Below are 72,089 nucleotides of genomic sequence, written 5' to 3' on the forward strand. Positions count from 1 at the left end.
ATATATACATATATATATATATATATATATATATATATATATATATATATATATATATATATACTAGCTGTACCCTTCACGCGTTGCTGTGGCTCAGTTTGTTAAAATGGAACACATGTGAAAGTAGAGAAAAGTGTGATTCTTTTTTTCAAGAGAATGTACAAATTATTTATTTTTTTCAACAGATGTTAAGAAAATAAACAGAAAAATACTTCCATCATTAATTGTGCAAAAAAATAAATAAAATGTTGATTTAGTGTTTCAATATGCTTATAAATTACGATAAAACTTGCTGAATATGCACTGTTTTACGGTTGTTGTAAAAATGGAACGGAAACTTAAATTTCGCTTCATTTTAATCTTTCTTAATTTTTTAATTGTGCCCCCCAAACGAATATAATCAAAACAGTAACATTCAACAATTGTACTTTATGTATATAACACACAAAATGGGTGTTTGCATTACTGTACACATGGATTCGAAAAAGTTGTCAAAAAACAAATATATAACAAATAAATGTTATCAAAGGCAAGATAAGTTACTTTTCTACCTAACTGGATATATTTTCGTGTTTTTATTCAAGGTAACATGTTTATTCAGCTCGAGAACCATACAGTGTTTACCGATGTATTGGAACATTCAAGATGGAGTCTGATTCTCTCTTTAACACGGTAAGTTTGGGAAAAGATGTTATCAATAAAAACCTTGATAAAATACTGTAAAAAACTCGCTCAATACATGTTACTGTGACATAGGTTGATATATATTCGGCGGGTTTTAATAGTATTTTGTATAGTTTTTTTTTTATTTATAACACCTTTTTCCAAACTTACGGTGTTAAAGAGGGTGTGGACGCCATCTTGAATTTTCGAATCCATCGGTAAACACTGTATGTTTTTCGAGCTGAATAAATATGTTACATTGAATAAAAACACGAAAATATATCCAGTTTGGCAGAAAAGTAACTTATCCTGCCTTTGATAACATTTATTTGTTATATATTTGTTTTTTGACAACTTTTTCGAATCTATGTGTACAGTAATACAAACCCGTTTTTTGGGGGTGGGGTTGCTGTTGTTTCTTGCTTTTTACACTTTTAGATCGTATTTTAAACTAAACTTCGGAGGTTGGAATGCCCCCCCACCTAAAATGTACTTGGAAAAATCGATTTTATAGTGAGATTTAAGAATGGTTAGTCTAAAAAAAAGGTGAAAAACAAAACAAATAATCAATAAATAATTGTTACCAAAGGCAATAAATGCTACTTTTTTTTTACTTACATGAAGGAGTTTATTTTATGTTTTCAAGCGCTTTTCTTTATTTTTTAATAATCTAATACGGGTGTGTGGGTGCCAAATACCTCTAGATTTTTTAGAATTTCCCGCTAGATTGTAAACGAAATCTCCAGATCTAGCAGGAAAACCGTTAAATTGTAACACTGGTCACGTGACAGGAAGCGGTAATAAATAATTGTCCCTAAATAAAAAATGGCCTCTCGGTACAAAGAAATCCACTTATTTACCATAGAAAATTAAATATAATGTTATAATTAAAAAGCAATATATAAAAACACACATGGATATCGTAAACATATTATACCAAAAACGTTGAAGCCATCCGTCCAGTGGTTTTTTAGACAATTAATTCCGAACGAACCAACAGTTACATGTATATATATATATATATATATATATATATATATATATATATATATATATATGCAGAGTTCCCCAAAGTCATTAAGGGTTATCAACTTAAATAGATTCTTTATTTTTGAAGACATATGTTTGTAATTTTAAGAAAATCCGAGTAAGATATTGGGAATTTAAAACAAATGCAAACTTATATAAATCCTTATTAATGACCAATAATATCTCTTAAAACATTGCCAATTTTTAACCTCGTATAGGTGTGCCCTTTCTAAATCATTAATCATGACAGATTACAAATTGAGTGAATTACGATTTAACTGCCTTATTTCGTTTTTTATATTTTCGTTTGATCCTTGTAGGATTTGGGTTTGTTAATACAGATTCTTTTTTAAGATATATCCACAAGAAAATTTAACAATTTCACAACTAGCGTACGGTGTTCAATGCTATACTTATCGAAAATTTATTGTCTAAAAATTATATGTAAAATATATTAATTTGAGAAAAAGATAATTATTAATTGTAAAATGGCAAAGATTGTCAACACTTTAGTTACTTTTTGGACGATCTATAAAACTATTAATGTTTATTCGTACATGTATATTAGAAGATTTGAATAACATCGCTACTGATGGTTACACATCACATTAAGATGACTATAGTTGGTATCATATGCTGAATTGCCTGTACCATTCATGTATATATATATATATATATATATATATATATATATATATATATATATATATATATATATTGGGGGGTGCATATATAAATATATATATATATATATATATATATATATATATATATATATATATATATATATATATATATATGCTAGCATTTCAGCCCGGCCTTACCCGGGTGTTTGGATGTGTATGTTGAGCAAAAAAAAACAAAAAGTGGTAGTAGGACGGCAGGCTCGAACACGTACCGCAAAGGAGGAAAAAAACGGGGTAAAACGTTTATGCTCCTGCGACCACCGCCAAACGGGAATCGGCATTTTTTTTAAAATTAAGGATAGACAATCTAAAGGAGAGGATAACTTTAAAATATATCAGCGAAAAAAGTGACCCCCTGTAGAAAAGTGCCTAGTTGAAGCGGAACATATTAATGATTTCAGCCAATTTTTCGATAGGTGTCGTATGAAAGGTCAAACTTCAAAACGATACTGATGTTGGTAAATTCCGTCGCTTCTATTGAAAGTTTAAGGCAGACAGTCAAACAGACATGCATACATACATTTATATATTGGTAACTAAATATTTTCGACCCGAAATGATGAAAAAGCTTACCTTATATCTGAATACTCTTTATGTAAAATTTCAAATATTTAGACCCGAAATTGTCTGAGTAATTTGGAAGAGACCGGAGAGGTCAATTTTTTTAAACTATGACCCTTATTATTAAATCCATGTCCAAGGAACCTATATCTAAAATTTCAAGTGCGTAGACCCAAAATTGTCGGAGGAGTTTGGTAGATTTCTCAAATGTCAAATCGTTAAACTTTGACCCCTTAATATCCAAATTTCTGGCCCAAAACCGATCACATAGACTTTCCCAAATCACAGTACCCTGTATATCAAATTTCGAGTCTGTAGTCTAAAAATTGACAGAGTTATTGCGTAGAAAATGTATACAGACGCACACACAGACACACACACAGACACGTTCATATATATATATATATATATATATATATATATATATGTATACATATATGTATATATATATATATATATACAAACGATAGTGTAATATTGTAGATCGTGTATTTCTTACTGATATATAGAAATTTGAGAAATGCTAATTTGATAATAAATTCAAGACATTTTTGAAAGGCTTCTTCAGTGATTTTTTTCTACAAATCCAATCAAAAACAGGAAATACAGTTCCGTTAAATCGTTCTCTTCCTTTCACTTAACGGTCTCTTTTTCTGTTCGTAAGACGGGAGTTATAAAAGTGTACTTTAATTTTTTTGACTTCATTTTCTTTCTTCGAAAATTTTAATGCTGCGTATGGGGCAGCGCAACCAGTTACCCACATGATAATGCTTTTTTTATCGAAATCAACCGAGAGCTCTTGTTAGTATCCTTGCTGTTCCGTTAAGTGCAATTGTCGGGATTTCTGTTGCACTTGCTGCACCAGAAATATAAATTAGGTAGGAATTCCAGATTTTTCTTCATGAGTCCTGTACTACCTACAATGATAGGTATAAGTGGTATATCCCTAAGATTCCAGATTCTTTTCATGTCATGCATTAGATTTTGGTATTTGGTCTGTTTTTCCCTTTCAGCTCTGTTTAGACCTCCATTATTAGGAACACTCACTTCAACCAAGGTTTGCACTCTTTCTTATTACTTAAAACTATATCAGGTTTCACAGCAGCATTTTTTTTAGGTAGATGGCTGAATGATTTACGTGGCCGTAATGTATGGTATATAAGTAATTTCCTACTGTTATGTCATGTTTATGTTCCCAGGACTTGCTGCTACACTGGATGTTTAATATTATGCATATGGATCAGTAAGGAATAAAAATGGAGATAGATTCTTTATATATAAATTTATCATGGTTATAATAAGCGAACATATGTCTTAGGAGCATGACATAAAAAGTAATTTAAAGAACTAAAAAAGTAAATAGAGAGATATATGAATTTATTTGTTAGCTAAATATATATGCATATGACATGATCATTCTTTTGTATTAGATCGTATAAAAATAAGAAAAAGATAATATTACTCCAATTTTTCTATTATATCGTATAAATGAGAGAAAGGTCAATATATTAGACAGAGCAATAAAAACGGTGGTATAATTATTTGTCTTTTTTTCATATATATAATGTCAAATTATTATCAACAAGATTTAGATTGACAACTCTTATTTCTTTCATTTTAGATTTTTCGGAACTTGCTAATTTGATACGAGATGACTAACTCTTTCCCTGTCTGTGTCGCATAGGTCGTCATTACTGAGACCCGGCATCTTGAATGCATTGCCCCTTTCTGTGTTTTCATTAAACACATTGAAAGAAGACATCATAAAACATAACATTTTTCTGATGACTTTTTATGTTATTTGTGTAGTATTGTACAATTATTTTTATATGCTTTTGTAAAAAAGGTAAAACCTTTGATGGATTTATTAATTTCGAAATATGTATTCGATTTACCCTGTTGGTAAAACTAAACGGAAAAAAGGAAATGAAATGAGAATTAAAAAAAATAATTAAAACTATAGTTTTCGCTGTCAACAATTGCAATGAAATCTGTTTTAAAATGAGTAATATAAACGTAACTACATCTATATTTTAGAAAAACAAATATTGTTATAACGTGTTTTATTTAATGATTTCAATTATTTTTTGTGTGTGTTTAGTCCTCCAGAAAAAGGAGGGTGGACTTTCAAATTCACCCTTTTCCGGTCGTCCGTCCGCACTTTTCTCAATAACTACGCTTTGGTATTTTTGGAAATTTTGCACATACATTAAACACGACATGAGTAAAAAAGTAACAGAACGTATTTTCCGAGAAAACTCCTGTTGCCGCCTAGGGTGTTCTTTCGGATTAAAATGGCTAAAATTAACACTTTTGTGCTAATAAAAAAAATGATGCCTTGGATTTTTATGAATACTTCTGAAATGTTGTAATTAACTGCTTTCAATATACTTTTTTTGTCTGTACTTCGCGATAGCTCTTGCCTGTGTTGCGGGAGTTCATTACGAGCTAATAAAACACTCCATTTTTCGGACTTCTTTATGATATTTGTCCAAAATTTTGTGTTAATATCTATTTAGCAGTTTCGCATTGTGTTGAACTCAAATTTAAATATGTTAAGACCTTGAGGACTTTGGTGCCTAAATGGAGTGGGGGGGCAAATGATGGATTTGTCATTTCTTTTTTAGCATTGTGCAGAACTCAAAGTTATATATGTTAAGGCCTAACACTGCTCATTTTTGTCCATGCCTTGACGTTCCCTGGAACTTTTGTGGCCCAATGGGGAGGGGACAAATGCTTAACTTAGTCATTTTTTATATTTCATTCACTGTATACTCACGGGTGACAATGCATGCTTCACTTGTTGTTATAATATTTTCAGTGTAAGACACCATTTTTTTCAAGAAAGACTGTTCGTCTTATATTTTTAGTGTTTTTTTTTCTTTTTTTTCTTTTTCTACTTGTTGTATTTATCCCAAAAGTTAAACTGTTCATAAAGAATATGAACATGTAGTTATTTACGGTTTGTGTAAGTCTGAAACAGATAGATGAGTTTGCCTGGTAAAACGAATTGCTCACAGAATAAGTTTTGCTCACACATTTGAGAACATGATTTTGGAAGGTAAATTGGATGGCTGGTTGTTTTTGTTTTCCGGCATATCAACCCTTTTCGGATTATTTAATGCCGAATCCAGAGATTTTGAAGATTTTTTTTAAATAGAATATATTCGTTGTTTTCACATCGGTTTCTATTCAACCCATAGTTGGAACCCTAACAGGTACTACCACTCCGGGTCAGAGTGGACCTGGGAGCAATGGTAATTAAAGGGTTGTTCCACACACCCCAAATCCCACAAGTATGGCCCTCAGCACTGGATATAGTTTAAGGTCATATCCAGGACCACCATTGAGGGACGTTTACGCTCTGCAGGGGGGCAGTCGGCATATTCTAATGCCCCACCGACAGGGCCGGAAGGCAAATTAGAAATTTTAGAAAACCTAATGAAGTTAAATATGCATATCATCGAATGATTGTAATATATTTGTTAGAATCTTTCTGAGACTTTCCGTGGAAAAAAACTTCATTTAAAGAAGGCTAGTTGTTGTCTGTCATTGTTTTCTATTTATTTCGCTGGTCGCATTACACTCGAATAGACATGCACCTGGTATAGTTAAAAAAATATGTCAGTTTGGAGTCGATCATTATTTTTCGTGGTAAAGCAGATGTTTCCCCTGAGGCTTTGCTACACTTTGATATATACATATATATATATATATATATATATATATATATATATATATATATATATATATATATATATATATATATATATATACTAGTAGAAGTACACGTCGTTGACTAGGTTAAAAAAAACCTACAGAAAATGGATTGTGATTGATGAAAGCATGATAGGTTATGAAAAGGAGGGCGTTGTAAATAGATAGTTTTGATAGTCAAAAATTTTGCACTAACCAAAATATATGGTATAGTTAGAAAAATGTGTCAGTTTTAAATCGATCATTATGTTTCGTGGTAAGGCAGATTTAGAATGGATAGAATTAGCTCACATCGTTGAAAACAATGTACACATTTAAAAAAAAAAGCAAATGGCATTAAATATTTTATTAAACTATTAAAATATGTTAGAAACTTTCGGGAAAAGAGATTTTACAAAAAAAAATCTGTTTGTTAAAAGTGTTCTTTTTATTTCGCGTTTGTACAGCGTAAAAGGATAACATTTTCGTCCATGAAAAAAACATGATCCCATTTCCGTTTGATGAAAATCGACTTATTTTCCTTTATTTGTACAGATCTTCTATAGTTGACCATTTGTGTATGAATCCCAAGAGTGACAGGAGCCTCCTATCATGTCTGAAACTGACACAATGTTCGACGAGTGAAATCAAAGATACGAAGCTGTACAACTCATGCTCCAAATTATGACACAAGGACCATAGCCAGCACCCTCAAAATTGAAAATCTGAAGAAGTTAACGCCTGCGGGCACCAGTCAACGCATCATACGACTATTCCAAACATCAACAACATAAGCCTCCACAATACCATTGCCAGACTGATCGCTGTTATCCGCCGCGTACTCGCCAAACTTCCACTCATGCTGGTAGAAAAAAGTATACTCCCAGATCCGAACCTGTATAGAGTTTGTTATATAAGTTAAATGCTCTAGATTGAATAGATGTAAGAATTACTACATAATCAAGTTATCTAAATTATGATTTTTTTCAATAGATAAATTAAATCTCTAGTGTGGTTTTCATTAAGACGAGAATGTTATCGTTACTCACTCTCTCTCTCTCATATATATATATATATATATATATATATATATATATATATAAGCAGAAGTACCCGTCGTTGACTGGGTTCAAAAACAACCTACAGAAAATGGACTGTGATTGATGAAAGTATGATAGGTTATGAAAAGGAGGGGGTTGTACAGAGATAGGTGTTGATACTAAAAAATGTTACCCTGCGCAAAATATGAAGAAAGTAAAGATAATTTTCGCGAAAATATATTTTTTATATCAACTTTGTTTCCATTCGTAGCCAAGAGTGACCAACAAAATGATGTTTCCTTACAAAGAGAAAAAACGTATATGTATAATAATATAAATATACAATAAATAAATGTCACCATAGTCAATAAAAGTTACTTGTATGGTAGAAAAATTAATTGGTTTGTATTTTTAAGTAGTTTGTAAAATAATTTTTTTTTAATTCACGGACCGGTTTAAAAAAAATGGCAGCGACTTTGACATTGAGAACCCCGTTTTAAATTTGAACGAGGGACACCTGAGAATTCTCTGTTAACAATTTCAGAGAGTTACGTCAACGTAAGGAATATTTATAAACATATTTTAATGTTTTCCGTTATTTTGTGCTTGAGGAATATTCCATTATGGCATGTGTAGTTTATATAAACATTCATTGATGTAGTTATCGCCTCAAATTTCGGTTTAATTTCGGTTCGCTGAAATCATTTCAAATAACGAGGATTAACACTATTTCAAAACAAAAAAAACATGACCTGAACTTTTATTGACTATGGTAACATTTATTTCTTGTATATTTATTTTTTTCGGGTAGTCGTTTGTTGGCTTTTCTGCTACACACTCTTACTAGATAATCATACTCGGACGAGTGCCACGTGCAAGCGGAGCAAGAGAAAAAAGTGTTATGCAAAATTTGTGTCGAAAATAGTCTAAAGTTTCGACTCTTTTTTGGCTTTCACTTTGATAAGAACTTTATGAGGTGAATTTGACACAATATGAACTCCAAAAATAAATAAAAACTAACATGAATAAAGATTAAAGTTAAGGTGTCATTTTGGGCCCTCACTTCAAAACCTTGTTTAACTTTGTGACATATTTCCATTATATGGAGGTCAGGCGCGAACGAACCTCCACTAATTGTATCATACCATACTTCTTCAAACGGAAACATAATTATCAAATTATACTTACGCAAATAGATATGAAAATTCTTTGTTAAAGTGTGTGCCGTATTTCCATGGAGTACAGGCGCGAACGCAAAGCCTACAATTTTATTATACCATCCCTATTCAAGTTGAAACATACTAAGCAAAGTATTCTTAGGTACATCTATATCAAAAACACTGGTAAACGTTTTTTGTATCATTCTTTTTATTTCCATACTTTGGGGGTCAGGCGCGAACGCAGACCCCACAATTTTTATGACCCACCGTTCTGCCAGATCAAACATACTCATTGCTGATTCTCGATACATCTTCTATCATTATATGTAATCAGTTTTTTTTTTAAATAGTCAACTATATAGGAACCTATTCGTGACCAGACGCACACACATACACACACAGACGTTCAGCTTTATATATATATATATATATATATATATATATATATATATATATATATATATATATATATTGCACAAAAATGTATATTTCTGTATATATTACGGACTTTTCCATGTAAACGCCGACGGATAACAAACAATAAAAATCAATATGCATATGATTTGCAGTCTTCGCTGTACTCTTATTAACATGAGTGAACTTTCACAACGTTTTATCCGATGTAAGCTGCGACGTTCTTCGCGTGTATGTTATACAGGAAAACCCATATAAAGGCGACCTATAGGGATCCTGCAACTGGAAATTTTGATCTCGCACAAAGCCATGGGACAACCTTTTATTACCCAGACAATGCTCAACTATAAAGACCTCGTTTCTTAAACGTAAAAAGTCATTATGTATATATTAATACGATAACGTGTGGGTTATTTTCTGTGTTCCGCTTAAATCCTTGTCGTTCAATTTTATGTACTTGCATTTCTTGTAATAAATAATTTTACCAAGAATTCCTCATTGGTTTTGGTTTCGGTTTCGATTATTGCTGATGGCTCGTAAGTTATTTAATTTTTTTATAAATGATTTTAATAAGAATTCTCTATAATTTCCGTTATGGTTTCGGTGGAAATGCCACTGACGCGATTTGAAAAGTGCTGACTTCTTCAGCTAAAATCTTTTTCCCGAAATTCATTAAAAACAAAGTATTCATTGTTGACTCTCTGTCCAATGGAAATGCACATGTATATAGATAAAAAAGATACACTCATATTTATCGGCGGATATGCTTTGTCTGGCATTCTTGTAACTCTGTCACTTGGTCTCTGAATCATAGCAGTAGATCCAGATTTCACCGCAAGCGACCAGATAATCAAAATCTGCCAGATCTGATTTGACCAGCTCGACCATATTCCCGCTGTTATAACAACGTCTTTTTTATGATCTTCTGTTTACTAGCGTGGGAAAGCATCTTCAGTTTCTTGCGAACAATTATGTGCAGTGTTCCCACACTGATATCAAACCGTGCAATTGTTATCTCTACATACACACAGCGGCTATTTATCTAGCCTATCTACTACGATATTCTGACTTCCTTACTAGTCCAACACCTTCTACCATCCGGCATTGTCTCCTTGATTTCTTGCATCTCTTATGCCACTAAAAAGTTATACTAGATTCATGCCAGATAGTCCAAAAGCAGTCTGAAGTATTCCATAAGTTTCTGTTGCATTTTTATTTCAAGTTTCAAAAGGAATTTTATTGCATATCGTTCTTTTAATTTGTCGTCATGTCCAGATTGCATTTTGCAAATCACCAGCTGTAGCAATCAAACTTTAGTACAGTGCTTTCCAATGCCTTATATAGCTGTACGTTTGTAAGCTGGAATCATAAAAAAAGTGGCCAGTTATCTCATAGACCTATAGCAATAAAATACTGAATTGTTAAGTGTGTACGCCAAATTTTAATGCCTACACTAAAAATATGGGAACTTATTTAAGTCACCGATTAAACGTACAGACACACACACGCACACACGCACACACACACACACACATATATATATATATATATATATATATATATATATATATATATATACAAAGTGATATGCAAGCATATAGCTGTCTTATTCTGTTGCAAGCTTCAGGGCATAGACTTATTGTTCGCGCGAGAGAGATTTGAAGGAATCATTCGAACGCGCCTGTCATGGTCTCCTCAATTGAGTTTACTGTAAATTGGATGACGATCTCTTCGATATCGGAAGTGTCGTAAAACCTTTCATGACGTCGGTTGCTGGTTGCCTCAACCCAAACACGTACACATACACTCACCTTTACAAAATTGGACAGTTATTCAATTCCCACAATATTCTATAGCTTCCAGTTGTAGAGATTGAATTAATTCAGTCACATCTCCAAACGCCTGTGTATCTATATATCAATAAATATCTATATATCTGTCTATCTATCTATCTATATTTCTGTCTGTATATCTATCTTTCTATCTATATATAAAAATATTTATATATATACATATACATATATATATAAATATTTTTATATATAGACAGAAATATATATATATATATAAAGATATAAAGATAGCTAACTAGCTAAACTGATATTTATATATATATATATATATATATATATATATATATATATATATATATATATATATATATATATATATATTGACCTGCGCTGTACCGTGGCAGCATGACCAAATCCGGCATAGAATTCTTAAGGACCCACCCTCGAAAATAAATTAAACTACGGTTGTTGATGGTCGATACTGCCGTCCCGGAGTTTTTCCTTGAAATGGTGACAGAAAGTTACACGATCATAATAGTCCTGTTCTAACGACTGTTGATGTAATTGAATTTTGTAAGCTTTCATATGAAGTTTTGCCCGCAGAATCTTATGCACAGTAGACTTTGGCAGCCCGCGCTCCAATAGTGCCCGTCTTACAGACTTTCTTGGACTTGCAGTAAAGGATTCTTCTATGGAAGCAACACTTTCGTCACTGATCCATGACCTTCCAGACCGTGGATTATCATGGACAGAGCCTGTCTCTTAAAATTGTTTTATGCATTTAACAATGGTGTTCCTATGACGCGCTTTTTTATTGTATTCATTCTAAACTTTCTTTGTACAGCAATAGTATATTTCAATTCAGCCAACCAAAGGACACAGTTTACTTTTTCCTCAATTGAAGCCATGGGATCAAATTGATTCTGAAAAACAAAAGAAAATATTTTTTTTTTACTTATTTTTTTACTTATCTAAAAATTGTTACGAATTTTTAGGTGAAAAATTATTCAATAATTATACTTGAAACTAGATACATGAAATTTTTAACATTTATACAGCTTATTTCTATCGCAAATATAAATAAAGTTATACTTTTTTAAAGTGCACACAGACTTTATATACACCCTATATGTATATATGTATATGTATACATGTATATATGTATATATACATATATATATGCATGTATATATGTATATATATATACATGTATATATGTACATATATATACATGTATGCAATTGTTTAAATTAATTAACTGAAAAACTGTTACTTCAATACAATTTTGTACACTACACGTTTAAATCACTGTACATCTATTTTAGCCACGCTCTGAACACGTTAAAAGCAAAGCTTTCTACACACGGAACGCTTAACTGTTTTATATTAAGATTATTAATTTTGTATTATTATTTCAAGAAGTTTTGATGTAATTTAATATAAAGTATTTTAAAGCATCAATATTTTAAAGAAAACTAATCAAAACTGCCAGAAGACGACTGAGGAAAGTCAGTTTTACGTATTTGCAAAAAAGAACAGATGGACGAAAACGATTATTGAATATTGATTGAGATATTACAACGATCATACGAAAATGCAGAAATTGCAAAAAGCTTATTAAAAAGAGACACACACACAATATATACATATATATATATATATATGCATGTATATATGCATATATATATCTTATGTCAGGTCATGTCATATGCTACTGGTACCATGTGACCCAGTACTACCTGCCTCAGTGTCGGGTCACCGGCGACGAAACTGGTTCCCCCACCATACTTGTTTGCTGAGGAGGGCGGTTAGTCTCCCTGAATGATTTAAAACAAGACCGCCAAAGGGCGAATTAACTGTTTTTCTGGGTCAACGGCCAACTAACACTGTGTATATTTGTGTGTGTGTATATGTGTATTGGGGTGGAGAGGGCTTCCGTAAGCCGTGGTGAAGGCAACCTTTCTTGGAGAAGCAAATCTCTGATTTTAAAAACCATACCGCGGAAGATCATTACCTGCATTAAGCTGGGCTGCAGTTTAACTTGTTGCTAGCTATTTTGCTCTTGCTTGTTGCTGGATCTCAACATTTTGAACCGAGAGAGAGACTTAGCTGTCGTACAAATCTAAGCCTCTGTAACATCATATTTGTATAGATACTCCCTCAGGCATTTGGGCTCATGGATTTAAATGTCTGAGGGGGTGGCACTCGTCTGCCAAGACGTTGCAATCATCATATATCTATATATATATGTATATATATGCATATATATGTATATCCGATAACTGAATATTAAATGCTTCAGTTTTTACTTCTACTTTGTTACCGTGCACACTGTGTTTTGCCAAAAATCAAGATACCCTACTAAAACGGGCCCTTGATAAGAGATGCTCTAAGATTATAAAGTTGTTTATATTCCTTACCCCAGCAAAAATGTTTAACACAAAGTTGTAGGGCCTGCGTTTCAGGTATGCGCAATCTGTCTGTGAAAAAGTCTGATTAGCTTCGTCGGTATTTAGCCATTAGAAGCCCTGCATTCACAATTAGCAAAGATAAATACAGGAGTTGCGAACCTACTGCAGAGGACTATCAACATACAATAGTCATGGAAAATACTATTACAGAAATGACATGAAGTGGAATAGTATTAGTGCCAGGTTAAGAAGTCCACGTATAGATTATTGTACACAATTAGTAGAAAGAAAGCGGGAAAATAAGATGCAAGTGGTCAATTATACATAAAAACATTGCTCCGTCATTGAAATATCCTGATGAAATTTCTGTTCATGTTGTTAGATAATAACATGGTTAAAAGTTTAAGTAGTTATTATCGATCTGCCTATGTATCTATATATCTATTTATCCAGTGATAGTGTTAAAATAGTTTATATAGAGAGTTATTTTCATAAAATAAAGTGTACTAATGGGGTTTAGCTGAGGATGTTAACATGAATTATCTATGTTAAATAAACAAAATGACCGTGGACAAGTGTACGTGGAATAGTTGTAAATTGACAGATGTGTGGTTTTTAAGGTCAATAGGTCGGGAAGGTTACATACAGGATTACGTTGGAGTTTGGTCATAAAAAAAGGCCAGAAATCGGGTTGTAAAGAACACGCATGTAGATTTAATGCAGACGCCTTGTGTAGACTATTTGAGACTGTTGAAATAAATTTATATTTTAAAAATATAACGTGTTGTTCTGTGGCTTCACAAAAGAAGGAAGAACAGAGGTCTGTATTTGGTATGGTGTGGGACATTTCATGTTTCCTTACGTAGCTCAGCAGTGATGATAGAATCCCTCTTCAGGAAAGAAAAGGTGAGAATGATGTATTCTTATTCTCCTAAAAAATTATATCTTTATGTAAATATGAACTGTAATACAAAAACGTCTGATAACTCTCCGATCAAACATAACTCAGTTTTTACGCCGATATCGTATCGCCGGCCTTAATAGTATTATTATACAGTATAACATGCACTATTATATACAATTTATACAATTATCTGATGGCGTTTGGAGAACAGTGTGTATCTGTGGCCCTATATCTTAGTGCCACGGTTTTTGGTGGTTGTTAGCACCCTCCCCCTAAATGGCTGTGATTTGACTGTAGGCGTAGGGATACACAAAAAATGCATCCCATAATCGCCTTCCTCTTCTTCGTCTGGGAAGCATGGAATAAGCACGTGTTATTTTCCCTTCCTGCAAACGAGTGGGTGGGGCATCCCCTTTCACTCAACACTAGTTAAGGTTAGTTACTTAGTTTTAAAAAAGTAATGTTAAAAAATCAGTAAAGTGTATGTTAATATTGTAATATATATATATATATATATATATATATATATATAAAAAGAAAAAAAGATCAAAAAACCAATAGTTACAAAAAGATCAAAAACCAATAGTTACATATAAACTAGGGCCAACAATACGCAATAAGATTTTTAATTATAAGAAAACGGTAGAACATATAAATATAAAAGATAATAATATAAATATTCCAGAATGTGAATGTAATTCCTCTCCGTTCTGTAATAATGAGATAAAACATGTAATTACAGGAGATTTAAATATAGTAAATAATTCGAAATTAAGAAAACTACTTTGTAAGGGTCCAAATTATAGAGAAACTAAATGCCTAAATTACACTAAATGCGTTAAAGAAGTTACTAAAGCACTAGAAGGTTTTATTATGTCTATGGTAAAGAAATATAAATTAGCACAGTCTACGTTTGATGCATGGAAAAATAGTATAATTGAATGCGTAAATAAAAAGGTTAAACATATAAAACAATTTAAACGCCCTAGAAAAACCAATCCTCTTTTAAAAAATTCAGAAATACGGGAGGAACTTAAAATACTTCAAGAAAAGTTCGTAATAGTTCCGATTGATAAAGCGGCAAACAATATAGCCTTTATATGTAAAAAATATTATATACAACGGTTATTGATAGAAGTAGGACTTATAGGAAACAATTCGGATACTTATAAAGTAAGTAATAGTAATTTAGATACTATTATTTTGAATAATAGTATTATTAATGAAAAAGTAGGATTAAAGTTAGAAGATAAACACAAAAATCTTCCATGTATGTATTGGATACCTAAAATGCATAAAAATCCAGTTGGGGCTAGATTTATTGTAGGTTCAAAGACGTGCATCACTAAACCTCTAAGTAAAGCTATATCTAAAATATTTAAATTAATTATAAATCAAATAAATAATTTTCACCTGAAAAGTAAATTCTATAGTAATATAAATCTATTTTGGGTAGTAAATAATTCCAAACCAGTGAAAGAAAAATTAGATAAAATAAATTCCAGAATAAAAGCAAAATCTATAGCTACTTATGATTTTAGTACGCTATATACTAAAATTCCGCACGAAAAACTTATAAAAGAATTAAATGATACTGTAGATTTGGCTTTTCAAGGTGGAAAAGGTAAATATATAGACTTTTCAAACTCTAATGCTTTCTGGTGTAAAAATAAAAATAGCAAAACTAGTATTTCTAAAGGTATTTTAAAAATGCTTGTAAGTCATCTTATTAAAGAATGCTATTTTCAAATAGGAAATAAAATATTACTCCAAACGATAGGTATCCCAATGGGATTGGATCCGGCACCATTTTGGGCAAATTTGTATTTACATAGACTCGAGTATATATATATGTCATCATTATTAAAAACAGATATATCTAAAACATATAACTTTCATGGGTGTAGGAGATTTATAGATGACCTTATATGCATAAACGATAATGATGAATTCGAAAAAAATAAACATCTTATATATCCAAACGAACTAAAATTAAATTGTGAACATAGAGGACAACAGGCTACATTTCTGGATTTAGATATAAAAATTGAGGATGGAATTTTTCTTTATAAAATATTTGATAAAAGAAACGCTTTCCCCTTTAAAATAGTACGTATGCCCCATAAGGATAGCACGTGCCCCGTTTTTGTGTTTTATGGAACCATTATGTCAGAGTTTTTGAGAATAGCTCGCGTTACTCTAAAATTAACAGATTTTATACCACCAGTTTCTAGCTTAGTAATAAGGATGATAAAACAAGGTGGAGATAAAAATAAAATATTTAAACAGTTAAATAAAGCATTTGTTCGTTATCCTGATGCTTTTGAATCGTTTAAGATAAACCAGATTATATTGATAAAGGAAATCCAAAACTATATTAGCAATGTATAAATGTATTTATAATTACATATAATAAATTTATATAGTTAAAAAAAAAAAAAAAAAAAAAAAAAAAATGTATATATGTAAAAATAAAATATTTTTAACCTTTATATATTTAATTTTAAATAAATAAGAATGTAAATATACAAACTACTAACTATAGTGGGGGTGATAAGTAGTTAAATGGATTAATCCAAATCTTATAAATACAAGACTGATAAATTAAAAAATTAAAAAATGTATCCATTTTAAATGTGGAAATTGATGAATCGCACAGGTAAGAAATTCATTTTTATACTATGAAAAGGTTAGTAATTACAATTAAGAATAGGAAATTGGGAAAAAAAAATTTTGTAACTTGTCTTCTTCCTAAGATTAAGGGTGGTGGTGTTTGATCAACACTGCTGGGGAGCCATGATGTACTACACTGTTTTGTTTTTAAATCCCCGAAACAGTGTTTCATGGTAAACAACTGATGATCCCTTAAAAAATATAAAAATTGGTATTATAGTAAATTTGAGAGTTGATGCAGTGATTGCAGGTGATTAAATGACTTACTGACTAGATGTTTTTTTTTTTGATGAATGATAAAAAATAATTTTTTGTGTGGTTTCAAATGTTAAAAACTTCAAAGACTATATATATATATATATATATATATATATTAACACATTTTATGAATTAAATAGTTAATCATATTTCTTATATATATTGGGGCCCGTGTTGTGTGTTTTTTGTGTCTGCCATAAATGTCTTAAGTCGGATGAATCGGCCCGGAGGACAAGGAAGCGTCCATCCAGAATGCCATCGGAGATTAAGACGTTTTCCTGAGAGAAGAAGGAGCTACACACTTACAGCAAACATCTCACGGTATGCTTTTCCTCTTGACACTTAAACCCTAATGACTGGCCGATCGTCACATCATCATGGGACCGTTTCTAAAACATTTAGTGTAACACGTGAGTCGGTAGGACACCAGTGACCGGCTGATAGTGTCATATATCATCCTACTATCCCTGACTATATAACAAGGTCCATCACTTTGTAAAATTCTCGAAGGTGCCATTTTTTTTCTAAAAACAACGTACATACTCCGACAAAAAAAAAGACGCCAGATATAAATGTTCCATACTACTGTGCATATGAAAATGGATGCGTATGTCATGTACTGTTTTAAGTGTTGCACAATGAAGACATCTTTCCGTTTAGTCTCTATTATGCGTTCTAGACAATTTAATTTTTATTACTATTTATAATAGACAGCTTTTATTCTGTATGTTATTTAGACTACTGCTTTTTTTTTCGAGTGTTATTCTCACAGCATTCCGATCGATTTAACCGCTAGCCCTCAACGGAGTTTTACTAGTTTCGGCCGGGAGCCAGCCCCGGCTCCGGGCAAAGTGCAGTATTTGTTCCGGTAGATACTGAAATCAAAGACCCTGTGTGCGGGAAACCTCACATATGAGACTATTTCCCTTGCGGTAATCTGTTATTGGTCAGTGTAGGGGAAACCCTTCATACCAATTGTCACTATCAAGCACCGCTACTCACCGGGGAGCTGGTCCCCACTTCCTTAATCTCTCCACATTAAAACACGTGCTTGTGCCTAAGTTTAATAAATAGCTATCCGCGGATTTCTTTTTCTGCCGAACTCTTTAATTTTGTGTCAGACTTTGTCATTTGTACGGAGGTTCGAGTGGAAAGATTTAATTAACACAGCCTGGTAAGTATCCTCGTCCGTAAGGAATATTCTTTTTTATTATTATATCTTTTATATATTATAATTATTTTATGTATTATTTGTACAACATTAATAAATTGAAACTTTAACCTGTCATATTTCATATCACTACATGAAAACTATTTCACTCTTCAGTTCGTCCATTTTAAATAAATATATTATGAGGTTTTAGAGCATAATATTTTTCCTGATATTTTTTCTTTTGTCGGCTACCAATTCATCCATTTCGTAAGCATGAAACATTCTATTGCTGACATTAATTTTAAGATTATTTTTCTAGTTCAAGTTATGTATAGAAGGACACAAAATATGGGAAGCGGCACATAAAAGTTACAAACAGTGGATTCAAACTTTTCACATCCAGTTTACCAGTATATGTTATTAACCAGTGAGACAACGCAACCTCCATGGATATAAATATCAATCCTAAGCAGTGATGTGGCAATGTATATTTTGGTATGTTCTTTCATTCTCCCTATCTTTCTCTTTCTATATGACAAGATTGTAACTACTTTATATAAATAGAACTGTAGATATATATATATATATATATATATATATATATATATATATATATGTTTGTCCATCTCTGTGTAAATATTTAATCGCTAAAATCTACAACTACTGGTCACATGGGACTGAAATTAATAGAGAAAGTAATCACACAGCAAAGACGGATTAATGTTTGGATGAGAGACAAACGTGTACGGAATTCAGCAGATTTAAAAGTAAAACGTTTATTTTAATTTACCGACATTTCTATGAGTTTCTGCATGCGTACTTTCATCATAGCTGAAGTTGTTTAATTTTTTAACTTGCTTATATATCTGTTAGGTTACTTAAAACGGTAAGGAGCGCTATGGAAATCTAAATATTGTGGTTTCTATTTTAGCTGACACGTGGGGCTTTTACATTTTAAAATCAATAATAATAATAATAATAATAATAATAATAATAATATATATACATATATATATATATATATATGTAAAGAGGAATGTCTGTGTGTGTATGTGTGTGTGTGTCTGGTCACGAATATTCTCCCATATGGTTGACTATTATAGAAAACGGATTACATATAATGATAGAAGATGTATCCAGACACAGGAATGGGTATGATTGATCCTGCAGAACGATGGTTCATTAAAATTATGGGGTCTGCGTTCGCGCCTGGTCCACAAAGTATAGAAATACAAAACTTAAAAATAATTAAAAAAAATGTTTACAAGTGTTTTCGATATATATGTACATCAGAATACTTTGATAAGTATGTTTTAACGTAAATATGGATGGTATAATAAAATTGTGGGATCTGCATTCGCGCCTGGCCCCCATAGAATGGAAATAGGCACAAACTTTAATAAAGACTTTTCATATTTATCTGAGTAAATATACTGTGATAATTATATTTCAGTTTGAAGAAAAATGGAAATAGGCACAAACTTTAATAAAGACTTTTCATATTTATCTGTGTAAATATACTGTGATAATTATATTTCAGTGTGAAGAAAAATGGTATAATAAAATTATGGGGTATTCGTTCGAACCTGCCCTCCATAGAATGGAAATATGACACAATGTTTAACAAGGTTTTTTTTTTATATAGATCCACAGAATATTGTGATAAGTGTTTCAGTGTGGACAGGTATAGTATAATCAATTATGGGGTTTATCTATTTTATTTTTACTTTCATCATATTTTGCTTTGGTTTTTATAACCCCGAATTCGAAGCTATCTCTTTACAAGCCTTCCTTTTCATAATCTCTCATACTTTAATAAATAAGAGTCCATTTTCTGTAAGCTGTATTTGAACCCAGTCAACGACGGGTACTTTTGCCAGCATATATATATATATATATATATATATATATATATATATATATATATATATATATATATATATATATATAAGCAGTTCAGCGCGGCTTTGCTCGGGCTCTGGTTAATAACTTTATATGTATACGCATATATATGTATATAATAATGGTTTTTACCCATGGAAAGGAAATCTACGTATAGAATTTTCAGTTTTTAAACCCAAAAGTGGCGAAGGAGATCGGTAGAGTCTCCAAAAGCCAACTCTTTCAACTTTGACCGCTTGGCAGCCACATATTCGGCCAAAAAGTGAGTAAAAAGCTTATTGCATATCTGAATAACCTTTATGTAAAATTCCAAATGTTTAAGCTCAAAATTGACTGAATAGTTTGCTAAAGACCGCGAAATTTAGTTTTTGAATCCTTGGCAGCAAAGTTTTCCATAGAAACCAGTTAAAACGCTTTCCCAGTGTCAGATAATGTAAAATTTCAATGTTTAGACCAAACATTGGCTGAGTAATTTGGGAGCGACCGCAGAGGTTTGTTTTTTAAACGTTGATTAAATTTTTCCCCTAAACATTTATGGTTTTGGGCTCAAATAAAATTAAAAGGTATGATTCATGTCTATGTACCCTACATCTAAAATTTCAAGTAAATGGGCTAAATATTGGCGATGGTGTTTGGAAGAGTTTTCAAAGGTAAAATAATTGACAGCCAAATTCCAATCCGAAAACCGTTCAACAAGATTTTCTGAAATCGCAATACCTTTTATGTCGAATCTCGAGCATGCAAGCTGAAAATGGACAGGGTAATTTTGTAGGGAAACAATTTCACACATACTGCACTTGTGTATATATATATATATATATATATATATATATATATATATATATATATATATATATATATATATAACCAAAATCTCTTGTCTTTGTTGAGTGCACAACAAAAACAATTTCACAGATACAGTACTTGTGTATATATATAAATATATATATATATATATATATATATATATATGTATATATAACCAACATCTCTTGTCTTTGTTGAGTGCACAACAAAAACTTGCTTCAATGATTTCAAATGAAACAACCGCAACAAGGCACCTGATTAAAAATATTTCTCATGTGTTTTGTTTTCCGTTTTTTTAAGAGTGTATTATTATATATATTAAGAATCAAATAATGATATGCATATCCAGTGTATTCTTATTTCTAAAAGCATGATATAAGGTCGCTGACATTAGGAACTTATAAAAAATACCAAAGAATAGTGGTATATATATAATGTCCTAGCAAGCCAGCTATAGTTTTTCTGGTATCTGATGAATTTTCTTTTGCTTGATTGTTAATCTGTAGAACTTGCAAATTCATTAATATATATATATATATATATATATATATATATATATATATATATATATATATATATATATATATAGTCATAACGTAATTGAATAGTGAAATTCTAATATCTTCGGTTCTATGGGATTAAACTACAGTAAAAAGTTGCAGGCTTTATGAAGAGTATAATGTGGCTCTATCATTAAAATTCTATATCGATTAGTAAGAAATAACCTATATTTTCAAATCAATATAAGATGCCTAAATTTGCCTACATTTGTATATATAGGGTCGTGCCAGGCAAGCTTTAGTTTTGCGGATTTTGGATGAATGTTACGTACTTTTGTTTTTGTTGTTGTTGCGGATGTTTAGCTTTCACACGTGTGGTCTTCTCAGCCCACGTATGCAAAATCTACGGTCGGCAATGTTGGACGCGTCCCTACATTTCTATTATAAGTTCTTGAGCGAAAATGTGTAAAAATTTATGCAGTTTTAGAACGGTCAATCAAATAAATACTAGACATACAGGAGGAGAAATTACAATCATTTTGTTTATTCAACATTTTTGTAATGTTTGTGTAGATGTCAAATTTCATTTGTCAAAAAACAATGTTTCATTTCTGAACGGAGCAAGCAATCTCAAAGTTGACTTTTAGTCATAACTTATTATAAATATATCCTTAGGAAGTAGGCTGAAAAGCAATTAGACATTACCAAAAAAACTATGAGAAAAATTGTCAAAAAGAAGCAAATAAACAATGTGCATATATATATATATACACATATATATATATATGTATAAATAAGTATATATATATATACATAAATAACTATATATATAAATATACATAGATAACTATATATATAAATATACATAAATAACTATATATTTATATGCATAAATAACTATATATACATAAATAACTATATATATATATATATATATATATATATATATATACCCACACTCACACACACTCACACGCACTCACACACATATATTTATTAGGTTATGCTTACGTTTCTGTGAATGTAGGTTAAAGCGATTCAAAAAGATATATCTGATTTCAAACATTTCCTTTTGTCTCGTTGTTACTTTTTATTTACTGATCAATTCATCGGGGTTTTCTCCGCATTCCTGAGATTCTTCACATTTTTAATGTATATCCCGCAGCCTTTCACTTTATTTAATTCCAATAATATCGATATAACAATATCTTTTTTTTTCAATTGTAGTTTTCATCGTTCAAGCAAAATCTGTCTACATATTTATATTTAAAAGAAACGTTGTTTTGATTTGGGTGAACACCTATCTGTTTTCTTACCTGTCAACATGTTCTTATGTCGTTTTAAAACCGGGCTTTAACTAAAAACGGAAATAAATAGCTATATTTTCCCATTTGCAGTTTTTACGCATGCACACGCAGAGGCATACATACATAGATATAATCTCTTCCTTCTTCTCTTACACACACGCACACATATACATCTATGAACATTTATATATGTATGTATATATGTATATACATGTCTATCAAATTTTAGTCTTATTATTATAATTTTTATATTATCATTATTTTATTATTATACATTTATTTTTCATATATATAAAGTATTTTTCAGTTAATTATTATTATTAATAATTATGCTATTTTTCTATAAAGTAATAGCGTTAGTATTTTAATATTTATTACGCGTTTTATAAATACGTCTAGATTAAGTTTTCCAAATTACTTCCACAGATTATTATAGTTGTGAACTTTCAGTTTAATATTGTCATATTAAGGATATTATCAGTACATAAAAAATAGCAAGAATAGTATTGTATATATTGGATAAAATTATTTTGAGTTGACTTGATTTAATTTAATTTAAGCGGGAATTTATATTTAACATGCGTTATTTTGACTTGCTTTCTTTTTCTTTGATGCATACGTATAGACGTTCTTTCGCGTTCTGCCATTTTTATTGACTTCGTCTTATTAGTTACTCTTCCTCTCTCTTTTCTCCCCCCCCTCTAATTTTTCATTATTTTTTATTTTCTAGTTCTGCCTATTCCTTTATCTTTTTCCTTGCCTTCCCTTTATTTTATTTATTTTATTATTTGTATTTCATCTTATATTCTATTATATTCGCTGTTTTATTAAGCGTACACACTTTGTTATCTTTTCTTTGCTTTCTTTTACTTTATTTTATTTTTTAAATTTTATACTATTTTATTTAATTTATTATTTTATCTATATATTTATTTATTTATTCATTTTATCCTTTTCATTTTATTTTTATTCTTCTTATTAATTTTAATTTTAATTTTGGATTTTGAATTTTTTTAATTGTTAAATTTATAAATATTATTTTAAAATTTTTCTCCCTCTGTCTTTTTTCCTTTTTCATTTTTAATTTCAGTTCAGTTTCTCTTATTTTGCGTATAAAAATAAAACCGCTTGCAGTAGACAGACGTCTACTGCAAGTGGTTTTATTTTTATTTTAGTAACAATTTGAATCAATTAGGAGTGGAATTTAAAGCTCATGTTCTAAATTATAAAAATATTACGTATATCAAATTATATGGTTATTAATAAAGAGATCCACCAGAGCTATATCATTTTTTTTTACCGGACTCATTATAGAAAGAAAGCAAATTGCTCCAGGAAAATGCCAACAACTACTTCTGACCATTACCTTGTGATGTGGATTACTCAAAATACAGTTTAGATCATTTTACCAGACTCTTATCAATGATATTCACTTTGGATTTTACCATCCAATTTTATATCCTTTTAATTATCTTCCCTTATTCTATGATTTTTAAATACGTTAAACAACTTTAATTGTAATTTTCCATGTCTCACTGACTTTAGCACATAAGGTTTAAACCATTTTAACTATTTGCTAATATTTCTCTTCTGAAGAGAAGGTAGACAATGCAATCCTATGGGATAAGGAGTTATAATATTTTATATGCATTTTTTGTCTTAGATAGAATAATCAAAAATCTTTTGATTTGAGAGTCAAACATTTAACGTCATAAATTTTAAAATTAATTAAATGATTAAAGTTTCATTTATTTGCTCTATCGTGTACATCGAGCAATTTTTATTTATTATTATACTACTTAAAGAATATTACTGTCAATAATATTTTGTAAAACTTATAATCGCAGGTTTCCATACAAGTTGATTGTTAGGTAATTTTATTTATTTAATTTTATTGAAGTGTGTATATATATATATATATATATGTATATATATATATATATATGTATATATATATATGTATGTATGTATGTATGTATGTGTGTGTGTTTTTCGATACGCCTTGAAGGATTTCAATTAATTACGAAAGTGCATTTTTACCTAGATGTCATTTGGGAATAATTTTCCTTTAACCGATTTGATACCCCCACATCGGGAGCGATATATATTATTTTAAAAAATATAATTATCCACTAATACGTGTTTCGTCGTCTACGACTCATCAGAGTGGTTGATTCTGCTAGATTTAGCCCTCTGATGAGTCGTGCACGATGAAACACGTTTCAGTGGGTAATTATATTTGAAAAATAATATATATATACATACATATATATATATATATATATATATATATATATATATATATATATATATATATATATATATATACGTTGTGTTACCGGACCAGGATGTATGAAAATATTAGCTTCCTGCTTTTTGTTTTTTATTTCCTTTTGCAAAACTTAATTGTGATTTCCCTACCTCCCACCCTCCATCCCCCAAAAAACAACAACCCATCTTTTCCCCATTTTCCTCCTTCCCATTAAAAATTCATCTTTCTAGCTCCCCCACTTCATATACTGATTTTCTAAATTAATGTATATCACACATTAATACTGTAACCCTTTTCCCTCTCCCGTTGCAAAACTCATTCATGTACTGCAGGGCAGGGAACAAAAACAATAAAACCCACTATGAAACAAGAAAACAAATCACTACATTAAGGACACAAGAAATTGAAGAAAATAAACTTTCTACAAAATGATAGGATGCAACATGAATACTATTTCTGAAATTAATGAAGTAGGCATTAAATAACAGGATAAAGTTTAATATATCGGAGAAGAAACAAACAAAACCTATATATATATATATATATATATATATATATATATATATATGTATATATAAATATATATATATATATATTTATATATATATATATATATATATATATATATATATGAAGATGCGTTCATAACACCACAGATCCTCAACGTTCATTACGACAATGATGATGGTTGTTACGAATAGGTGATTTCAACATGAATAAAAGAGTAAACCAATCCAAAACAACAGTTGAGGCTTTGTGCCGTTATGAACACATCTTCAATTTAAAAGTTGTACCAGCAACGAAGCGAACGTCTCTCTATTCTATGTGCTGTGTATTTTTGGATTGTTTTACTCTTTTATTCATGTTGAATTCACCTATTGGTAACAACCATCACCATCATAATCATGACTGCTCCGTCATGTATATTCTACATGTATGTGTATGTGCATATGTATTTACATGGCTGTGTGTATGCATGTATGTGCGCATGTGCATTTTGCCATGTGTGTTTGTGTGGTTTCTTGCGTATGTATTTTTGCGTGCACCTGTATGTATGCATGCTTGTATGTGTACGTGTATATGTTTATTTCGATGTGGGTGGTGGGTGGAGAGGATCCCAAAAGCGTTGTTAAAGCAACCCCTCTGCGTGAAGCACATCTTTGATTAAAAAAAAAAACATAAACCGGGAGATTAGTACCCGCATTAAGCTGGTCTGCAGTTTGTCTTGTTGCTGGCTATCTTGCTCATACTTGTTGCTGGATCTCAAAATTTTCAAACGAGAGAGAGATTTAGCTGTCGTACAAAGCTAACACTCTGTAACGTAATCTTTGTATAGATACTTCCTCAGGCATTTGTCTATAAAATATTGTCCGTGGCGATGGAAAAATTGTCCAGCAATTAACCCTGAAATGCTGGAAGCATGTAATAATTGATCTGCCATCATTCTATATATGCATATGTGTATGTATGCATGTATGTATGTATGTATGTGTGTGTGCATGTATGTATGTTAATATACACTTGTGCCCGATATTATTCATACCCCTCGGATCTTTGAGATTTCTATAAGAATATTGCTCAAACCAGAAGGTAGACAATATTAAAGGGATTTCAGACAATAAATCAAGCATAGGCATTTAATTTAAACTCAACAAATAAATAAATTATGCAAGTTTGAAACATTATACAAAGAAAAGCAATAATGGCACTAGTTCAAAATTATTCATACCTCTCTTACTAATAGTCAATAGCATGCCCTTTATTCTTTATAACTGCCTGTAACCGTTTTGGATATTTATCAACAAGGTTTTTACAAGCATCAACACTGATTTTTTACCATTCTTCAATGCAGTAGTTCTCCAAATCCCTCAAATTTCTAGGTTTCCGCTTTTTAACCTCAGTTTTCAATATGTGCCAGAGGTTTTCGATAGGGTTCAGGTCGGGACTCTGGCAAGGCCATTCCAAAACATTAATTTGATTATCCTCAAACCATTTCTTGACTATTTTGGCAGTATGTTTTGGATCATTATCCTGTTGAAGGACCCAGTTTGGTCCTAAATGGAGATTCTCCGCATCCTGTCTAATGTTTTTCTGGAGTATCTCCAAACATTGCTCCTTCTTCATGGTTCCATATATCTTGACCAAACTACCTGGACCACTAGCCGAAAAGGAGCCCCAAAACATTAGGCTACCACCACCATGTTTCATCGTGGGTATGGTGTTCTTTGGGTTGTAAGCTTCTCCTTTCTTCCTCCAAACGTAAGAAGCATCCATATGGCCAAACAATTCAATTTTTGTTTTGTCAGTCCACAAAATACTTGAGAAAACGGACTCTGGAGAATTCACATGGGTCCTAGCAAACTTTAGACGTGCTGCAAGGTGTTTTCCGGTGTGCAATGGAGTCCTTCTTGGTCTTCTTCCTTTCAGATCATTTTCATGCAGAGTCCTTTGCAATGTTTGCCTTGATATTTTTATGCCAGAAGACTCCAGATTTTCTAAAATGTCCTTAGTAGTGGTGGTTGGATTTGCATTAACACTTCTTACAATATTCCGGGTGGCTCTAGCAGACAGTTTCCTTTTCCTTCCTCTACCAATCAAGTTGTTTGTTTTGTGGTGGCTCTGGAATTTTTTTATGATGCTCTGTACTGTTGCTGTAGGGACCTCAAATTTCTTGGAAATTGACTTGTAACCTAAACCATCCTTATGTGAATTCGCAATTTTAGTCCTAAGATCATTACTAAGCTCTTTTTTCTTCCCCATTCTAATAATTTTTATTCTTTTATTGGTTTTCAGTTGATATCATTTTAATTTCTGAAAAATGCAAAAAACGAAATGAAATTAATCAAAGGTTGTATAAAAGCATTCAAAATAAGAATCAAACAGGAAACAAACAGTCAGAAATTCGATTAATACTGAAAAAATAAGGGGGTATGATTATTTTTGAACATTGCAGATTTTATAAATAGCTGTATATTTCTTTTATTACAAGTATCCCGAGATTTTAAAATGACGAAAATGATCAGAAGAGGTTTATTAAGAATATGTATCAATATGGACGTAAACAATAAATTCTTACAAAGTTACACATAATAAACTCAATTTTCAAGGTGGGGTATGAATAATATCGGGCACAAGTGTATGTACTAGTGTATGCATGTGGATGTAAATCTATTTGTATATGTATGCATATATGTATGTGTGTATATATTATTATTTAATAATTTTTGTGTACATATGTTTATGTGTGTTTGTATGTATATACGTATATAGATATATTTGTGCGTATGTATGTATGTTTATGCTTATAAGTGCATATATATACATATGTAGGTATATGTAGGTAACTTTATGTGTATGTATGTATATGTGCATACATGTGTATGTATATGTATGAGAATTTGTATGTATATGTGTGAATATATTTGTATATGTTTGTATATGTGTGTATGTATATGTATATGTGTGTGCACGTGTGTGTATATATTTGTATGTGTGTAGGTATGTGTTATATGTATTGTGTATGTATGTATGTATGGGTGCATGTGTGTATGTTTATGTGTAGGTATGTGTATGTATGTGTGCATGTGTATATATATGTATGTATGCCAAGGACTGTCTCCACTGTCATGTCTGCTTCAGCGTGTGAAATCGATGGCAGGTTATCTTCGGGCTCATGGACTTTCAGTGACTGAGGGAAATGTCACTTGTCTGACAAGACGTTGCAATCATCATATTTTCTCTCATCATATATATATATATATATATATATATATATATATATACAAACATGTATATAACCATACATATATGTATACCTATATATATTCAAGTATAAACATATATACATATATATATATACATACACACACACACACACATATATATATATATATATATATATATATATATATATAAAGACACACAAATGCGACGATGTACAAGTAAATTCAAAGAGAGTAAAATTATGTTCTCAATTTCTTTATTATTTCAATGTTTAATAGAACATTCGAATACCTGTGTATCACACACAGGGGTCATGTGTTAACCCCAGGTCGTGGGCCTCTTGGTTTCTGAGAACTTCAAGTGCAGCAAAATAGTTCATGAATTTGCTAGCACTGGGTGTGTAGTAAATAACGAGGTACTTTGTGAAATCCATGTTTAACTTACATTCTTCTGGAAGTTGGAAGTACAAATCTCGATGCTGCGATACTCAAAATAGCTTCGGGAATGACAAAAAAAAAAAACGGCTACCCTGTCATATCTGATAGAACAAGGGTATGAATATCCCGTAAAATAAAATAAATGAGTTCGTTCAAAAGTATCTGCGAATTCTCGATGTCGGTGAAGGATTCCCAATTTCGGAACGATAGGCATGAAGAAAGGTCACAGTTACATAGATCAAAACGTCTTGAAAAAGATACCTTAGAAGAATAAAGTAGTTCGAATTTCATCAAAAAGCATTTGTACACGAATATAAAGACTTGTTTAAGAACCCATGTAAATCTCTTATATTATGGCTGGGTTCCTTATATCGGAGTTAACCTGTACATTTACACAGGCTCTGATTAAAATCTCTCTTATATCGCTTTTCCTTATAGTCTGGTCGATTATATCCGGGTTACGCTCTACCATAAAACTTTGGATTTCATCATTTGGTAAACAGATATAAAAACTTATTTGGTTTTGCGATTATCTCTAATATTATATACAAATAACTTTGTGTGTGAGTGTTTCTGAGTGGCTTCCTCATGGATTCCGAAACGGCTGAGCTTATCTTTTTTTTAAATGGCACACAAAACTAATTTATAAATCTGGCAGTAATATCTAATCAGTTATTTTAACAATAATTCATACGAACATCAAAAATCGAAAAAAACATCCAATTGGAAAAATAGTTATTTTGTTTACTTCTAGATAAAAAAAACGTTTACATGGGAATGTTTTACGTTACACCGCCAAGGAATATAATACTTTACTTTAAAATTATTTCTTCTTAAAAAAATTATTATTGACATTTTATGATATAGCCCAGTAATAGAGCATTCGACAACAAATAGAATGATCCCACTGTTCGATCCTGATTATTCCTCACCATTTTATTTACATTATTTTCTTATTCATATGTTTGATTTATCATAAAAGAAGAGGTACAATTTAAAATCTCCGCAAATCATTACTTCTGTTGCATATTTTTAAACGAAAAAATTATTAAGAATTGAGTTTTCCATTTCTATTTATCGTAAAACACAAATATCAGCTGATGTGATATTGTAAACAAACACATACAGCATTTGATGAACTGTATTATATATATACTAGCAAAAGTACCCATCGTTGACTGGGTTCAAAAACAGCCTACAGAAAATTGGACTCTGATTTATGAAAGTATGATGGATTATTAAAAGGAAGGGTTGTAAACAGATAGCTTCCAATTTGAGGGTATCAAAACCAAAACAAATTATGATGAAAGTAAAAATAAAATAGATGAACCCCATAATTTATTATACCATACCTGTTCACACTGAAACACTTATCACAATATTCTGTGGATCTATATTAAAAAAAAAACCTTGTTAAACTTCGTGACATATTTCCATTCTATGGAGGTCAGGCGCGAACGATCTTCCCATAATTTTATTATACCATATTTCTTCAAACTGAAACATACTTATCAATATATACTTACGCAGATAGATAGGAATAGATTTTTTTTTTGTTGTTTTGTGCCTATTTCCATTCTATGGAGGCTAGGCGTGAACGTAGATCTCACTATTCCACACTTATTAAAATATTCTTATGTACATCTATATCAAAAACACTTGTAAACGATCTTTTATAATTTTTATTTCCATACTTTGTGGACCAGGCGCGAATTTTAATGAATCACCTTTCTGCCAGATCAAACATACCCATTCCTATGCCTCGATACATCTTCCATCATTATATGTAATCAGTTTTTTTTTAACCAACCATATAGGAGCCTATTCATAACCAGACACACACATACACACACACACACACACACACACACACATATATATATATATATATATATATATATATATATATATATATATATATATATATATATATATATATTGCTACTTAGTCCACAGAGCAAATTATTCCTCGTAATATATAATATTCAATCGGGGATTTATTCTATAATAGTACATAATAGTAATTACAATATCATATTTATGTTTATTGTGCAGCCGGGCAACGCTGAGCGTCTCCTAATAGTTTTCGAAATGGAAAGCGTCAAAAATGTCTAGCTTGTTACGGATCCTATTTTCTCATGGGTTATAATAATGATAAATTTATAATAAATTGGGAGATACAAACTCACTTTGGAGCACATGCAAATTGTACGGCTATATACGACACGCATACACCTCCGCTTTGAATCATTCACGTCTATATATATACAAGCATGGGTGCCCGGCATTGCCCGGGTGTTTGGAGGTGTATGTTGAGCCCCCCAAAACGGTCAATTTTTTTTAAATTTGACCCCTATTATGACCCCTTAACATTTGGGCCCTAATCGAGTTAATAAGTTGGATCCATGTCCAAGGAACTTATATCTAAAATTTCAAGTGTTTAGACCCAAAATTGTCGGAGGAGTTTGTTAGAGTTCTAAAAGGTCAAATCGTTAAACTGTGACCCCTTAACAGCCAAATTTCTGGCCCAAACCCGATCACATAGATTTTCCCAAATCTCAGTACCCTGTATATCGAATTTCGAATCTGTAGATTTAGAATTGACAGAGTTATATCGTAGGGAAATGTACTCAGTCACACATACACACTCACACATAAACTTTCACTTATATATATATATATATATATATATATATAACTACTTCATTTACTCACATAAAATAATATAGAAAAGTATGAATGTATGCGCAAACTTTAAGTATTTACTTCAAGAGTTCTCAATACATAGGTAGAGCTGGTTAGTAATTTATAAAATATATATGGCGATTAAGCTACACTGAATATTCCGCGTTTCATCCACTCTAGGCGCAATAGCCTGAAGGATCCTAGAGTGGATGAAACGCGGAATATTCAGTGTAGTTTAATCGCCATATATATTTTATAAATTACTATATATATATATATATATATATATATATATATATATATATATATATATATATATATATATATAAAGGGGAGAGGATATGTGTGAGTGTGAGAGAGAGTCACACTGTGATGGTGGGAAAGTTTGCTTAGCGAGGTGATATATTGTCTTGATAGGACAGCAAATACTCAGCTGCAGAGTGAGGGGATATTTGCCGCTTCGATGGTTTCTCCTCATTTACTATTTTAAACCTGTCAGCTCCTTGCCGCTTCCATGCCTCCGTCATTGCATCCACCGATGACAAATATCTCCGACTGGTTCTTCGCGCCCGGATGAGCACACAGAAATAGTTGTCTTACTCCAAACCCCAACGACAATAACGACAGCGGGTTAACAGAAAAATAAAATGGCAGAGATAAAGAAGGCCGAGCCGACAGAATTTGTCGTTCTTGAAAAAAAAAAGAAAAAAAGAATAGTGAGGCTTTTGCAAAGTTTTTAGTGAAAAGAATAAGTGTTTTCATTTGTTTTTATTATCTTTATTCTGTTTTTGCTTTTGCATTTTTATTCATAAGATTTTATTACTATCTTCCTCTTTATTTGTGTTTAGTTTCGTTTAATATACGCCTGAATTCTCAAGAAGGCATTGCTAAATGTTGAATTGGTTTATTTCATTGAATTGGTTTCGTCCTTATCCGGCATATATATATATATTTTTTTTTTTTGCAGTGTCCGTTAATTCATTAGAAAATAGTGCATTTTAATCAGTTATCAACATCGACATATCCCTCAACACGTTCACTTATTAAAACTCTATTAACCGTAACGCATAAGTGAGGTCCTATCCTCTATCAGACAAGGTATAGATTACCGCTGTCATATTATCACTGCTTAATCTGTGATCCATTTGAATGCCCTTGATAAATAAGAAATAACTGTCTGTAATTTAATTGGACCCACACTTTCTTCATCCTTTCAACCATTCTCTTACATCCGTTATCTTGCTAACCTCGGTTATTTCTACAAATACTACCGGTATATGTTTCTCAGATTTGTCTGAACCATTCCTTGCTTTCTTTTTTTCCCTGATTAAATTCCCTATCGTAACACAACTTTCTGTTCCAGTAGCCTCTTTCTGAGGACTTCAGGGTTATGGGACACTTTTCCTGTTCATAGTCTTCCTTCTCCTTGCAACTTTAGTCCGTTGTTTGTATACTATGGTCAATAGGCATCTCTTTTCTTTGAAATAATATGATTTCGTTCTTGTTAACTTTTCATACCAAGTGGATTTGGATTTTGGATTTTTATTTTATAACCTTTATGTGCATTTGATTATACTTTTGAGGTTTCATACATTAGTGGCTAGGAGTACGCTTTTGCTAAAGTAATTTCTCCTTACACACCCCATATGTATCTTAATATTATGTTATTTATGCATATCGCTCGAGACAAGGCATGCCACATGCCTTGTCTCGAGCGATATGCATAAATAACATAATATTAAGATACATATGGGGTGTGTAAGGAGAAATTACTTTAGCAAAAGCGTGCTCCTAGCCACTAATGTATGAAACCTCAAAAGTATAATCAAATGCACATAAAGGTTATAAAATAAAAATCCAAAATCCAAACATTTGTTTACTGCCAACGTTTTTGACAAAAAATAGGTAATAATTACCAAATGAACTAGAATGCAATTTGAATAAAACAAGGCCGATAGATATTAGTCGCGTGCTATCGTGTAATGAATGAACGCGTGAATGTAGGATTGACATGAACTTCTTAACGATAAACTAAAATGACCAAAAAATGGGCTGAAATGACTTAAATACATAAAAAGCACACTGCACTTTGATACTACACTTTGATCTTGGCCAAAAGTTAAAGAAAAAGGGTATGTATTTGGCCCCAAACCGAGCAAATTAGGTACAATGTCGATTTTTAATGTGAGGAGTGAAGGGGAAATGGGGGCCACCTCCCCGGAGATTAAAGGTGCGGGATAGTGACAATTGGTATGATGAGTAGCCCCTTACATTGACCAAGGTCTTATATGTGGGGTGGCCCCCACATATGGTCTTTGCTTGCAGTATCTGCTCTGGCAGATACTACATTTGATATTGGACAACAGGCCAAGAAAAGGGTATTTATTTGCTCCCTCACCGACCAAATTAGGCACAAGTAAGATTATAATGTGAGGACAGAAGGGGTAATGGGGACTAACTATCCGGGGAGAGGGGAGTTGGAGCTGGATAGTGACAATTGGTATGAAGAGTTTGTATTTATTTGCTCCCCCACCGGGCAAATTAGGCACAAGGCCGATTTTTAATGCGAGGAGTGAAGGGGAAATGTGGACCAACGCCACGGGGAGTAGGGGAGCTGGATAGTTACAATTGGAAAAAGGGTTGCCCCTATATTGACCAAGGTCTTATACGTTAGCTGCCCCCACATATGGTCTTTGCTTGCAGTATCTGCAGGGACAGATACTACACTGTGATCTTGGTCTCAATGCCCCCCCAAAAGCGGTATATATTTGCTCCCCCACCGAGCAAATTAGGCATAAGGCCGATTTTTAATGTGCGGAGTGAAAGGAGAAAGGGGGACTAACTCCCCGGGGAGTAGGGGAGCTGGATAGTGACAATTTGTATCAAGAGTTTGTACTTATTTGATCCCCCACCGAGTAAATTAGGTACAAGGCCGATTTTTAATGTGAGGAGTGATGGGGAAATGGGGGCCAACTCCCCGGGGAGTAGGGTAGCTGGATAATGTCAATTGGTATGAAGGTTTGCCCCTACATTGTCCAAGGTCTTATATGTGGGGTCGCCCCCACATATGGCTTTTGCTTGCAGTATCTGTAAGAACAGATACTACACTTTGATCTTGGCCAAAAGGCCAAGAAAAGCTGATTTATTTGCTCCCCCACCGAGCAAATTAGGCACAAGGCCGATTTTTAATGTGAGGAGTGTGGGGGAAATTGGGCCACCTCCCCGGGGAGTAGGGGAGCTGGATAGTGACAATTTGTATGAAGGGTTTGTTGCTTGCTTATCTGCCGGAACAGGTGATATTTATTAGCAAATTAGGCACAAGGCCGATTTTTAATGTGAGGAGTGAAGGGGAGGGGGAAGGGAAAAGGGGACCATCTCCTGATAGGTGGGAAATAGGACCTGGATAGTTATTTGCCAGCTGGCACAAGTAGGGTTGCCCCTACACGGACCAGAAAATTGCCACAAGGGCAATGGTCTTTGCTTGCAGCATCTGCCGGAACAGGTACTACACTTTGATGTATTTATTTGCTCCACCACCGAGCAAATAAGGCACAATGCGATTGTTAATGTGGGGAGTGAAGGGGGAATGGGGACCAACTCCCCGGGGAGTAGGGGGGGGCTGGATAGTGACAATTACCCCCCCCCCATTGACCAAGGTTTTATCTGTGGGATCGCCCCCACATAGGGTCTTTGCTTGCAGTATCTGCCAGAACAGGTGGTATTTATTTGCTCCCCCACCGAGCAAATTAGGCACAAGGCCGATTTTTAATGTGAGGAGTGAAGGGAGGGGGAAGGGAAAAAGGGGACCAGCTCCCGAGAGGTGGGGAATGGGAGCTGGTTAATGGTCAGGCATGTGGGGTTGCCCCCACATCTGGTCTTTGCTAGTCATAGCTTGCAGCATCTGCCGGAACAGGTACTACACTTTGAGATATTAAATCTTTTATTCATGTTAAAAAATACAGAAAAAAATCAACGATGAACAAAAAACTTAGGCACATGGCCAACTCAAAAGGGGGGATTTTGGGGGTCGTTGGTAATCCTTGTCACTCCAGAACTAAACAAAGTCAAAAGACACTTTGATCCCGAACCGAAGTCCAAGAAATGCGTAAAAAGCTAAGAACAACATCTATTAACAAAATACGTTTGATCTTAACCAAAAAGGCTAAGCACAAAATTGTTATGGACTGACCTTCGACCGACTTAGTGACTTATAGAGTCACTTGCAGGCGAATTAAAATGTGACCTGGACGCCGACAGCCGTGTAAAAGAGACAACACACTTGATCACTTCTCAAAAATGAATATTAAAAGTAAAATGTTTGAAACATTAGACGTTATTAAAATTAGGTCCTTCCAGTAAAACGACAATGGCAGAACAAAACAACGATGGGTTTTGACTACAGTGACTCTATTATATTAGAAGAGACGTTTTAGGTGGGCACAAATGCTTATATGAGAAGTGCGGAAAAGGATAATATTGGTCGACTACTTAGGTTCGAGCATAATCTTTTCGTTGAACTCCATGCGTGCATCTCCCTTCTAACAACCAACCATCCATAAGAGTCATCGAGAATGACATTTTTATATATCAGTGGGGCGTCATTATTTTCACCAGAGCAGAGGACCATAACTAGAGCGAAACAAATCGACCGTTCTATTTAGTCGGTAAAATAAGTTATCAAGAAACGTATATATATATATATATATATATATATATATATATATATATATATATATATATATACACAGTGATCACCACTTATCCAGGCCCGGAAGCCACTCAGGGATAAGGGTTATTGCAAGTACATCACGTTAGTGAGGAGATTTTATGAAGTGTTTAATTAGGGGGGCTGTTCATTAGGAATTTGTTAACATTAGACTTGAAGACACCCAAGTTGTAGTCCGGAGGGAAGCAGGCAGACGGAACAGAGTTCCACAGGCGTGCAGTTCTAAGAAAGAAGCTTTGCTCATGAAATCCACGTTTTGATTTAGGCACAGATATAGAGTGGGGGAAATTTTTCACAGTGGATTCAGCTAGACGGGTGTTTTTCGTGAAAGATTGGCGAGGGGAGACCAGGGATTGGAGTTCAGACGAGCACCTGCCATGAAAATAACGATAAAAAAAGGATAGGCTCGCAACGTCTCTTCTGTGGGAGAGGGGTTGCAGGGTAGAGAAAAGGGCATCCCCCACTAAACCACGAAGTCTATTTTGTACTCTGTCAAGGCATGATAGGCTGTTTTTGGCAGCTCCTGCCCAGATATGGCAACAGTATTCCATCCTTGGCCGTACTTGGCTTTTATATAGATAGAGAATTGCATCAGTAGTGAGATATCTTCTGGAGCGGTAGAAGGATCCCACCATCTTTCCTGCGACCTGTATGTATATATATATATATATATATATATATATATATATATATATATATATATATATATATATATATATATACAGGAGGGGACTCCTCTAGTCCTTGGCGGACTATGGATACCAACGAAGGGGTGCCTGCGCGCGGAATTTTTGTGGCAGGATGTGCGCAATCTCCAACCACTCTCCTGAGTCGACATTGTTAAATACCAGTGGCAAGTAAAGTGTATTCTCAGGACGACCGGACACAAATGCTGAGATAAGCAGAGAGAACATACAACCTCTTGAATTCCTAAATACGGCATAATCGCGGTGACATACAGTTTAGCAACGTTGAGACTGGTTAGTAACAGATGTGTTACCATATATATACATATACACTTGTGCCCGATATTATTCATACCCCTCGGATCTTTGAGATTTCTATAAGAATATTGCTCAAACCAGAAGGTAGACAATATTAAAGGGATTTCAAACAATAAATCAAGCATAAGCATTTAATTTAAACTCAACAAATAAATAAATGATGCAAGTTTGAAACATTACACAAAGAAAAACAATAATGGCACTAGTTCAAAATTATTCATACCTCTCTTACTAATAGTCAATAGCATGCCTTTTATTCTTAATAACTGCCTGTAACCGTTTTGGATATTTATCAACAAGGTTTTTACAAGCATCAACACTGATTTTTGACCATTCTTCAATGCAGTAGTTCTCCAAATCCCTCAAATTTCTAGGTTTCCGCTTTTTAACGTCAGTTTTCATTATGTGCCAGAAGTTTTCGATAGGGTTCAGGTCAGGACTCTGGCTAGGCCATTCCAAAACATTAATTTGATTATCCTCAAACCATTTCTTGACTATTTTTGCAGTATGTTTTGGATCATTATCCTGTTGAAGGGCCCAGTTTGGTCCTAAATGGAGCTTCTCCGCATCCTGTCTAATGTTTTTTTTCTGGAGTATCTCCAAATATTGCTCCTTCTTCATGGTTCAATCTATCTTGACCAAACTACCTGGACCACTAGCCGAAAAGGAGCCCCAAAACATTAGGCTACCACCACCATGTTTCACCGTGGGTATGGTGTTCTTTGGGTTGTAAGCTTCTCCTTTCTTCCTCCAAACGTAAGAAGCATCCATATGGCCAAACAATTCAATTTTTGTTTCGTCAGTCCACGAAATACTTGAGAAAACGGACTCTAGAGAATTCACATGGGTCCTAGCAAACTTTAGACGTGCTGCAAGGTGTTTTTCGGTGTGCAACGGAGTCCTTCTTGGTCTTCTTCCTTTCAGACCATTTTCATGCAGAGTCCTTTGCAATGTTTGCCTTGATATTGTTATGCCAAAAGACTCCAGATTTTCTAAAATGTCCTTAGTAGTGGTGGTTGTATTTGCATTAACACTTCTTACAATATTCCTGGTGGCTCTAGCAGACAGTTTCCTTTTCCTTCCTCTACCAATCAAGTTGTTTGTTGTGTGGTGGCTCTGGAATTTTTTGATGATGCTCTGTACTGTTGCTGTAGGGACCTCAAATTTCTTGGAAATTGACTTGTAACCTAAACCATCCTTATGGGAATTCACAATTTTAGTCCTAAGATAATTACTCAGCTCTTTTTCTTCCCCATTCTAATAATTTTTATTCTTTTATTGGTTTTCAGTTGATATCATTTTAATTTCTGAAAAATGCAAAAAACGAAATGAAATTAATCACAGATTGTATAAAAACATTCAAAATAAGAATCAAACAGGAAACAAACAGTCAGAAACTCGATTTATACTGAAAAAATAAGGGGGTATGATTATTTTTGAACATTGCAGATTTTATAAATAGCTGTATATTTCTTTTATTACAAGTATCCCGAGATTTTAAAATGACGAAAATGATCAGAAGAGGTTTATTAAGAATATGTATCAATATGGACGTAAACAATAAATTCTTACAAAGTTACACCTAATAAACTCAATTTTCAAGGGGGGTATGAATAATATCGGGCACAAGTGTATATATATATATATATATATATATATATATATAGTCAACCACATACAGTACTGTTTTGTTGTATTACAACCTATCAGTGCGGCAAGACTAGCATCTTTCCAACGATAGAACCTGGCCCAATTTTATCTCAACAAATGTCCACTTTAATAATCACTCGTCCACGGCTTTTACCGTGCTTGAGCTACTCGTTTTATTACAAACAAACAGCAGCATTGGCTTTTTAGACATTTAAGTGAGATACATTACGACAGTGCCAAAGAGTGGGACTTTAATATATAGTCATTCACATCGAGTACTGTCTTTTTTTTTTGTATCACAACTAATCATTGCAGCTACACTAGGACCTTTCCTAGCCAAGGATTGAATCTACAACGATCGCGTTAGATAATTGGCAGTTTTTTCCATACTTGCCCATGGAAGTGGTGATCGCCAATATTCTCATCAAATGTCCATTTTAATAAATACTCGTCCACCGCATTTACAGCTCTCGCGCTGCTCGTTTTTGTTTTTTACAGACAAACAAACGGCAAACCTCGCTATATAGTTATATAAGTGGCGAGTGAGATACATTTACGACAGTGCGCTACACAAAGGGGGGGGGGCTTAAATGTATGTCATCCACACACAGTACTGTTTGTTGTATCACAACACATCAGTGAGACTTGGCTAGCACGTGTCCTCATCAGAGGATTGAACTTAAAACCATCGCGTTACTAGTCGTCAGTGCTACTCTGTGTGTATGTGTTTTGATTTGGTAATCACAGTATACTATATTATATGTCGTCACACTTCATTTCAATTGCTATTTACAATAATATTGAGCCCCTGTGTTTCATACATCTCGACCTAATAGATCAATCTTTACACGGATCGGGACTAAATGCAAATCGTAATGCCAGGTTGGATAAGTGAACCGATTTCTCGGAAAGATGACGTGTGGAGATGAATTGATATACTTTTTTAGTTTTTTATTATATAACAATTTGTGACCATCTTGAAAGTCTCCATTAACAGCGCTGTTATTGACGTCAGTTCGATTTATGCGGCAACGTTTGTGTCAGCATCTGATTATTTTTTTTCACTTGAATCCATTCGTATAGAATGATTTGTCGAACTAATTTTCATAATCTAACATTGATCTTTTAATAATGGATCATATTCATGTTGTCTCTTCCAATGCAGATGATAGTTGCATTATTTTTTATTCAAGTGAGGTTTTTGGTACGTTTGCCAATTATTTTCATCGCCTCACAATTGATCATATTATGCTGTTATTTGCCAACACCCTAAACCACTTATTCTCGAATGCCAATGTTCGGTACAAAACACTGGATCTTTAACTTTGATGGAAAAAACATTGACTCCATATAAAAGTGAAAATGATTGTGTGTGTTTCTGTATGTCTGTCTGTGTGCATTTCCCTTACAAATAATTCTGTCAATTCTCGGTCTAAAGACTCGAATTTGACATACCTTGTATTAAGATTTGAGAAAATCTTTTGGATCGGGGCTCGGCCAGAAATGTTGCTGTTATGGGGGTCATAGTTCAACGATTTGTTTTTTGAGAACTCAACCAAACTCTTTCGCCTATGTTTATTGACACTTGAAATTTTTGATAGAGATTGTCTGGGCATGAGTCAAACATTTTAATTTAATTTGATTCTAAAACAATAAACGGCAAACGGTCTCTACCAAATGTCTCTATAGTAGTTAAAGAAGACTATTTTATAGACAGGCATTACTGTACATATTTACACTTTTTAATATATACATATCCACATGAACTCATGAACAGTACATAGGGGTCGAGTAAAACCGAGTGGAACTACTAATATATATAAAAAATATCGCATTCATATACTTAGGGGTTTATTATGTATTCTATGTAAAGTCAGTTCTTTCTCATGCTGTTTACTAGGATTGCTTTACCACAATATATATATATATATATATATATATATATATATATATATACACACATATGTATATATATATATATATATATATATATATATATATGACATGTCAAACTCACTTCTTGCTATAGATATTTTATTTTCATAAACTTTTTAAACTGTTACTGGCTGTGTCTGATGTTTTAATTTATGTGCAAACAAACTCAATATGAAGAGTAGCGAGGATTTATAGCATTACATATTTTCTTTACATATTTTTGCACTGCTTTGTAATTTAAGTGAACAATATTTCTTATATTTTTATATTTATAATGTAAGTTTGGCATCATTATTCTATCCAAATAATAGCTAATCCTATATGTAGGAAGAACACATATATTATACACACACAGACACCCACCCATGCACACAAACACACACACACACACAACACACACGCATATATATATATACATATATATATACGTGTATATATATATATATATATATATATATATATATATACAGATTGACCGTTCGTTGTCGTTTCATGTGCCTTACATACGGCTAGAAAGGCACTTTCTTTAAGCCAGGATTGATTCTACGTTAGCTGTCAACAAAGCAACTAAATCTGCCTGATACACTTTACTGTCTGGCCAATGTGTGATATATGATACGTGGATGTGATACAGTACGACGATTTTTTCTATAGATTACCATACACATACACGCATACATACATACACACATATATATATATATATATACATACATACATACATATTTTTATATATATACGAATATATACGAAATTACGAATGAAAGAAAACAGAAGAAAACATGTAAGTATGAGCTGAATTAAAGAAATAAATTGTAAGATCAACATTATTAAATTTAAAATATAGACTTTTGTCATTTATTGTTTATATATCTATATATATATATATATATCTATTTATTTATATATCTGTCTATATATCTATATGTGTGTGTGTGTTAGTGTATATATATATATATATATATATATATATATATATATATATATATATAGGCCTGAGATATTCGAAGGTAGGAACTACTGAAGACAACGAAGTTGTTAAATAATGTTTAATAACAAGAGCAAAATAGATTTTATTTATTAGTAAGCAAATAGTTACAACCAGCCATCCGTTTTAGGCACTAATACTTCATCAGGCGACCCTGAATCATGTGCCGTTACACGTCAGATCGTTCAGGGAAAATGATAAGGAATGATAAATTAATTTCCATTGACAGAAACAGAGGGCTATTTGTGGAAACTAAATGTAAACTGTTTATCTCCTCATATATATATATATATATATATATATATATATATATATATATATATATATATATATATATACTAGCGTGGTTTAGCCCGGCTTTGTCCCTTCGTAAAATATGCTTAAAATGATATATCTATTTGTCCAGATTTCGTATAAATATTTATTATTAGTTTTGCAAAAGTATATATAATTATTATTAGTTTGGAAAAAGGTATTTGGATGCCATCAGCTAGAATCGAAACAGAAATCAGAACTAGCATTCAAAACAGGTGACGTTACTACTGTATCAATGTGACACGTGTATGAAGAGATTAAATATAAACGAAGATGAATGTACAAAATGTATAATGTTTTTCTTTTAAATTGACCCTATTTTGACCGCTTAAATCTATTTTAAGCGGCTAAATGCACATAAAAGAAAAAAATCTGTAACTTTAATTTCGTAAAAAACATAAAGATTAACAGACTAACAGGCATAGTGACTTTTATAAGTTAGATAAAAAAATATCGAAGATGAGGAATATCGCATTTATATCTAAAGAAATCTAATCAGCAAAATAGAGATTTCGGAACTAGTGAAATAATAATTAAAGCTATATAATATTTACATCATTCGAACTACTTAAGTATTATTTTTATAACGTTTCAGTCGATATAACTCCGTAACTCCGACCTTTCAGATCTACCTAGTCGAACTTTGATATCTGTCGGTTGAACTAAGGTACGTGCACTTAATTTTTAAACAGAAACTTTGTAGCTGATGCCATTTTCTCCTCACTACGACCTCTGTACCCCATAAGAGACTTTGCGTGCCTATCACTGCTCTATTTTCATTTTCATGAAAAGTGCTCGACTGAACTCCAATCTTTGATTCCCTTCTTGCCAAACTTTTACAAAAAAAACCAAAAAACAACGACTAGCTCAAACCACTTTCAACAATTACAACAATCTCTATCTCTGTCTCTTTCATGAAGAAATCTGATTTCCCAGAACTGGCCGCTTGTGGAACACTGGTCTACTGGCCTGCGTCCCTGTAGAATGCACCCTTCCTTCAAATCGAATATAAACAAGCACTTGTTTAACCCTCTCCATGAATAATTAAATTCTATCCAACTTACACCATTAAGGGTTTATACACTACCATTTACATTCATTAACTTTGGCTTTCGAGTCTTCATATATTGTGACTTCCAAATAAAATTTTAAAATGTTTTATTTAAGTCATATGGATACCATTGTAGATTTCCAGCAATTCTTAATTTTATTTTCATTATCATTCACAACGAGGATTGAGTATTAAAACTCCAAGCTCCGATGCCTAATAGATAAACACTTGATAAAAGTTTGTCAATTACACTCTTTTTAGGGATTGAAGTTTAATTCTTAGTGCGCCACCTACTGAAAAAACGTCTGTGATGATCGGAAACCTACTATATAAATTATTTGATAAACTCTAATTGTTAGTTACACTCTTCTGAGGGTTTAAGCTCCAATCCTTAGTTCGGGCGATAGGCAAAGCTAAAAAAAATATATACACAAAAGGATCCGGGTCGTAATAGATAAATTACTAGGTAAAATTGGGTTATATGTAATACTCTTCTAAAGGTGGAAGCTCCAATCCTTCGTTCGCGTGATACTGAGAAAATATATGCCAGAGGCATCTGGGGTGTCAAAGGAAGTTCTTTGTAAAATTCAGTTGTAAGTTACGACGGAAACGTTTCAAAAATAAGATGCGAACAGTACTAGATGACAAAGCTGAGAACAGTAGTCCGAATGATCTAAATATACGAAGAAAACTGTGGCTCTAACAAGGATAGGAGTAACGAGTCTTCTATACAATGAAATAAAAGAACTCACCAGTTAAAGGCTTGAACACAAATGAAAAAACAGCTGTCTCCTTTTTTTCCTAATATTGGATAATAAAACCTAATTTTGTCCGTCCGTGACAGGAAACAGTCCTAGTTACCATTTGGAATCCTGTAAACCTACTTTATCCTAAAACTTCTAATGGAGAGAGAAATCGGAAACGCGATATGAGCGATGTTGGATAAAAACGGGCATTTATTTAGGGATCATATTCAAAATTGATACTTTTATTTTATTTTATTTTGCAGTTTGCATTTGTGGCAAAAGTCTCGGTAGGGAAGAGAGAACATTGAATGGAGAGAATTGGACGTGAAACGCTGTAACACAGAGAAGTTCATATTTTAAGGACAATCGTAAATCACTACGCCATCCTGTCTATTGTAAAAAAAAAATGTCCATCCAGTGTTGTCCTCTTTTTCTCGAGAGGTAGCACAGTAAGATATTTACTAATGAACAGCCAACTCTCCAATCCCAAACTATGAAGTGAAAAAAAATTATCTCCGCCATCATTAAAATCACCTCACCACAACAGTAAAAGAACGAATGCTTAAAACTCTTTCTTAACAACGAAAAAAAATAGATTACACAAAACATAAAAGCTCCAAACGAGAAAAAATCGCCCATTAACTATTCACAGCAAGTTGGCTGTAATTGTCAACTGAGACGTCCATCTTGTGAAGCTGGGTAGGGTGCCGTGTCCTGTGTCCTGTTCGCACTTAAGTGTTAGACAACTCCGAAGCCGAACTATTATATTTTTGTTTCTAGGGCTTTTACTCGTGCATTGTTAGTGTGGAAAGGAGACATTGTTACTTCCGCCATTTCCGACTCCTCATCGTGGCAGGTGACAAACAAATATCCTTTTCCGGATCCCATTTGGGATGCGAATGAATACTCACAAGCGTATATATATATACATACATATATATATATATATATATACATATATATATATATATATATATATATATATATATATATATATATATATATATATACCCATGATTATATACATATACATATATATATATATATATATATATATATATATATATATATATATATATATATATATATATATATGTATATATATACATACGGGGAGGTTGAATGTGTGCGTCACTGTAAGATTTGTAAATAAATGTTCATCGCTTATATTAATCAAATTATGCAGATTCTTCAGACTTCATCTTCAATGTCATTTTCATAAGGTTTCGAACGATGTAACCCCCGGCATTCTTCAGTTTTGTCTTGTAGAACTCGATACTCTTTCTGCCAGACTATGGACTCTAAACAAAAGGTGCACGGATCATTGGCATACTCGTTAGAGTACTTGAGAAACATCCAGTTGCGAAGTTAATTGTTTTTTAATGTTAAATAGTCGATCGACAGTGAAGTTGGTCCGAACATTAATTTGTGAATTGCTAAGAACTTATACAAAGTAATGGCTGACGGAACGAGTGTATACTATCCACGTAAATTAAATACATTTGTTTTTATTCCGTACATAGTCTACAGAAACATTCTCGAATGGTAGAAGAGGCACCTGAAAAAGTGGAAGTCACATCCACCGAACCATTGTAAAAATTATACCAAAGATCAGAATTGTAGTCCGAGCAATACAAATAATATAAATTGAAAATACAGAAACGTAAGGTATATAAATACACACACACACACACAAACACATACACACATATATATATATATATAGACATCTAGATAAATAAATATATATATATATAGATATATAAAGAATAAATGACAAAAGTCTATAGTTTAAATTTAATAATGTTGATCATCTTACAATTTATTTCTTTAATTCAGCTCATACTTACATGTTTTTTCTTTTTTATTTCATTCATAATATGCTATTATATCTATAATGACATTTATATATATATATATATATACTTACATATATATATAAATATATATATATATATATATATATATATATATACTCATATATATTAATTCCAATATAAATGCGTCCAACATTTAAAACCAATAAATTTACGAGGTTATTGATAGTGCTCATTAAAAAGAAACAAGCAATATATATATATATATATATATATATATATATATATATATATATATATATATATATATATATATATATATATATATAAATTCATATTTAATATTTTGGAAACAAATTCCTTGGGTCTGATAATAAGAAATGCAACTGATTTTGTGAGTTAATACCTTTTCTCAGCTTACCTAAATGTCATATTTCACATAGACATGCTCTTAACATTAATGATGAAAATCATCTTGTTTTTTTTATGTTGATTTAATACCCGCGTCACGTGGTTTATATCACTGATACATAAAATAGGAAAAGGGCAATAAAGATAGATAATTGATATATCTATAGCAGTGGATACACACGAAATAAAATGACAGGAAAAATAGATAGGAGTGGGTAAGTGCAAGCGTTAAGACGTGTTTTTACTAACAGGGATTTTAAAAGAATGACAGAAGAAAGGAAAATAGCGAGAAATATTAGTAATCATAAGATGAGGTCAGACAACGCGTTGCTGAAGTGAAAAAAAAAATAGCTCACCGGATATTTCAATAATACTTAATTTAAGCAATCTTAAAGTTATTGACTGATTATCTAAATAGTTTAAATTAGAAAATATTAAATATTGAGTGAGGTATTAATTTTTGTTTTTGAATGTTTAGTTAATAAAAGTGAAGGAGTTAGAAAAATATAGACGAATTAATAAATTAAATAAAACTATAAAATATATTTTAAAATTATTAATAATACGAGGCGACTTTAAAAGGTTTCCAGACATTTTTCTTATGGGAACATTTATTGATAGTCCACACATGAAACTCTAGTCTTCTTTGAAAGAATCTCTTCCGACTGCAAAGCCTTTATCGTAACGATCCAACAGTTCTGAAACCTCTCACACTCCTTTTCATCTCCCCAATTGTCTCATAACGACAACTCTATGGTTTTTTCTTGAGCTTAGGGAATAGGCGAAAATCACAGGGACTTAGCTCTTGAATATAGGGAGGGTTAACACGTATCTTGATGTCAATTTATTTAAATAATCTCTGATATTCAAAGTGTGTATTTATTGTCTCTATAGATACACGACGATCCTAATCAATTACATTCTTCATTTTGAAAATCAACACTGGCTGTCTGACCACCTTTCCTCCTTCTACACATCTTATCATTCCTCTTAACCCCTTGCCTTTCTTGAATGTCTTCTGCTACTCAAAATTTGAGGTTCGATTAGTGTAAGATTGTCCAAACACAGTTTTAAGCATTTTATACGTTTCTGCGGCATTTTCCATGTTTGAAACGGAATTTTATTGTATATCATTCTTTTAATGTAATCACGTCCGGGTTGAATTTTCGAAATTCATCAGCTTTTACAATCAGGGTTTACAAGGGTGTTACTTAATTTCTACCTTAGCTGGTCATTTGAACCTAAAATCATAAAGATTAATCAGTCATCTCATAAGATATTCAGCAATAACATATCGAATTTTCGAGAGTGTACGATAATTTTAAATGGTTGTACAAAAACGTCTGGAAACTAATTGAAGGCAATATCATATCGAATTTTTGAGAGTATACGATAAATTTTAATCCCTGCACAAAATAAGGGAGGAAATTATTGAAGGTAGTAACGTATTAAGAATGTTAAAAAAAGATGGAGGTTTTAATGAATATAGTCAATATTAAATTCTCAAAAAAGAGGCTTTAAGATGGAGAGTGCATATAATACATATGAAATGAAGCAGACTACCGAATGCTTTTTTTTATGGAGAACCAAAATAAAACTCAAAGTAAAGGAGCACCATGCCTACGCTACGAAGACTTGCTCAAGAGACATTTTAAGAGCATCAATGTGTACGATAACTAAAAATAAAAGGCCGGGGATCATGTGTCTTGGAAGAAGGCAATGGCTGGCGCAGCAGCCATTAGCAAAATAAATGTACAGTTCTGGAAGGACAACATACTACGTAAGCTGAAGCCAGCACCTTCACCTACTGAGGCTGCCTAGATGTGTCTCAGTTACAATAGGATTTTTAAGAGAGCGATTGGCTTTTTACCAGACTGTGTCATTGTCGAAATACGACGGGCTGCTGCTGCTGATTATGTTCTACAGAGTTAAAACGTTGAAACCTCGATGTCGCTTGAATTGCTATAATCATATTTCATAAAACTCAATATATAGACAGATAGATAGGTAGATAGAGAGAGGGAGAAGGTGGGAGGGATTTTTATGCATCGAATGGAATTAGATTTCAGGTTGCCGAATCTAGTAGTTTCAGGTCTTATAAAACACCGCAAGCAAATATTCATATAAGTATATCCAACCCAATAAAATAGAGCAATGCACTAGACAGAGCAATATAAATTATAGTTGATACGTTCAAATTTCATTTGAATGAAACTATTTTCAAAATTAAATTGAAATGTTTTGTTTGAATCAAAAACTACAATGTTTAACTTAATGTCCTTAATCCATGGATTTTCAATGTAAGTACGTCTTTAAATTATATATATATATATATATATATATATATATATATATATATATATATATATATATATATATATATATAAGTAATACGCAGCAAAGAATTATATCAGATATTTAGAATTACATTGTTTTAGGTTTAAGTAAGCTGCCATTTTTAAACACTGGGGAGGGTTATAATTTAATACGCTGTTCTGTTTTTAAATCTCCGAAAAATTGCTTTATAATGATATCTCTGAAAAATATTAGAACTATTTTCGATTCTTGAAAGCAGTATACTATATTTTTTTTTTACATAGGCATCACCACATTATCAAGGCCCAGAGGCCACTCAAGGATAAGGGTTAAAGAGTGTACAGTAGAAATTGGTCAATATAGTAATCATTAGTAATGAAAATTTGGTAAATTTGATAACTTATATGGAACGGCTCATCAAGAACTTATTTACTTTAGACTTGAACACAACCATATTGTAGTCAGCCGGAAAGCAGGAAAACGGAAGACAATTCCACAGGCGTGCAGTTCTAAGAAAGAAGCTTTGTTCATGGAATCTACGTTTAGGTTTAGGCACAGATAAAGAGTGGGGGAAATTATTGATAGTGTTTACAGCTAGACGAGTGTTTCTTGTGAAAGTTTGGCGAGGGGGGACCATAGATTGAAGCTCAGTCGAACACTTTCCATGAAAATAACGATACATCAGAGACAAACTCGCAACATCTCTTCTGTGAGATAGAGGTATTGAATGGACGATATACATTGACTTATAGAAAAATAATGCAAAATGAACGAACGATTTGAGATTAAATTTGTTTGCTATTTTCGTATAGTTTAAAGTGTTGAAAAACATATAAGGCAGTTTTATATATATCTATATACCTACAAAGTTTAATTGTATTATGTTTCTGACATTAATATCAAAATACCACTATTACTATTATAAGTATTGATATTAAAACCTTTTTTTCTATTAAAATATTAAATCATGAGTTTTAATATACTCAGTCATCGATATGCGAGCGATTAAACGAAGTATATCAAATTCATATAGTCCTTTAATAATTGCGTCAATTAAGAAGTTATCTGATCATGTTGTTTTTAAATAGTTGTTTATAGGTGCGCATGAATGGAGCATTCGTGAAGAAGCTTACGGGGGTAAGACTCAATGTTTTGATTGGAAATGAATATTTTAATTACAAGTAATCGGGTCCAATAGTTTGCAGTGACTATATCGAAAGGGTGCCCAGCATATACAAAATATCATTCGCCTGTGCTGGTGGAAGTTGTGCATTGCAAAGAAAGTAACGTTATTAACAACCCTCTGGTTGACTCCAAATGCCCTTCCGATGTCTGCACATCAAGCTCGGCTTGAATAAGCATTTCCCTAAGTAAGTTAACAGTCACTAATTTTGTCCACAGTCTTTGTTAACTGCTTGATTAAGCCGAGTTTAATGTGCAGCAGTAGTAAAAGTATTCTTTCATTGTCCATTAAAGGGTCGTTGACGATCCTCCTTTCTTTGCATGGTACACATTCATGCTTCTTCGTGTATGTCGAGCAGAATTTTTTTTTTTAAAGATAAATGTTTCACAATAATCAGTAAGTGAAGACATATACAAATAAATAAATAACTAAAAATAAATAAATAAATAACAATAGTTTAACATAACACATACCGCCATTTTGGCGTCCACCAGATGACACATATTTTCGCTTAAATTACGTACGTCAGGTTCGATTTCAACAACTATAACAAACACATGAGGGACGATGTACTATATTTTCAAGCATTATATGCAATCGACGTACATTTTCTGCATTGTTTGTGGTCGAACTCTAAATGTTGTATAACACTACGAATTGTTTGAAACGGATCGGTCTGAGAATAGCCTGGTTTTGCAGGCAGAGAAATTCATTCAATGCTCTTGGGAAACGCTATCCAATTCTACATTCGGTTAACTTGCACAATGTCTCGAGGCTCTTGTCGCCGATTCCATCGATGACACCAGCGCCTTTCAAGCATTCTTTGTCTACTGGGAGAAAATCGCAAGTAAGTATATCGAAGCCAAACAATGATAAGCGAGCCAGACCTGGGAAAGTAATATACCAAAATCATGTTTTTATAGGCTTACTTTAGTTTGCCTTTGTTTCGTATGTATCGATTTCCCTCTCTCCGTCTCTCCGTCTCTCTCTCTCTCTCTCTTTCTCATTATATACATACTGAACAATGGCATTTATAAAGTATGAAGTTTAGTACCAGACATAGAAAGAAATGTATACAGATGAGCTGTCTCTGTTAGCTCGTTATCATCCGCAGAATTCGCTATTTGCGACATTAATTTAAATTATAACTTTGTGTATAAAAACTTTCTCATTCATTCGCGAATGATTCTGCACTTTACAGTCACTTTAAAGAAACCATAATTAAAAATAAGAAAAACGAAATGGGTTCCAGATCTGCATGGTCTCTCTTACGAGGAACAACTGAAAAACTGAATCTTCCAACTCTAATGTTCCATCTAAGTATTCGCATATCTGCATGAGGAATACAATGTGGACTAATAAAAAATAATTCATTTTAACACGTTTATAGGACCCCACCGCATTAGATGTGCTTGGTGAAGTAGCAACATTAGAAGGGGCCAGCTGGGTCGGTTCCAGCACTTCTCCCAACGTGTGATCAATGTGTGGAACAGCTGCCAGAAGAAGTGGCATCTGCATAGTAACTCAGTCACTCAATATCTCATAAGCCAGAGTAGACAAACAATGGCGGAACAACCCGCTTTGCTTTGACAACAAATCTAGTGATAAGAAGTATTGAGAGATTGTAATATTGGGTGTAGAGGCCCACGTGCCTACTCACGATATAGTGTATTGTATATTGTACTAGCATTTCAGCTCCGCGTTGACCGAGTGTTTGGAGGTTTCTGTATAGCAAAAAAAAAAAAAAAAAGAAAAGCGGTCACATTGTTTAATTTTGTCCCATATTATGACCTCTTAAAATTTATTGTTTTGGGTTTAAATTAAGTCCTTTCGTTAGATCCATATCCATGGCACCTATATCCAAAATTTAAAGTGAAATATAAGGAAATGCGTTGTTTTGGAAGAACCATGACTAAATTAATTTCATTCTCACTTAACAGAAAATGTCGAATTTTTATATCTTTTTATGTTTTATTAGCATTTCAACCCGTTCGGATGTTTCGAGGTGTATGTTGAGCAAATGAAAAAGGTCATTTTTTAAATTTGACCCCTATCATGACCCCTAAACATGTATTGTTTTGGACGCAGATTCAATTATTAAGTACGATCCATGTCTAAGGATCCTATATCTAAAATTTAAAGTGTTCAGGCACAAAATTGCCGGAGGAGTTTGGTAGAGTTCTCAAAAGGCAAATTGTTGAATTGTGACCCCTTAACAGACAAATTTCTGGCCGAAAACGGATTACGAAGATTTTCCTAAATCTCAGTACACTGTATATTAAATTTCGCGTCTGTAGACTGAAAATGGACAGAGTTATTGCGTTGGAAAATGTACACACACAGACAAACACACAGACACACATACAGACACGTTCATTTATATATATATATACTTGCGTTTCAGCCCGGCGTTGCTCGAGTGTTTCGAGGTGTATTCTGAGCAAAAAAAAATACGAACATTTTTTTAAAAGTTTGACCACTATTATGACCCCTTTAAATGTATTGTTTTGGGCTCGAGTCGATTTATTAAGTTAGACGCATGTACACGGAACCTATATCTAAAATTTTAAGTGTTTAGACCAAAAATTGTCGGAGGAGTTTGGTAGAGTTTTCAAAGGTCAAATCCTTGAACTTTGACTCCTTAACAGCAAAATTTCAGGCCGAAAACCGATCACATAGATTTTCCCAAATCTCAGTACCCTATATATCAAATTTCGAGTCTGTAGACTGAAAATGTACAGAGTTATTGCGAAGGAAAATGTACACAGACACACACAGAGACACACAGACACCTTCGCTTTATTTATATATATATATATATAGAGAGAGAGAGAGAGAGAGGGGGAGAGAGAGAGAGAAAGAGAGAGAGATTATAAAAAAATGAAGAAATTAATAAGGTTTAGCTGGCGTGAATTTTTGCTAGGGTCACATTAGTACATGTCATGATAACCTGACGGGAAACAGTGGTTACACAAAGGAAGGTGACGTAATTTGAAGGAGAGGTAAAATATCAGACAAAAGATATAGTCGACCGATCACAGTATGCCACGTTTGGCTGAGAAAATTGAGTTTCTAGTTCAGTCTTTAGTTGGCAGTCAAGCGAAAGTGACACGCAAATGATGTAGAACGTTAATCTTAACTAAGTATAATATCCAGCCTCTGTCTGTGCATTGCACATTCTAATGAGTAAGTTAATATAGACTAAGGAGGAAATCTCTCCATTTTTGGGTCTTAAATAACAAAATTTGAAAACATAGTATAGCACTCCTCTCCCATTTATGAATGAAATATTTATATTACATGAGTTATAAATACGATCACAGTAATTCACGATTGTGGGAGCAATACAATCATGTATAATTATAACAGAGCCGCTGACACGTATTCAGAAGCAGCAGCTGCATGGGTCGTATGTAAATGATCAAACCGGTATCCTGTGGGACCTCTATGAGCGGAGGAAAAGAAGCGAAAGTAAAAGGAGGGAAAAAGAAAGAACGGTACTTGGAGTAAAAAACCTTTAGCCAGTGTTTGTTAATTATATGGTGAACTAATAGACTTTTAAAATAATGTGTAATGAATGATTAGAGAAAGTACCATGGATAAATGCATTTTATTTCAACTGAAAAGGCTGCGTCGAATTTCATTTCTTTTTTTCTTTTTTTCTGTGACTGTCTCTGCTTGCAACGTCTTTGGCCTTGTTGACTTGTAACGACCACGTTTCATAATCACCAATATATACATAATCATCGCATAAATATAAATACTTCATTTGCCTTAGGCTTTGATCGCTCACGATCTTAAAATAAACATCCACGATTTGTTCGCTCACCGTTGCGGACGTGCATATGCTATTAATGTTCAGATACAAAAATGTAACATGTGCAAGCCCAATCTCATTACTAGTGAAAATTTCGCATGCTTCAATTTAAAAACTCATAGCACAAAGTTATCAACAGTAGATAAACAGGTGATGTGTGTATTTTGTATAATTTGAAATAGAATGTTTTGACGTTATATTTAGTTTTAGAATTAGGCCCAAATTTGGAATTAATGCATTTAGAAAAAAATCGAAAGAAGGGAAGATATATCCACACGAGATTTTCTTCAATTATTTATCATTTTTCCTGAAATTATAACAAGAACTACAAATCTGCATATAATTTTATATATCCAAAATAAAATTTAAATATGTATTGCTCCATGTATTGATGGTAATTAACCTTCTTACCATGAATATATTTTCATAACTTATTTTATATTTTTTTTAGAATTTTACATTTTAGTTTTACTTTATTTCTATGCCATGCCTTTGACATTCACCTTCTCACTTTAGACATTGAGTAAGTAATCTCAATTATCGATTTTTACAAGACCCTCACACATTAATCGATTAACAAAATATAAAGTTGCCCAGTTTAATAAGCAGTTATGCTTTCTCAACCCATACCTGCATATATTATGTTGCTTCTATCTGGATTTTCTTAACCTTTTTTATAATAATTTCCCAAAGCCTATAATCTCATACAGATCACCAAAATCTGCTTTTTTCCAACTCGCAAATAAAACGAATTCTAAATAACTTATTAGTTTTAACAAATAAGTTTAAACTTTACTCATTTGAACAGAATGTGATCCTTGAATAGCATGCAAATCAAGATTTCAATAGCTATATAATAGTTTGAGATTTACACAAATTAATTATATTTCCATGATTCGAATTAACTTCTTAACAAAAAACTAACCTATTAATTTATAATAAATTCCTATCATTGCCCGAATTTCGTAATAAATAGAGTCATTTAACGTCTGGATGTCGTCGCTGCTACATGTGTGTCAGTGGCTTCGTTAGAGAAATGATGGAGATTATCCTTAAATTCTAGTGTATATTTCTATCGTTCATAAAGTTTGGTGTTTCCTAACATTCTCACACTCAACTCTGTTAAATACGGCATCATGACAGACACTTGCTACATTCTCTTATATGTTCCATATAACAAAGTCAGGTTTTATAACTGTCGTCTATGCATACTGCTACAGGAATTTTCTGAGCAACCTGTTACAACTGAAAGGGACATTATGTATCTATCTATTTATTTCGTTTGTCAAATGCCTCTTTTGTATGAATTCTTTGATGTCTTCAATTTTTTCTTTCGACCTTGTTCCGGTAAAATGCATATTCCTTCCACGCACAATAGTAAATTACTCAATTGATACGGATTCGAAAGTACATCCCACAGAATTTTTTTTTTATTTCTGTAAGAAAGAAAACACATCTAAGCTCCAACATAAACAACAGACAACTAATTTTTAAAAAAGTGTTTCCTTTCATTTTGCTGTGTCATTAAGATTTTTACAAATAACATAATGACCTGAAAATTATATTAATTCTAAAAAAAACATCAAGCAAATATTGAATATTATGAACTAAAAGCAAAATAATCACCAGAAATAATTTGGTTATAAAAAAATTATAACAAATAAGACTCCTTGTATAAAAGAAAAAAGCAGTATTATCAAAACGATGGATATTATAATTCGAAAAAACACATAATATAGTGTTTTACTTAAAGGATAGAATGAAAACAAATTATACCTAATTTCGGATCTAAATAAAAAAAAAAAAAATTATTAAAATATTTTATATTATATATTAATTATTGTTTCATTTTAGCTGTTTAGTATAGATTCCAAGATTGTGTTTCTCTATGTTTCCTGTTGATTGAATATCTTGAGTTTTGAATACAACTAAACACGTATTCAACATAACCTATGCTTAGAATTATAAAACAAAAATCAATATTAAAAATAGTAATATGAGCTTGAGGAACTTTCGGTATCGATTTCTATAATTTACTTTAATTATATTATTCTATTATAGTCAAGATTTTCTGCTCGTTTTAACTTCCAGTTTCTACTACACATTAAACCAAGATGCTTAGACATGACCAAAAGGACAGTACAGTCAGCCTCATCAAAAGAAAGTGGCGGGGATAAGAGTTTAAATGATAGCTTATATGAATATAGTTATTAACAAGAAGATAAAATGCTGTTCTTTTTACAAAGAAGTCACTACTTATCAAGACAAAGACGCCACTCGAGGATAAGGGTTAAATAGTATACATGAATCAATAGGGCAATATAGTAGTCGCTAGTAGTGCAAACCTTGTAAATTGGACAACCTATGGTGAACGGCTCATCAAGGACCTACCTACGTTGGACCTGAAAACCTCTACACTGCAGTCAGCTAAAAAGCAGGAAAACGGAATAGAGCCCCAGAGCTGTACAGTTCCAAGAGAGAAGCCCCCCCCCGTTGAATCTACGTCCAGGTCTAAGCACACACAAAGATTTGGGAAATTATTGATATTGTTTTCAGCCAAACGAGTTTGTCACTATCGTCTCGTCTTGTAGTAAAGAAATCTGAACTCAAAAAGAGCAAAAAATATTGACTGTTTCTTAATATTCTTTCAAAGATGTTTGGAAATGCCTGATAAAATCCAAACTTATGAAAAAATATTCATTTTTGTTCCGTGCTAATAATTGTCCTTGTCAAATGTTGTTTTCTGATGAAATGAATATAATGTCGTCAGAATTGTTTTTTTTTTAATTTAAAACCCATATCGTATTCAGCTAGAAAGTAAGAACAAATTATATTTAACTTTTGATTAAAAAACGAATTGGCAAGAAAAACAATAAGTGCTCATATATTCTGTAGAAGCTGGTGGTTTCCTGAAGCAATGGACACATACAGCGGTTTTATTCGTCCTATCTTGCAGTCTTCGGGTAAATTCAGGAAGAAAATATACAGGCCATCGCCGTAGGATGTATTTATGGACTGCCTCCTTGACAGGAATAGCGCTCAACTGGTTTATTAAAAAGGGGTTAAATGGTTCTGGTCAGAACCGCAGCATCGAAGGACTACCCTTCAATTAAAGGCAAATGGGCAGAGTGCTTGGCTGTATATTATTTTCGGTGACGGAACGAAAAGCCAATTAAAAGATCGCAGTGTGAGGAGAAGTGAATATTGGTTAAAAATAATCGACAGAATTAAAAAAAAAAACAATCGGTAAATAATTGAGTAAATTGCAGATTTATGATAAAAGTAAAAACTAAACAAATGTTGCGTTTAATTGATGAAATAAACAAGGTTTCCAAAACAACAGCCCATCAACTTAGATTTAGAATTATAATAGAATAACATTCATTTAGATAGAGGATTAATGACGGCAACTGTCTGGCTCTGCTCATGTTTCGGTTAAATTACTCAAACCTATGGCGGAATGGAAATTAAGCTAAAATGTAAAATTGCCTGCTGTCGATTTCTTTTACGAAAATACCATAAATTATGAAATCAACATGATATGTAGAAGCATTATTCATATATATATATATATATATATGTGTGTGTGTGTGTGTGTGTGTGCGTGTGTGCGCGTGTGTTTGTGTGTGTGTGAAAATTTGTGTTTGAGTAATAAACAATAAAGTTATGAGAAACAGTCATTGAAGTAATAAAAATATAGCGTTTTAATTGTCGATCACCCCGGTTTTATAATTACAGGATATATATATATATATATATATATATATATATATATATATATATATATATATATATATACATAAGTGAAAGTGGCTGTTGGTGATTGTGTTTGTGGGTGTGTGTCTGTGCATATTTCCCTAGGCAATAACTGTCAATGTTTAGTCTACAGACTCGAAATTTGATATATAAGGTAGGGAGATTTGGGAAAATAGATGTGATCGGCTTTTGGCCAGAAATTTGGCGATTAAGGGGTCAAAGTTCAATGATTTGACCTTTGAGGACTCTACCAAACTCCTCTGACAATATTGGGTCTACGCACTTGAAATTTTAGATATAGGTTCCTTGGACATGGATCTAACTTAATAACTTGATTTGAGTCCAAAACAAGGATCTAACTTAACATTATTTGAGCCTAAACAATAAATTGTAAGGGCTCATAATAGGGGTCAAAGTTTAAAAAAAAAGACATCTGCGGTCTCTTCCAAATTACTCAGACAATTTTTTGGTCTAAGTATTTGAAATTTAACACAAAGGATATTCAGAGATAGCGCAAGCTTTTTCATCAGTTACCAATATATAAATGTATGTATGTATGTCTGTTTGCATGTCTGCCTTGAAATTTCAATAGAGGCGACGGATTTTACCACGATCAGTCTCATTTTGCAGTTCGACCTTTTATACGACAAATATCGAAAAATTGGCTAAAAGTATTAATTTTTTCCATTTCAACTAGGAACTTTTCTACAGGTGGGGGGGTCACTTTTTTCGCCGATATTTTTTTTAAGTTATCCTCTCCTTTAGATTGTCTAGCCTTAATTTTAAAAAAATATGTCGATTCCGGTTTAGCGGTTGTCGTAACAGCATAAATGTTAGGGTTTACCCCGTTCTTTTCCTCCTTTGCCGTAAGAGTTCGAGCCTGCCTTCCTACTACCATTTTTTTTTTTTTTGCTCAACTTACACATCCAAACACCCGGGCAACGCCGGGCTGAAATGCTAGTATATATATATATATATATATATATATATATATATATATATATATATATATATATATATATTGATTTTGTGGGAAATTAGGATTGATAACATTAAGCAAAATTTCTATTCTTTATTTTGAGCTAGCTGAAAAAACGTTTTCCTTCGATGTCGCAATGCCGGAAAACTGTCTTCACAAGATTAGTAATAACATAATAAACGACTATAATTAAAAGATAACAAAATAAACTACCTATTCTTGAGTATTCTTACAAATATGTAGTAATCCATGGGATCAACGTTCGTTCGATGAACAAGTATGTTTGTGAAATCAATAGAGTTTACACGTTTGAACACTGTTAGTTCATATGCCCGTCAAAGCAGCAGGCGATCGAGATTCAACACTGGCCTGACTATAACTTATAAGCTCGAAGAATCCTAAAGTAGATGAAACGCGGAATATTTTGTGTAGCTTAATCGTCATATATATATCTACTAGCATTTCAGCCCGGCGTTGCCCGGGTGTTTGGAGGTCTATGCTGAGCAAAAAAAAAAAAGAGTATTTTTTTTTTAATTTGACCCCTATTATGACCCCTTAAAATTAATAGTTTCGGGCTCAAATTACTTTATTTAGTAAGATCCAGGTTCAAGAAACCTATATCTAAAATTTCAAGTGTCTAGACGCAAAATTGTCGAAGGAGTTTGGTAGAGTTCTTAAAGGTCAAATCGTTGAAATTTTACCCCTTAACAGCCAAATTTCTGGCTGACACCCGTCATATCGATTTTCCCAAATCTCAGTACCCGGTATTTCAAATTTCGAGTCTATAGACTAAAAATTGACAGAGTTATTGCGTAGGGAAATGTACACAGACAGACAGCCACACAGACACACAGAAAGACAGACAGACAGACATGTTCACTTTTATAGATATATATATATATGCATATTATATATATATATATATATATATATATGTGTGTGTGTGGTGTGCATATCGTGTGTACGTGGGTGCGTGTGTGTGTGCGTGAGAGCTTATGTGTGTGTGTGCGTATGTTTGTATGTGCGCGTGCGCGTGCGCGCGCCTGCGTGTGTAAAAATTAACGGTGTATAGTCGCGAAGGTTTTCAATTTTTATGAGTCGTCTTCAGGCGAGTGATGAATTAAAAAAATTGCGTTTCTGAATTTATTGAAAAAGCAGATTAAAATAGTTTAAAATTGTTAAAAGCACATATGCGTGCCTACCCTCTCATATTGCACCCGGTTGATGATCCAGTTGTTTATGCAAATGAGTAAGGCTTCGATGACTGGGAGGCGCAGTTTACAATGTTTGCTACAAGGTGTTGGTAGATGGGGCTATTATGGAACGACAACTGATATGTAAGCCACCTCTTATTCATGCCGATGTACGAGTTGTTTTTGAAGACACATATCTCTATGAATTTAAAAACATACGTACATATATATATATATATATATATATATATATATATGCATATAAATATATATATATATTGTAGAAATGGTAATTAATTAAAACTGAAGCAAATGCTCAATACTGTTGTAGAGCAAATATGAGTTTTATTTTTTATTACCGTATCTTTCTGTTAAGTTGCATTATTGTTTCAGCTACCCGGCCGTTTTTTTGCCGTCCGTAGTTCCCTCAGACTTTTACAGAAAGTGTCTGTAAAAGTCTGAGGAAGCTACAGACGGCAAAAAAACGGCCGGGTAGCTGAAACAATAATGCAACTTAACAGAAAGTTACGGTATTAAAAAATAAAACGCAACGCAGGAGGAAATAAATATGAACTATGAAACAGATTTCACCGATTTGTTTTGTATCAACGGATGTCTCCATAAAAAGTTAAAACCCTCGTTTATTTAACAAAACCAGTCAATAATGTAGCTTGATTTTATTAAAACTTACGTTCGGTCTCAGAAATTTGCATTTAACAATATGTCGTGTAGTCGTTTCATATGTATTGAAACCCTCCAATAAATATCTCGCTAAAAACTATATAGTCAAATTGATAAAACATCATATATGGAACACTAAATCCAATACAAGAGAATACTATTAAGAAGGTATCACATTAGTTTAACAGTCACGCCTTCAAATGAAAGTGCGACAGTTTTTGTTGCATTACTGACTGAAATCCGGGCGTGTTATTCTAACTCTACTGATGCTGAATTTGGCTCTGAGAATTTTTCAGCCCACAATAATTTAGCAACCACTCTGTACACGTGCATATATATATATTTATATATATATATATATATATATATATATATATATATATATATATATATATATATTCGTTTGGAAGAATAAAAGAAGCAACATAAACCTTAGATGATGTAGATGTAGGAATAAATAAACGACATGATTGAAGGTAAAACGCAGTTGAAGTAATACGAAATGAATATAGGAATCCTGCAATGCATATATTTGCATATTCGTGACACTGAAAAAAATATACATAAGTAAAGACAGTGCGAGGAGCGTTTCCGTACTTCGATCTTTTTATTTCCGATTTTATTTATATTTGCTCATACATTTGTATACCCTAACCCCCACACACACAGACACGTACATACACACTCACATGTTGGAGGAGTTTTGTAGCGTTCTCAAAGGTCAAATCGTTGAAACTTTGCCCCTTAACACTTCAAATTTCTGGCCGAAATCGACCACATACATTTTCCCAAATGTCAGTACACCGTATATCAAATTTCGAGTCAGTAGACTCAAAATTGACAGAGTTATTGTGTAGGGAAATGTACACTGACATACATATTTTTTTAATTTGCCCCCTATTATGATCTCTTAACATTTATTGTTTTGGGCTCACATCAAGTTATTAAGTTAGATCCATGTCCAACGAACCTATATCTAAAAGTGTAAGCGTGCGGACCCAAACTTTTCGGGGAATTTGGTAGAGTTTTCAAAGGTCCAATTGTTGAACTTTGATCGCTTAACAGCCAAATATTTGGCCGAAAACCGATCACATCTATTCTCACAAATCTTAATAACCTGCATATCAAATTTCGAGTCTCTTTAGACTAAAAATTGAGAGAGTTATTGCGTAGGGAAATGTACACAGACATACGGACAGACACAAAGTCAAACAGACACGTTCACTTATATATATATATATATATATATATATATATATATATATATATATATATATATATATATACTTGCATGGGTGCCTGGCGTTGCCCGGGTGTTTAAGGTGTATGCTGAGCAAAAAAAAAAAAAAGACAAAAAACGGCTAATCTTTTTAAATGTGGCCTCTATTATGACCCCTTAAAAATGATTGTTTTGGACTAAAATTAAGTTATTATGTTAGATCTATGTCCAAGGAACGTATATCAAAAATTTCAAGTATTTAGACCCAAAATTGTCGGAGAAGATGGTAGTGTTTTCAAAGGTAAAATCGTTGAACTTTGACTTCTTAAGAGCCAAATTTCTGACCGAACCTCGATCACATAGATTTACCCAAATGTCAATACCCTGTATATCAAATGTCGAGTCTTTAGACTAAAAATGTACAGGGTTATTGCGAAGGAAAATGCCCACTGACACACAGACAAACAGACAGACACGTTTATAGATACACTAGCATGGGTGCCCAGCGTTGCCCGGGTGTTTGGATATTTATGCTGAGCAAAAAAAAAAAAATGGCATTTTTTTTTTAATTTGACCCCTATTGTGACCCCTAACTATTTATTGTTTTAGTCTCAAATTACATCATTAAGTTGGATCCATGTCCAATAAACCTATATCGAAAATTTAAAGTTTTTTTTACCCCAAATGGTAGGAGAATTTCGCAGAACTCTCATAGTTCAAATCGTTTAATTTTGACCCCTTGACAGCCAAATTTCTGTCCGCAAACCGATCACTTTGATTCTCCCAAATCTCAGTGCCCTGTATATCAAATTTCGAATCTGTAGACTGACAATCAACAGAGTTATTGCGAATGAAAATGTACACAGACATACAGAAAGACAGACAGAAAGACACACACACTCACACACACGTACACGTTCACTTTTATAGATATATAGATAGATAGATAGATTAGCATTTACGGCTGGGTTTTCACGGGTGTTTGGAGGGGTAAGTTGAACAAAATAAAAGCGGTCTATTTTTTATAATTTTTCCCCTATTATGACCCCTTAATATTTATTGCTCCGGGCTCAAATCAAGTTACTCAGTTAGATCCATGCCCAAGAAACCTATATCTAAAATTTAAAACGTTTAGACCTTAAATTGTCTGAGGACTTTGGTAGAGTTCTCAAAGGTTAAATCGTTCAATTTTTACCCCTTAATCGCCAAATTACCGGCAGAAACCGATCGCAAATATTGTCTCAAATCTCAGTACCTTTATATTACATTTCGAGTCTGTAAATTTAAAATTGACAGTGGAAAATGTACAAGACACACATACACACAGACACATTCACTATTATATATACACTATCATTTCAGCCCGGCGTTGCCCGGGTATTTGCACGCGTATGTTGAGAAAAAAAACAAAGTGGTAGTCGGAAAGCCGGCCTGAACACGTACCGCAAAGTAAGAAAAGAACTGGAAAGACCTTACGCCAAACCGGAAATGACATTTTTTTTTAAATTATAGCTAAGCAATCGAAAGGAGAGGGTCACGTTCAAATACATCGGAAGAAAAAAGCGACCCCCTTCTGTAGAAAAGTGGCCGGTTTAAGGTGAAGATATTAATGTTTTTAGTCAATTTTTCGATATTTGTCGTATGAAGGTCGAAATTCATCTTGGTAAAATCCGTCGTCTCTGTCGAAACTTTTAGGCAGACATGCAAACATACATACATTTATATATTGGTAACTAAAAAATTTCAACCCAACCCAATGAAAAAGCTTGCCCTATCTCTGAATACCCTTTATGTAAAATTTGAAATCTGTAGACTAGAAATCGTCTGAGTATTTAGGAAGAGACCACAGAGGTCAAATTTTTTAAAACTTTGACCCGTATTATGACACCTTAAAATTTATTGTTTTGGGATCAAATCAAATTAAGTTAGATCCATCTCGAACGAAACTATATCTAAAATTTCAAGTGTTTAAACCCAAAATTGACGGAGGAATTTGGTAGAGTTTTCAAATGTAAAATCGTTACACTTTGACCCCTTAATTGACAAATTTCCGGTCGAAAACGGATCACAAAGATTTTTACCAAATCTCCGTAACCTGAATGTCAAATTTCGAGGCTTTAGAATAAAAATTGACAATGTTATTGCGTAGGGAAATGTATAGAGGCAGACAGACACACAGACATACACACAGACACACCGACATGTTCACTTTTATAGATATATAGATAAACTAGCATGAGTGCCCGACGTTGCCCGGGTGTTTGGAGGTGTATGCTGAAAAAAAATAGCGGTCATTTTTTTAAGATTTGACACTTATTATGACCCCTTAAACTTTATTGTTTTGGGCTCTCATTAAGTTATTAAGTTAGATCCATGTTCAGGGAACCTATATCTAAAATTTCAAGTGTTTAGACCCAAAATTGTCGGAGGAGTTTGGTAGAGTTCTCAAAGGTAAAATCGTTGAACTTTGACCCCTTAACGGGCAAATTTCTGACCGAATCCCGATCACCTCGATTTCCCCAAATCTTAATATATCAAATTTCGAGTCTGTAAACAGAAAATTGTCAGAGCTATTGTGTAGCAAAATGTACACAGACAGACAGACACACAGACACCTCCACTTTTCTAGATAGATAGATCGATAGATAGATCGATCGATCGATAGATAGATAGATAGATAGATAGATTAAACAAAAATATATACGTACTAGCGTTTCAGCCGGCGTTGACCGGGTTTTTGGATGTGTATGTTGGGCAAAAAAAAGAAGATATGTGGTAGTAAGGAGGCAGGCTCGAACCCGTATCGGAAAGGAGGAAAAGAACGGGGTAAAACCTAACGTTTATGCTGTTACGACCACCGCGAAACAGAAAGCGACATTTTTTAAAAATTAACGCTAGACAATCTAAAGGAGAGGATAACTTTAAAAAATATCGGCGAAAAAAGTGGCCCTGCCTGTAAAAAAAGAACCTAGTTGAAGGGGAAGATATTAATGTTTTCAGCCAATTTTTCGATAATATCATATGAAAGGTCGAATTTTAAAACGATTCTGATCTTAGTAAAATCCGTCGCTTCTATTGAAAGTTTAAGGCAGACATGCAAACAAACATACACACATACATTTATATATTGGTAACTAAAAATTTTCGACCCAGACTGATGAAAAAGCTTGCCCTATCTCTGAGTATTCTTTATGTAAAATTTCAAATATTTAGACCAGAAATTGTCTGAGTTATTTGGAAAAGACCGCAGAGATCATTTTTAAAAATTTGACCCCTATTATGACCCCTTAAATTTTTTTCTTTTGGGCTCAAATAAAGTTATTAAGATAGATCCATACCCAAGGAACCTATATCTAAAATTTCAAATGCGTAGAGCCAAAATTGTCGGAGGAGTTTGGTAGAGTTCTCAAAGATCAAATCGTTGAACTTTGACCCTTTAATCGCCAAATGTATGACCAACACCGATCTCATCGATTTTTCAAATCTCAGTGCCATGTATATCAAATTACGAGTCTGTAGACTAAAAATTGAGAGAGTTATTGCGTAGGGAAATGTGCATAGACACACACACATACCCACACAGACACGTTCACTTTTATATATATATATATATATACGTGTGTGTGTGGGGGGGAAATTAATTAAAATGAATGTTTAAAAGCAATATCCAAATTAGCATGATTTTTTTGCTATTGGATGGAATTCCACAAGATGTATATGAGAAAATTGTATTTTCTTTTTAAATAAATAGAAAAGTGGCTTGCATTTTTCTGTTGTTCTTCGCATTCGGGCCGGGATTAAAGTGTAGTATCTGTTCTGCAGATGCTGCAGTTAGGGTAATTTATCCCGTTCAATTGAGGTAAACCCTCTATACTGAAAATGACTATTTTTGGACCAACCAGAGTGGCCCTTTCCCCTTTTTTCGAGGAGCTGGTTTAACCCCACTTGACAAACGACCTCGTGTCACATTTTGCTTTGGTAGTTAAGCAAATAAATACTAATAGAAAAGAGGGTTTTTAATTCGAATATCAATACGCACAAAAGAAAATCGAATTTATAGGAGTATATATATATATTAGTATAATTGTATTTGGTGTGTATTGCTATTCATACACAAATACTTTTTCCTATTTATTTAAAAAGCAAATGCAACTTTATTATATATAGACGGCGGAAAAGATCTAGCTGATTTGTTTATTCTTTAAAACATTCATTTTTATCAATATCCTATTACTTTTCTGGTTGTTTTTTTTCATCTGATGATCATAATTAGTTAACTATTACATACAATTATATTCATGCAGATGTTCTACATGAGTAATACGTAAGTTATATTTGCGTGAAAAGGATATGGTAAACCCAAACCTCTTTGAATATATATTCATGTATACGTAAATATAATTGTTTATGAATGTTTGTCTATCACACTCTTTTGACAGTTTTGGGTCTACAGACATGAAAATTAATATATAGGGTATTCGAACACATGGAAAAGTTTATTTTTCGGTGATAACCAGAATAACTCGGTAAAAATATGTTAGAATTAAAGAAATGGAATTTGCACTTTGAAGGAAGAACGACGGCATTACGAATAATCATGCGAAACGTAATAGATATTGGTTCATGTTATAATTGTAAGCCTTGGTGAAAGCATGTCTTTATAGTTTAGACATTATCGTACAAGGAAAAAGTACAGCTTTAGCTATACGTTTTTTTTTTATTCTCGGTGGTGGCACACGGGCCATTTCTTTTTTAACTTTTAAAATAATAACTACATATTGTGTCCTACTAATATATATATATTAGTAGGACTGCACTGAAGATTCCCGAAAGGATGAAACACTAGTGTCTGTAGGTATTTAATTATTATAGTAAAAAAATAATTATAAATATATATATATATATATATATATATATATATATTTATAATCGAGATAAGACACTGATTAGAAATCAAATGAAATATCCTGATAGATATTACTTGAAGTAATACTTTCAAGGCGATCCTAGCCAAAAAGGAGAAGCTCAATATGTAAGCATAGATCAATATATAAGTTTAGTGGTTATATTAAAATTCGGAAAAAAAAACCTATGGACCCATATATTCGAATTAAGAATTTATTATTTGCAAAAGTAATATATAGAAGGGGGTGTTTTTTTTTCAGAATTTAAATATAACCACTAAACTTATATACACACACACACACACACATATATATATATGTGTGTGTGCATGTGTGTATGTGTGTGTGTTTTTTTAAAGGCATCTACACACCACTTCATAATAAAAATAAACCTGTGTTTATTCATTTGTATCGATTTTCTGTGTAGATTAAAAAAGCATGTTTTTTCAGCCGTACTGTTGTTTTATAAGAACATTTGTTTTGTACGAAATTTACTCAGATCCTTACACGTTTTACTTCCTTCAAAAGCTTAGTCTATATTGCTATGCAATTCTTTCATAAAGTACAGATATTATATACTAAATTTCATAGAGATTTTTTAGGCAATGTTATAAAATCCAATGTTACTTTTATTAAATCTATTACTATATAAGTTTTCTATGAACCGTAATTACTTTATAAATTATTAATTAAAATATATTTTGATATTTTTATATTATGTTTTTTTTTTAATTTGTGATATTATGTTTCTGAATTTCTAATACGTTTCTGAGTTTTCGATATTATATTTCTGAATTGTTTATATTATATTTCTGTAATTTGGATATTATTTTTCTGAAATTTTGATATTATATTTCTGAATATTTTATATTATGTTTATGAATTTTTTATATTATATTTCTTACATTTTTATATTATGTTTCTGACATTTTTATATTATGATTTTGAATTTTAGATATTATGTTTCTGAATTTTATATGATATATATCTGACATTTTTATATAATATTTCTGAAATTCTTATATTATATTTCTGAACTTTTAATATTATGTTTCTGAATTTTTGATATTATGTTTCAGAGATTTTGAGATGAGGATGAGACTTGATTTTGTAATTATTTATCGCTCATTCTTTAAAAGGAATATGAAAATATGTTGACATTTATGTACTCGCAAACATAGGATTACTAGATATAATAACATATCTCACTTATTAATTTTTTAAATAGAAAATATTTTTTAATACAACTGACAGAGCGAAAAATACACCTGATAGATATATTTTATTAAAAAAATATTTATTTTATAATAAAGAAAAAAACCCATAGATATTGATTCACATAATGGCTTTTTGATGTACGATATTTTATTGCCAATAACATAGTAAATAAACTCAAATGAAAATTGACCAGTTTAACGCAAACGGATAATTGTAAACTTTATCCCAAAATGTGAAAATACAATTGCGTTCCCTCATGTCTTCACATATATCTTAGGAGTAAATATGGGGATTTATATTTTTTCTAATAGTCGAAGGCATAACAGTGGACGGACACATAAGCGTAACAGGGCAATTAGTTGATTAGCTAAATTACTACGCACGTCCATCCTCTAATCACAAACAAACGTATATTTATATTCGGCTTAATTAAATGTTGTGAAGCCATGCCCCTCGGGTGATAGAGCAGGAAAAAGAAGTTTTAATTAGTCTGTCGTAATTATCTTTGCAGAGACAAAACATTGAGAGGAGATGTTTAAAAGACAATAGGTAAATTATGTCGGGAAAGATAGAAGGAAAAAGAAACAAACAATGTTATTCTCTCACGTACTTAATATATAAATATGCTTATGTTTTGTCGTCCGCCTAGTTTCATTTCTGAAAACATTCGATAAATTCTTCATACATTTATATAAAAATAATACTGTATCCTCTGAAAATTATATATATATATATATATATATATATATATATATACATATATATACTATATATATATATATATATATATATATATATATATATAACATAGGCATCTCCATTATCAAGGCAAACTTGTCACTCGAGGATAAGGGTTCAAGAGTGTACAGTAGAATTAGACAGTATAGTAATCGTTAGTAACGGAAATTCGTTTAATTTGTTAACTTTTATGGAACGGCTCATCAATAATTTGTTTACGTTAGACTTGAAGACAACCCAATTTTAGTCAGCTAGAAAGCGGGAAATAAAAGACAATTCCAAAGGCGTGCAATTATTACAAAGAAGCTTTGTTCATAGAATCTACGTTTTGTTTTAGGCACATATGAAGAGTGGGGGAAATTATTGATAGTGTTTTCTGCTAGACGAGGGGGACCATAAATTGACGCTCAGTCAAGTACTTGACATGAAAATAATGATAAAGCAGAGACAAACTCGCAACATCTCTTCTGTGAGAAATAGGCTGCAGGGAAGAGAAAAGGGCATCCCCTACGAGGCTATAAAGTCTACTTTGAACTCGATTAACCAGGATATGCACTTTCTAGCATCTCCTGCCCAGATGTTGCCTAGTTGGACGTAACTGGCTCTTAAAGAGATAGAGAATTGCATCAGTAGTAAGATATCTACTGGATAGATAGAAAGGTCGCTCAATTTTTTCCAGCGGCCTTGGAAACGGATTTAATATATGTGTTCCATTTGAGATCAGGAGTAAAGGTCAAGCCCAGAAGTTTGTCAAAACATGAGGTCTCCACAAGACGAGAGCCATTCATTTAAAATGAGTCCAGATGGGGATCATAGCGTTGACGTAAGAAGCTTGGTTTTAGATGCATTACAAGTAACAAGCCGCCTCTTTCCCCATTGTACCACTTGCTTGAGATCAAGTAGAGAAAATCGGAGAGAACTTGGTCGCTAGTGGTCTTAGACGTGCTACTATAGATAGTAGTGTCATCAGCATATATCTATCTATCTATCTATCTACACACATATATTTATATATATGTATATATATATATATATATATATATATATAGCGTAATCGCCATATATGTTTTATAAATTACTATATATATATATATATATATATATATATATATATATATATATATATATATATATACTACGTTGCCCGAGATAGAATAGTTATCAACGACTGTTTCACACTCCTATATTATATTGGTCATTTAAATTACAAAAATCGATCATTTTTCATGCAAATCGATTGCTTACTTGCTCTAATTGGGGATCCATCAAGATGTACTCACAATGTAATTCACATTGATTTTGTTCACAATTTATTGTGAATTATATCCCTAGAACGAACCCCTGTCATATAAAAAAATAACTAATATTGATTTTATGTGTCGGCTCTTTAGACTTGTATGGTTATAAAAAATTATGAATGCCCTTGTGATGTTAGGCTCTGTATTGTGTTAATTTTGGTTGAAATCGGCTACTTCTACTTTCATGGAATTTTTCTGATTATTGATTATCGATACTCATCGGAGAAATTTCGATAATAAACCTTTTTATAAACACTGCCAGGCACACATTCCTTCGTGTGAATGTAGACGAAAATCGGCCAACAGCAGTTTTTGAGTGTATAGGAAACGAAGTCACACAAACAGAAAAAAAAACACTAAGAACATATTTTTTACACATACACACACGGACACACACGCGCACACACATAGGTATGTATATTTATATATATGTATATATATATATATATATGCATATATATATGTATACAGAGAGAGAGAGAGATAGAGAGAGAGAGAGAGAGAGAGAGAGAGAGAGAGAGAGAGAGAGAGAGGTGTAAGTGAGTGTTTGTGTGTATAGTAGTCGTGGTGAAGAAACGGAGCATTCAGTTTTTTCTTAATATTTTTCATTTTCTCATTTATTTTGTGTTTTCAATATGAACATCTTAATAAAAATATAATTTTTTGCCTGAAGAGGTTTTGTCATAACGAAAGTGTAGAGCAAAAGATTGACCGTGTAACAATGTCTCTACATGTCTGTATCACAAACTATTAATATATATACACACATACATGCACACACACACACACACACATATATATATATATATATATATATATATATATATATATATATATATATATATATATATATGCAAAAAGAGAGCACGAGATATTGATACATAAATACATACGATATTCCAATTTTTCATGTCCGATCGTTACGGAACCAATATCTTCTTATTTATTCGATATTTACAAATAAAAATAAAACTACTGAGCAATAATTACAATGTTTCCGGCTTTCATCTCTTCATCAGCATAAAAGGTATATATGTATGCATGTATATGATATTGGCTGTGTGTGCACAGAACAGTTTCTACAAAACGCCTTTGCCAATATTAATTTGCAGATTTGAAAATTGTGTGGAACATTCAATTTTGTGGAACAAATTCGATTCGGATTTTTGCTGGTATAATTAGCTGTTCAGGTGTTAAACAAATTAAAACCGAACTTGGCAACCATAAGCTGATAGAAAATTATTCCTCTGAGCATGCACAAGTATATTGTTTCACTTTAAAGTCGTTTATTTTTTAAAGATTAGATATCAATCGATCGTTTGCTTACATAGTAAGGAATCGTTAAGGCGCTAAATCTTGTTTTCGATTCTAGCCGACAGCATCTTATTAATATATTCTACCTTTTGAAATAACCACTATATATATTGGGTAAAATATGATAATGAAAAGGGAATTGGCTCTATAATAATACGAAAGCTTCATGTATATATTTCAGTGTCCCTACTATTAAAGTATCATGAGGTGGCTTGCTCGGCAACCGACAAGACAAATCTGCTTGCCAGTCGGTTTTCCTCAAACTTCACACTGGACCCGACATACACACACTCCTTCCCCGACTTACCTTTGCGGGCCGACGCCACACTAGAAAATCACCCCTTCTCAGGTGCATGGTATCATAAAAATAACGAGACACCTCAAAAGCATGTGGACCAGATCTCATCCCGGCTGTGCTGATAAAAAAATGCTCTGCAGAGATTGCTCCAGTTCTCTCCAAACTTTACAATAAATGTCTTAAAGAGTCTTGCTTGTACGACTGCTGGAAAACCGCTTCTATGGTACCAGTGTTCAAGAATTCTGGTGAAAGAACTTACCCCCTAAATTATCGCCCCATTAGCCTCCTCCCACTTTTTGCCAAAATATTTGAGTCCTTATTTAATCAAGCCCTAGTCCAACACCTAACAGCTGCTAAACTCCTGACCTACAAACAATATGGATTCAGGCAATCCCGTTCTCTGAACATATATACCGTTCACTGGACAAAACAGAGGAAGGTAGACCGGTAGCCCTTGA

The 72,089-nt window shown here is 32.6% G+C and overlaps 1 pseudogene; it reads right to left on the bottom strand.

Moving 5' to 3' along the window:
• Positions 1 to 35,088: 35,088 nt before the first annotated feature.
• Positions 35,089 to 35,213, bottom strand: LOC145259360 (U2 spliceosomal RNA; annotated as a pseudogene).
• Between the last annotated feature and the right edge of the window lie 36,876 nt (positions 35,214 to 72,089).

The sequence above is a fragment of the Euprymna scolopes genome, chromosome 34 (genome assembly GCF_053919585.1).
Source record: "Euprymna scolopes isolate OS-2025 chromosome 34, ASM5391958v1, whole genome shotgun sequence".
Taxonomy (NCBI): domain Eukaryota; kingdom Metazoa; phylum Mollusca; class Cephalopoda; order Sepiida; family Sepiolidae; genus Euprymna; species Euprymna scolopes.